Raw genomic sequence first — 61,892 nt, 5'->3', positions numbered from 1 at the left:
TGTTGACTTTAAATGTGCCCCCTCCCAACATGGCATGGTTTTGTTTTTGTAAGACGAAGGCGATAGGGCTTTGCTGCAATTTATACATAACAAGCTGCCAGAACAGCCAGGATATGACCAGTATTATAAACAGCTTTAGAGTGTTCTTTTATCTTTCAGTTAAAATGTTTGGAACCTGAAACTCTGCATAGTTGGAGACTATGTGAAACACTGAATAGTCATGAATATTGCATGTTTGATCCAATGCTGTGACACCATAATCTCAGATTTTACACTGCTTTACATCATTGTACCCCTAATCTGCTCTTATCTGGATTGACCTGTTAAGTTAACACATAACATGTTAATGTCACTTTCAGTAGCTCACAGGTGTTCCCACAATAAAAGGATGCTGGAACAGAAAGTATACAGGCTACCAGCATCATGTAGCCTAAGTGATTCACATCCACTCACATGTGGGCTCAGGTCCATTAGCCTTTGTCACATTTCATTTAGTGAGTCATAAGGACCTCTAATAGCTTGTGACAAATAAAAGGTCAAACCTATTTGGAACAGGTTGCAAAAGAAGAGTAGAAGACTATACAATCAGTACCATACTTTCAAACATATAACTGATGTAAGAAATGTAGCTGAAAACAGGAAAATCAGCATCTTTACCACTGAACAGACGTGAATGTGAACTGTGTATCAGCTTTTTTGGTAACTTTCAAACCATATAGCCCAACAAATATATAGAAACTAGTTCAAATGAGGCACTTTTCTGATTTTTGACAGCCCACCTCACAGAAGATGGATGGAGTATTCCCAGTCAGCGATTCCTATGTGGGAGATGAGAGGACAAAGACATAAAAGAGGGCCATTCTTTAGCCAGTTACTGATTATAGCCAAAATCTGCCTTAACTTGAAACAGCAGTGGGAGTTAGTACGTGATGGAGTTTGTGAAAATATCCAGAATCACATAAAATGATACTGGCAGGAGATGCTAAGTTGGCAGCACCACTAAAAGCTGGTATTACAGCTAATGTGCCTGAAATATTGTAAATAAAGAACAATCAATTATTTCAACTTGGTGGAACCGTTTTTGTTCGTTTCCCCCCTGAGATTTCCCTCTTTACTTCAAAGTATAATAACTGCATTAGTGTTGTATTAACCCATGTCACTGTGCTTGTTATCTCTCAAACAAAGCCCTGCTGCTTCCACTCAGGTAGTATCACACATAATGAAGTTGTGTTCATTCCAATGGAATTGTAGTAATCAGAGGATTCGGTAAAGTAGGTAAAATTAGTCCATGTGAAAGTTTCATGTATTTCAACACTGAGTTTTTATATGCAATTTTGCACTGTTGATGAGCAGCAACGCATCTGGACAATACTGTCCTCTGCAGGGACAGAGAATCAGGGAGTCCAAAGTTTTCATAGATTATTAGCTGCATCTTTTAATTAATCTCCTCTGTCAGAATAGAAACTATTTCACAAAAGAGACATGGTTCACAGAAAGTTATGTATATACTTATTGTTAATAATGTATAATGTAATAATGTATAATTATTATTGTTGTTATTATTACTATTAGTTGTAGTAGTATTCAGTTAAATTGGAACTGACCTAACTAATCTTTGGCAAGCTTGTTTGCTCGAAGACCTTTATTTTATAATGAAACATGTGTTCTGGTGAACAAAATCCCCAGGGTCAGTAAACAAAGCAGTAAGAGAGAGAGAAAACTGAGAGAGACTCCGGAGGCTATTGTGACTGACTCATGCTAGGCTGCCAGACCACCTAGAAAGTTAACATTTGGTTCGACAGCTACATCAGTTCACCAACTAGCCCAATGAGGACTAGTCACTATGTCACCAAGATTCTGGCTTGAGATTAGCTGAATATAGCTGTATCCTGAACCAGACTGCCACACAAAACATGCTGTAAGTCACAATCAAAGCCTGCAGGGCTAAAACCAAACATAGCTTATGGAAATTAATGAGGAGAGCTGGGAGGAAAGACTTCCTTATCTACATGCCTCTGCCACCTGCATACCTCCCACCTCGTTTTCTGCCTGTCTGGTGCCAGATTGGTACAGACAGAGCAAGAAGTGCAAGGATGACCCTGAGCTGTCATTGTTTTCCTACTAACGCTCTTCTTCCTCACTCCCTCCTTCTCTCCTTCCTTCTCACTCTGTTCCTTTTTAGGGATGGCAGGCCGCACAAAGACAGGTGATTTTTGCTATAGGGTAAAAAAATGTGTGAGTGTGTGTATTTTATCTTCCATTTAGAGATGTCCTGTCAAAGCCAGCAGAAAGTGTTTGGAATCACTCACCTGAAATGTCAGTGACTTCCTAACAGGGTGTCCATCAGGGCTTTTTTAAACTGACAAGGGAGCCATTAGCCGGTAGCTCTGTGTGTCCTGTGGTGGGAAGTGGTGGGAAGGGGTGGGTGAGATTTTTTTTTTTTCTTTACAGTGTCCATCTCAAGAAAACTGTATGACATCCATGTATTATGGAGGAAAAGGAAAAGAGAGCATATGGAATGTATCTGTGCATGAAAGCTGTACCTATTGATAGTTACCAGGAGATTAGGGTACATAAAATGTGATGTGATGATAATACGTTCTTGATTATAGCTGTTATGTATGATCTTCTCATATGCAGACACACACACACACACATACACACACACAGGTGCAGCGACCATGACGACATGGCACTGTATGCAGCACGGACACAATCTTTAATCATCCTGTGGCCGGCTGCAGAGGGAGAATATACAATGATGGTGATGCAAACACAAACACAAACACAAGGACACACACACACACACCTTCCCCCACCCGTAACCCACCCCCTGCAAACCCACCATTCCCTAGTCCATGATGTAATGCTATCAGACCCCTCCTCTGCTGTCTCTCCCTCCCTCCGTCTCTCACACACTCCTCCCGCTCTCCTTCTCCTCATTCTATTGGTGGCTCCCGCCTGCATATGCTGGATCAGCTCTGACTCCTCACACACACACGCTCACACACTTGCATGCACACACTCACACACGCACTCACACTCACGCGCTCCCTCTCACACACTCTTACACATACACTACCAGGGGGATTCCTCCGCCACTGCAGCCTCTGCTTGCTCCACCTGGCTCCTATCTTCCGGAGTGGGGGGAAAGCACGGTGAGTCGCTCCTTTCTCGTATGACAGCAGGCGATTGTGGTTCGCTATAAAACAAAAGGATGAAAGGATGCTGGGGGGTTTTCTGTAGAGAGTGACAGACGAACACCGGAGGCATTGCTGCCACCGCAACCTGGGAGGAGAGGCTGGCAGCTGAGTTTGTGCTTTGGAGTAATGAGGTGGTGTGAGGTTGCTCAGTTACTACAGATACCGGTCATCTAGGCGCTGGGTGCCATGGCAATAGATTGCATTCAGTCAGGGTCTTGGCTCATTGTGTGTCTGCGTCCTAGTAAGGTGCTGGAAGCAGTGGTGAGGTGCACGTGTGTGCTTTCAGTGAGATGAGAAATCTGTTTGTATGCATATGTGTGCCGATGGAATTTTGAAGCTTAAATATGCTTCAGGCTGGTGTGTGTTATCTGGTTTCCCCTTTGAAAAATGTCAGTCACTTTGCTTTGAGATAACACACAGGGAAGGAAAAATGATTAGAGGCTGAATCGCATGAATGTAAAGCAACACAGCTACAGCTTTCAGTTCCTGTGACGGTTTCATTTGTTCTGACTCCTTCCCACTGGACAGCGAGAATATACTGGCTACAATAAAGCCCTGACAGTCTCATTATGTACGTATAGATTGTGCCTGTTGTGTCACTGAAAGAAAACAGGGTGTGTGCATATGGTGTGAACTTGTGTGCCTGTGACATTTGGACACTTGCAATGTTCTCTCTGTCTTCTCCTTCCCCATTATGTGCGCTGGGCTCTTTCACTGTAAGGCTGAATGACATTGAGTCTAATAGGAAAAGTAATTCTATTATTGCCTCGGCTTCTGACTGCTAAATGACACATTAATGATAATGGAACTGAGGAATGGAGTCACTGGTGCATTTTTCTTTCTGGGCTGAGGTTGACCAAATGGTATTTTCTGGAGCAATTCACTGCAACCTAACCTTTTACATCCAGTGTGTTGAAATGTTAATATTTTATAATGGTTGGTCTACTTCACATGTGGATACTCTCATAACTAATTCATCTAGCTGTTTTTACCATTTCTGTATCACATGGAGTCATACAGATTTTCCGTTTCAACATAAATGACTAAAATTGGCTCATTTTGAAGTATCTCCATCATCTTTAGTTGATCAGTGCATTGGTGCAATCCACAATTCAAACAAATATCTAGTAAATCTTGAAATAAATGTAATCCATCACCAGCTCTCTGACAGCACACCAAACAATATATTTCATGTGCTAGATAATCTGCATGCCATTTCTCAGTTAAGCAACAAACAATTTGGTTTTGTTATGCTCTTCAGCTTGCTCATTATTATCAATGATTGCAGCCATAACCACATAGAAAAGAAGAAATTCACAAAGATATTTTGAAAGTCAACTGGCCTTGCTCAAATTCTCTGCAGTCCCTAATGGAAGAGCATGTGCAAATATGTTGGTAGATTTTTTTTAAATCGATGATTAGCACATTACACAACTCTTTCTCGAGGCTGTTTAACTCTGACATTCACTCTCTTGGCATTAACGTAAAGTAATTAGTATTGGGGTCCAACAACAAACTACTAAACCAACAGGCCAAGAGAAAGTGCAGCGCATGGGCAGTTCCCATTGGCTGTTCAGGCATTACTTGGGGGTCCTTTAAAGGTTGGTGTGTGGACATGCTGAGATCATTTATTGATTTCTCACTGTTTTAAATCCAATGACAGCCCACTGACCCAAAGACCTTTAAAAGTAAGACTAGGAGTTAATATTGCAGTTAGATGCTGCATTTTGTGAAGCTGGCAGAAAATCGGAATGTTAATTCTCTCCCTGAAGAGGCTTACCTGTCATTCAATCATTCTCTAATTGTAAAGATTCTCTTCGCCCATCTCTTTTGTCACTGTTTCTGACTTTGGAGCTTCCTGTGAACTGAAGTTGAGGATGCCGAGCTTGTGCTGTTGGTACATTAGATCTGCTACAATTTCATGCTGACTGAGCCTGTTAATTCAGTATCCTCCCCTCACTGGTTCTACTGACATCAAACCAATCACCTGAAGGGAATATGAATGTATGTTCTCAAGGTATGAATAGTAAGTAAATTGGGAAAATGAAAAGGTCAATTCAATCAATATTTCATTGACTCTGTCAACTGCGAACCCAATTTGGATCTTCAATACAGACCAGAAAAGGATTCACACAAATCTCTTCTCGGACTTCAGCTGTTTTACTGCACTGACTGCATGTGTGTGCACTGTTCTACATACAGGCCTCTGTGAGCATTGAGCTGTTATTTTCTTTAATCAAAGACTGTAAGAGTTTGATTTTTTTTTTTCCACTGACTCTAAGCAGAGACACCACATGTATTTCTAAGAAAAAAAATGAGACTGTGTGGGGCTTACTTATGGAAAAACCAGATCCATGAACCCAGGACAGTTGCTCTGCTTCTTCCATCCTGAAAACACTGAAGTACTCTTTTTCCGAAGCTGTCAGCACAAAGGCATGCATACTACTTTATCGGGAAAAGATTTTTAATTAAAAATCTTCCTTCATCTAAAATTATTTCGCCTTAATTTGTAGCTACATTTAAAAAAAAAACAATGAATACTTTCAAAGTAAAGAGCCGTGTGTGAAAAAGTATACCTGGTAGTGCAGTTCTTTAACACAGATCATAGGGTTGAGAGAAAGGAAAAATATAAATGATCCTGCAGGATAGCCCGCACTATTATCACAACTAAATACTTGCTTGCTAAATACTCACTAAATACTCACTAATAACGGTTGTTGCATCGCTTTCCACATAGCTGATGGAAGTTTTTGGGGTCTTTTTTACATTCCATAAACCTCTACAGAGCTATGCTGAAAGTGGAGCAGCACCATGTTTTGATTTAATTTCGGGAAAGGATAATAAAAAACCTAATAGATTAACCTGCCATTAGACCTAAGAAACACAGAGGCAGTTTCTTACATTTAATGATATTCCCCTTTAACGCTGTAGCATATCTTTTGTCAAGATTAATAAAATTATTTGTGCTGAAAATTTCACAAAAAAAAAAAAAAAAAAAATTCAAAAACTCATTAATTCATTCCCATTGCCTGGAGGCTCTCCTCCACAGCCCTCCCCCCTCTCGCTGTGCAGCTGTGCAGGACCTTCACCTATGCCCTCCTACTGCGGCAGCCACTGCCTACCAGCTTCAAAAACATGAAGAACAAGCCAGACAAAGGAAATCTATGTGTTGAGCAAACACACACACACACACACCAACGTCTTCATTTAAACTGAACTGGCCGTCACTCAAGCTCTCAGGGGAAAGCCAGACCACATTAATGTGCATTAATCTCATAACATCTCAAAGAATTCGTAATGTTGCATGTCAGCCCTTCCTCTGAGAAGCTGTCAGGCAGCAGATATTGGTTCTTACATGGAAAATAAAGAGGCAACTAAACAGTCCAGCTAGCTAACGCTGTGTGTGCTCATGACATCCAGGCTTCAAGTCCATTTTATAATCTTTGCCACTTCTCAGACATTTTTTCCTTGATGCGTTTTTTTCTGTAACTTAATTGCATGCAGGTGCCGTGAGCAGAAATGCTATTCCCGCCATATCTTCAGATTAATTTTCTTTTGTTAAGTTTGACTAAACTGACCAGACTATTCTCATTATTATTAGTATTTGTCTAACATCAATGTTTGGTCATGCCCATCAGTATCTCATAAATCTGATGTCAGACGCCCAGAATAAGTCAGGAGACATATTGTAAAGATACAGCATAAAAAGAAATTTAAATTACAGACAGTAGGTCGGGGTAGATGGATGGGTCAAGCAAACACTTTCACACAAGAGGACGAGTAAAATTACATAACATGCTGATTTGTATTGGCCCAACTTCTCTCCTTGACCATTCTCACTGCTTACTAAAGTCAGTGTGCTCAGCCTCTCTGTCTCACAACAACCATTTCTCCCATCCATAATGTTAGTGAAGTGATTGTTTTTACTCACAGACTAAACTTGAACTGTAGCAAAGTACAATACATGTTATGAATAGCAGTTGTAAAATTACTGATTTTGAAAAAACACTCAAAAAGTACACAAAAAAGACTTAATTAGAAACATGGGTAGATGTTATCTGTTTCTTCCACCCCTGATCGTAATGTAAATGCTGCTGGTTTTGGACACAGCCTGGGAATCAGAATAGGTTGACCAGACAACTATAAAGAAATGTCATAGAAATTTAATATTGATCACAACATCAAATATAACACACCCCAGAACCTTGCAGGTACAACCAGGGCCTTTTCTTTAGTAGTTTCAGCCACTGGGTCTTCCACCAGTATTTTCTATGATGAGCTGCACTGGCAGGTTAGCGAGGAAACCTCTAAGCTTCAAATTATGTGGGGCAACCACAAAACCTAAAAAACTCACTCTGGGATGATTGAACATGTCAGGAATGAAAAAGCCAATTAAAGTTGATGACATGATTTGCAACTCGTGTTCAATTATTTTTGCTGTCACGATAAACACAGGCCTACTTCTGACGTGTGTGCCTCAGAGAGTGACAGGGAGAGAGCTGCAGGGAAGCATGGAAGACGAAAGAACAGGTCTTGTCTTGTCTTCAATATGGACAGGAGGTGCCATCTGGAGTAGAGTGATTTAGAAGAATCAGTTCCCCTAAATTACAAGAAATAAAACATATTCTCTCACTTACCTCTAGTGGTAGCCATGCAGATAGTTTTGGTTTTATGTGCTCAGTTTTTTGGGTATTTGGCCCTAAGATCTCCGTTTTGATCCCAGTATGGAAGTGAATGGAATTTGTTTGTAGTACTCACAGTGCTGAAAAATTATTTTTAAAAAAAACTCATACGCAATATGCCATTCCATAAAATGGACCGATCACAGCATTTGTGTTGACTATTGGGCAGGCCTGTGGACTGTCCAGAGCAGCAGGGTCAGTGTTTCTGTTGTGGCTTTTTAACTGCGCTTGAGGCTGTATAGGAATGGCTCTGTTGCTCAGCCAGACCAACTGAAAAATCTCAGAAACTATTGGATGGATTGCCATGAAATGTGGCAGACACATTAATGTCCCCCTCAGGATAAATTCTAATAATGTCAATCCTCTGAGTTTTCATCCAGAACCACACTGAGTCCAAATTTCACTTTGTCCAACACTTTGGTTCATAACCAAACACATGTTAAACTAATAACATTCCCATCAGCCTCAGCTGTGATGTAACTATCCCCCAAATCCATACAACATGCTAATTTTATAGTATGTACTTAAACTAATCATTTTAGTGTTCTGTTTTACTATACCACTACTATAACAAAATGCATTCGCATGCATGTGATGTTGCATTTCAATTTAATTGCAAATTCATTGCAAATAAAACTTCACAGTCAAGGAGTAATCTGTAAGGTATGGACAGAATCAACTGGGAGGTGTATACAAGCAGCAAGTTTGCTAGGTTTCACAACCTTTCTTAGCATTTAGTCTAATAAATAAACCAAACAAACTCACACAATGTCAATAAAGTAAATATTCCTGACCTTACTAAACAGAAAAATACACTCATACACCTTCTGAATTCAAGTTCCTCTTGTACCAAACCAAAACGAGCTTAACTGCCTGAATTTTAAAGCACATTTCATTCAAATGAGACATTAATTAAATAAAACTCATCAAAATCGTCTTGGTTTGTCCCTCCACAATTACCTCTGATCTGGTTGAAATAAATCCTCAGCTCAAGATGTGAAAATTTTCTCCCTCTACACACTGTTTTCAGTCGGTCCTGATGCCCAACTCTATCTCACTTCTCTGAAACTTTACTTCACTCTCCTCTACCGGCCTGTGGACTGCATTGAGGGAGAACAGTGATCATCGACATCCATCCATCCATTTTCTATACCGCTTATCGGTCAGGGTCGCGGAGAAACTGGAGCCTATCTCAGCTGACTACAGGCGAGAGGCGGGGTTCACCCTGGACTGGTCGCTAGGTCAATCGCAGGGCCAGTGAGCATCAACTGCATATTCCTTGCTTGAGTGTACATGGTCTGTATGGGTACTTTTCTAGTGTCAGTATGTGAGCTAGTATGGATTTGGAATAGTTTTTGTTTTGTGCCTGTCAAGTGTTAGATTGCAAACATGCTAAACTAAGTTAACGAACATGATAAACATTACACTTAACATTAAGACGATAATATTGTCACTGTGCCGGATTACCATCTTTAGCATTTAGCTCTAAACACAGCCTTTTCCACATGTCATTATGTTTTTTCATAACTTGGCTAAGCTGACTCTCTGAACTGTGTCAGGGTCCAAACTAGTTCATTGACTGACTATAATATAACAAATAAAAGCAAATCTATTACATTTCATTATCTTACATTGTGCGATGGTGGATTCACATTCTTCTCCTCTACTGGGTCAAGAAACACTTGTTTAGGTCGGTTACCCAATTGTGAGGAAAACATATGGTCAAAGTCACAGCACTTGCAGTTTGAGAAGGTATCAAAACGGCAAGTCATGCCTATCTATGATGTACAACCAACTTGTCAAAACAACTCAACTCAGAATCATTTATGGAGGAAGCAAATGGGACATTCTCAGACTGGAGTGCTGCAGCAGTTGAATAGTCATGAATCATCAATGCGGGGAGAGAAGGTCTCCTGTGCAGAGAGAGAGGGTGAGTGAGATGTGAGGACATTTTGGGAACTGTCGGAGCGGGACAAGGTGGGGACACAGGGATGAGTCATAGCGTTTTTAGCTCTGTGGGAGGCACCTGCACCGGGCAGCTCTGACTTCATCACAGATTGCAGGGATGGAGCTTACTGGTCAGGGTGTGCACACCTTGTGCTCAGGGAGTCATGAGTTGACCTTGTTGCATGTCAGCAATCTTTGTCTTCACCCCTCAAACAGATAGCCTATCATGTACATTATGAAACAGATTTGTAACAACAACTGCTTTTCATATAAGTGTAAAGATATTAAAATATGTCTGTCATTATTCACTTTATCACTAACAAGGTTGTGGCCAATCATGGGGGCCTGTTGTATTTTGGGGGTATTTTGAGCACATTTGAATGATGTTTAATGATATTGTTTATAATCACAACAATATGTATTATAATTGCTGCCTTGATCACTAAGTCAGTGATCCATGAACAAGACCCAGCCTCTACAGCCATGCAAGCAGCTCTGAGAGGCTGGACTAATGCACAGCTGTTCTTTGTACTAAATACTAGCATCAGCATGCTAACATGTTGATATTGGATGTTTACCATCTCCACCATCTTAGTTTTACATGCTAACTTTAGCTAATTATCACTGAACACAAAGTACAGCTTCCGCTACTTTTGCAGGCATTTGGTCAGAAACCAAATTGAAAGTTTGACCGGAAGCTGACACTTGATGAAAAGTCAATCTTGTGGCAGGTCCCATTTTTGTTGCCTATGTAGGTTCCTCTAATGAATGATGAATGATGATTAGGTGACATCTCTACAATTGTATTTGGGCCTTTTTTTTTTATCTCAGTGGCATAAGCTTGGCTCTCCTTTGTGGCTACTTAGAGCTTGCTGAGTGGGTAAACTGACAAAATGTTTAGGTGAGTGTCCAAATCTGGTGTTGTGTATTACTGAAAGAGCCTGTCATATACTTAACCCCAATAAAAGCTCTAGGGGTGGTCATGACCTTAATATGAATGGCTTCTGTATGCTCCCCGGTGCGTTCGCGTGCCACAACAAAGGGATGTTATTTGAGTGCAGCGGCAGATTAAGAGTGATGTGGTCAACAATTGAGCTTTTGTGAAATGCAACCTTCAAGACTTGAAAACTGCACTGATTGATGATTTTTCCTCTAAGTCAGAAACAATTTCTTCAAAGTGTAAATAGCTCCAAATAAACCCTGGTGTGCTCATTAACAGGAGGCCACTTAATTCTTATCAAAATACTTCACTTACAGCTGCAGAATTACGGCATCTTGTTACTGCATCTTCACTTTCCGAGTGCCAGTGTGTGAGGGATTCTTGGCACATGTAGTTTTTCTCTTTTCTTCAGTGAGTGCTAATTTGTACTCATAATTATTTTAATCCATTTGTTTTTGGAGCATTCAGTCTCGTTTTCTGTAACTCATAACTTGACGTAGCTTAATGCATTCATACATTATTGTACCATCTATCACATGCAGAACAAACAGAAAAGTAATAGAGAAAATTCTGCCCATTTTTAAATGGAATCCATACTGCTGAGTGGTCCACCCACCCCCTGTTGTTGCAAGCCCGACTTTTGCATAAGGTGGATGATTTTAATCATCTCAGAAGTAATCCTTGATTGAATTTGGGGGGATTACTGAGGACATGGCAGATAAAGGAGAGCAACTTTGATTTGGTGCCTGTCTATCAGAAAACACACAATAGAGAGAGATTGTTGATAATAAGAAGAAGAAAAATAAGACAAGAATAACAGGCGGAGGAAGCAAGAGGAAAGCACAGACTTTGACCTAAGTTTAACCCCCACCTGCCACATTTTCTTTCGGTGCAGGGACACTGGTCTTTGTCTATGGCACAGTCACGCAAAACCAGAGAATGTCAGCAGACTGGGCTCTTTGCTGCTGGCTCTTTGGTTGGTTACCGTCATCACATTTCTTGGTGTTAACAGTCTAATTATCAATTTTCTCCCTTGCCAGTGTGAAAAGTGGCTTTGTGTTGTGCACGAGGTAAAGATAAATTTGAATGGATGTCCAGAGCAGAGCAGAAGCAGCAGCCATACTGTTGTTTTGAGGTTTTCGACAAAAACTACTGTCCACAGTTCTTTTTATTCTTTTCCAGGGGCAAAAAGAAGATTACATGAATGGCTGAGTCTGGTTGTGTTCAGGTCTTTGCCTTTGTACATAATCCCCTGTAATTCTCTTTGTGGTAGACGCTCTCAGTTGTCATTCATTGTTTGACGGCTGCAGGGTAGCCCTGAAAAGAGAGAGAAAGAGGAACTCTGATACCCAAGACAACAGAGCAGAAAAACTTTCTCTCAGCAAAGAAATCACTGTCAGAATCTGAGAAAAGATGCTATAAGATTTGAGTCTCTTCTCTTACTGCAAAACATATTTTATATATACTTCAGGATATGTTTCAGATAGATGAGTTTTGAATCAGTCCACTATATATTGCCGATAACTCACTCTATATTTGCACAGATTACATGCATTACTTTCGAAATGTCTCTATTTTTGGCAACACTTTGCATAATTTGTCTGAACACTTGTTGGCAGGGCCATGCAGAGGAAGTTAGAGGGGCCCAAATTCATAAAATGGTTCACACACTGCTGCCTGACACTTAATTAATGACACGTGCAAAGAGATGAAGTGTATTTCAGTAAACTGTCCTCATTTTAACCAGCCCAACTCTTACCAAGCCCTCTGTTTTCTGTGCTGCAGCATCTTGCTTGGGCTTATATAGCCTACTTCTTGCTCCCTGAACTAGCAAGACAAAAACAAACATCCTCCCTTACCCTCTCTGTGCCAATCACAGACATACTATCTCACAAATCACTGTCACAGGTAGCTGAAAGGACTGACTTCACAGCTTCTAAGAATATAACATGTTCACTGACATCCAGGAAATCTCAGCAACTGCAATAAATATTGATTTTTATCTGAGCTGAATTCTTAAACACTAACATATCACACAGTCCATTAAAATATCAGTCTAAAATGAAAATGCTTGGATGTTCATGTGGTACATGTTGTTTGACCACATACCTAATGTCTTCCTCAAAGTAGGCTAACTCGTCACACTGACTGACTCACACTGACTGCTGAGTGCTTGTGTTCACATGAGTGCCTTCTTTCACCATAGAAAGTCTAGATGCCCCACTGTGCCGGTGTGGCATCACCCATTAGCACCCTGATATTTTTATCCAATCAATACATCTGTTCAGTAAGACAGGCTGCGTACAAAAGGGAATTTATCGATTTATTTAAAAATAAATGTCCTAGAAAAAGGGCACTTTCTCTATCGCTCCACATGTGTGGATAGAGGCCTTTTGGACAACCAGAGAGAACGTGGATAGAGGCCTTTTGGACAACCAGAGAGAACGTGGATAGAGGCCTTTTGGACAACCAGAGAGAACGTGGATAGAGGCCTTTTGGACAACTATCCACATGTGCCTTGTGGTGGAACATACAGTATAACCCTATGCACCCCACAGCAGTCAGGGGACACTCTTTCATTTAGTGTAAAACAGCTATGTTGCTGTATACAAAAACAAATCAGAATCTGAACGTTTACATCTGAGCTACTATTTTTCCAAGATTACAATCTTTTCATGATTTCCTGCAGCCCTCTAAAACCAATAACTTGATAAAATAAATGTCTGCATTTTGACTTGTAGGCATCTTTTAGATTTTTAGCGAGGAAAACTATTTAATATGAAAGTTGGATGATAATCTCTTGCTCTAGTTAGTCAGTAGTGCTGTCTGCAGGACATGACTGATGACTGTGCTGCAGGCAGCCAGCGTGTGCTGTGGGAGGAGCTAAAGTTTACAAGCCTGAAAGCGACCAGCCCTCAGTTTGTACGGAGGATGGACCTCGCGGACACGCTAACGAACGGACCTTTAAACGCACTCGAGCTCCAGCGCACTTTACGGATCTGGTATTTCCTTCAGTTTTTCGACTGTTTTTTTTTCCAGCGACTGTGAAGCCCTGAGCTGGGACTGAGTGTGGGGTTTTTTTCCTGCGTTGCAGCTCGTGAATGGTAAGGTCTTTTTGTGCCCGCTCGATGCTCGTTTGTTTTCAGGTTAAACACCTTCTCACGTTTAGACGGAGAGAAGCGCTGTGGAACCTCATCTAAACCTACGACGTGTGTGTGTTTGAAGGAGAAAACACACTCTGTGGACCTCTTTAGCCCGGCATGAATGTACATTTTAAGTATTAAAGTTAAACACTTTGTGCCAAGACGGGATATGAAAAGCTTACATGAAAGTGTTGGTGCTTTGCCTGGTGATGATCAATATTTTTTCTTTTTTTTTTGCGGTCTTGCTCACCTCCGAATTGCTTTCATGTAATTTCAGTCAGGGATGTGGTGGTGAGGTTCTCGTGCACATTTTGCGTGCCTCTTTAAAATCCCCAAAGTATCATTTATAAATCTGAATTAACACTAATTAAATAGCAGTATTGCTGTAAAGCAGAGGAAGTCTGATGGACCGGCTCCTCTGTTTTCTATCTATACATGTGGGTAAGCAGCTGCTACACGCACCCACCCCACACCCACACCCCCCTGCTAAAAAAAAAAACAAAAAGGTGTTGCATTGGCTCTGCTCTGTTTCACCAGACACATTGGCAGAAATGGTGCTGCTGGGCTCTGATTGATCATCCAGGTCTGTTAACACCACGTGGAGCGTTTTGGAATTGATTCTGTCCAGCTTCATACCTGCTCACTGCCACCTCGCTTGTTTCCTGTTATTCTCTTCCAAACAGCTGTCTCTTCTTGTCTTTTCTGGCACTTTGTAGTGTGTTGACTTACTTCCCATGCCAGTGAGAGCCAAAGCTTAGTTCAGTGTTTAGATGGTGCTAATGTGCTTTGTTGGAATCTGACTGTAAATGACTGGTGAAGAAGTCTCTCCCCTTTGGGCCTCTGCTGCTGCTCTGACTTTATCAGTAGCACTTATAACACTGACAGCCTCTCTGCCCTCTTACTGTCAACAAAGCTGCAGAAACCTGTGTCTTGTGTGCTCCCCCCATCATCCCTCTTTGAAAAACACACAGGCATACACAGACCCCCACCCACCCAATCATGCACACATTCACACACTCAAAACAAACATGCAGACTCCACCCACCGTAGCAGCTTCAGAGGAATGGTCAGCATGTGGAGAGGTTGTGGTAAAAGAGTTGGAAGGGAAGTGGAAACTGGGGAGGGGAGTCGCTGCTGCTTTTAACGCCCAAAAAGTTAGTGATATACAGTGTCCAGAGGGACTGGAAGTGCTCAGTACAAGCTGATGGGAACTTGTGTGTTCATGGGTCCCCGTGCAGCCTTTCATACAGTGCTGAGACGTGGGAAAACAGTCATTTCACTGAGCCGAAGCCAGACTGCACCCAGGATGAGGTAGGCATGAAGCCGTGAAGTGGTGCCCGTTCATCAGCTGAGTTGAGTTAGTGCAGATGAGTTCAAAACGAATTTGTTTTCCATCGCAGTAAAAAGAGCAGGGCGTTTAAATCCCATGCAGGTTTTGTTTTCTGTGAGGCCAGAACATTTGGCTGGGGAGGGGCATCGGTTTGAGGAATTTGAAAGAATTCTCGTAGCATTAGTGCAACCTAAACTGTGAAAAGTCACACTTTTCCTTTACACATGGACGTTGAGGCTTAATGGTTCACATTTGCATTCACCAAAACCTGGCAGAAGCTCTCCCTACTGACTGTCTCTGCTGTGTCTACGCATAGCTTTGTCTTCCATTTGCAAGGCCATTCATATTCAGTATGACTTGTGGGTCCTGTAGAAACGCTGGCCAGGCCCTGCAGGGGTGTTGGGCCAAAGGAGTATTCTGAATGCAGGTGATGTCCCACTGGAGACTATGCAGATGAACCAGATATTCATTTCCCTGTTATTTGACTTTTCCACCATCTCCTGTTGCTTGCTTTTTTGCACAGTCTGGCATCATTTTTACAAATAAATGTGTTTGTGTCTGGGCAGTAAAATGTGTTCCAGTGTGACCCATTCACATCAGACTGCTGTCATGTGTGGTCATCCCTGTATACACAGGACCTGAGTCTGTACCTGCAAGTCCATGCGTATCATTGCTTAACCACAGAATTACTGTTTGTGAAAGGCTGTTTCATTTGTCAAATGCGGTTTCTGCTGTGTTTATAGTGAGATTTAACATGTCTGTGTAGCATTTCTGTTCAATATTTGTTCATCTCTTAGAAACATCAGTTGTAAGTAATGGACAGGACCAGAATATCAACTATAAACTTAATCTTTTAATTGTTGTTGAACTAGGTTTTCAGTCCCGTAATAAAGTTGAGCAGTGACAGACCCATATTTAACTGAGAACAACCTGCAAAACCAGGTCATTTGTCACATGTTGACCCATTCAGGTTTATTTCAGTTATTGCAGTTAATTATTACTCACCTCACTGTGTCCTTCTGACAAGTGTGTAAGTTTGGATAAGGCCTTAACTTAGGTGGCTGTCTTTGGATGGAAATATATTATGTAACACGTTCCTCTCCAGAGAGAAGTTAATGTCTTCTCCATTTTCCTTCTCTTGTTTTGACAGAAATGTAGAGAAAAAGATAAATTCTGACTTTGTAATGGAAAACAGACTTTCTGTGCGCTTGGAATGTTTTTTTCTTGGGATAACCATATCTTATATTCAGTTTTTATTTTGCCCCAAGATGGTCTCTAGTTATTCAGTATTTACATGGGAAATTATTAAATAGGACAAGTTTATTTTGCTATAAAAACAAAGAATTTGTATTTTTATATGTGACAGGAAGGAGATGTTATCAGGCACCTGCAGTTAACAGAGAAAGTGTTGTTCAGCAGAGATAAGCAAATCATTTAGTGAAGGCGATACTGCTGTTTTATTATTTTTTAAACATCCTCCTTAAAGCTTCCATTCTAACACTTTGGTAAACGGTATCGTTACATAATGTGGTGCTTCCATCAAGTTTCCACTTTTGTTGAGGTTGAAGTCATTTTATGTGATGTGACATTTTAACATTTTAATATCATTTAATATCATGACGAATGTTTGCAGTTTTCTTCTAATTTCAAAGAAGGATCTAACAAAAATATTAATAATGCATAGTATTATATTTTTAGTACAGCATAAGATTCAGACTCCTTCTCCCTTCCCAAATAATTTTCCCACAGTCCCCTTTAAAATATAGGCTGATATTTTTTTTTTCTTTCATTGGAAATCACTTAATGATAACATCAGCAGTTTTTCCAACCATTTCTAATTATTGCCCAACTTTCATTACACGATTAACTGTCATTAACTTCTTGTAACACCATTCCTTATCTGTCCCATGTATAAGTTATTATCAGTGGGATTGTTGCCAGGAGGGACCACACTGTTGACTTATTACTTCCTTTATTGGCGGTGACTACTTGCAAAGACAAAGACAAAGACAGAGCCCCTGACAGTAAACAAAGGAGAAGTGCTTCAGCTGTTCCTTTTTGAAGTCGACATGTTTGCTGAGAGTAAACAGCCAATAGCCTTGAGGCGGTGAGCCAGATAAACGATTCAAACTGTGTCATGTTTCCACTTGGGATGAGTAACGTGAGCAGTTTTGTGGTCTAGGCCTGGCATTGCCATCATTGACATTCGTACCTGAACATGCTGAAGTGTTTGTAGTCTCAGGACTGATGGGATGAAGCAGGGGCCTGAAACAGAGTAGTGTCATCTGATACACTTTTAAATCCTATTGCCCTGCCTGTCAAGCCGAGTAAAGAAATGAGTCCTCACATCGGTTTAACTTCAGGAATTAATCACAACCCCCTAGCTCGATATTTAAGTCATGTGATGAATATCCTGCGATGGATAGCCAAGTCTTTGGATTTGAAGTAATTAGCAGATGAACGGTGATGCTAACACAGCTTGGTACAGACCTCACAAAGCTTCCTCTGTGTGATTTCATGACTGTAAAACTTCCATTTTTGTCACGCCACAGAGTTTGTTTACACACTTGAGCGAGATCATCATCAACCCAGCAAATGAATGGGATGCTGTCCTGTTTTGTGGGTATCTGGGACCAGCTTTGATAGCAACAAGTGTTTCCTATGCATCTTAGCTCGCAATTCACAAAGAGATCAGAGTAGCAAGGAAATAAATGAAATCCTTTTTTTTTCTCTCTAACTGCTGACGCCGTTGGACAGTCATTAAATTGAGGCATTATGTTTGTTTGTTCCCATCGGAAGCAAAAGGCTGGGTTCTAATGAGGAGGATTTCCTGACTGGTCACTGCACTTCATAAGTCTAAATGGGTCATCAAGTAAAAAGTGTGGGGAACTTTCTAACCCAGAAGCACATAATAAACAAGGGAGATTAGTGTAATCTGTTTTCCAGTGAGTTTGGCAATCATTTTAAAAATGTAGCCAAGTGATTTCCCACGTAAGTGGCTTGTGCAAAGGTTCCCATAATTTCTGTAACAGAGCTGTGATCAAGTGGAAATGATTCCTCCTATCACACCACAGTCTGACTGACACACACCGCTCATTATTGATGCTTTGCAAGTTATTCAAGAACCGATCTCCCACTGTTCCCCCGTCAGGCTTGAATAATATGAGGCAAGGGCAACACTGTATCAGAGGGAATAAGGTGACCCCAACTCTCCTTTAAGCACTTATCTCCTCTGCCAGTTCTGCTTCACTCACTCGTTTGAAATGATAATTGCTCTTTCCTGCGTGGCAAAGCTGAGCAGTCTGTGCACAAATGTAAAAGGGAGTCTGAATATTCCCCAGGGCCTATTCAAGCTTAGGATCACACTTAAAGTGGTGCCACACCACGCTCTTCATTTCAGTGCTGTGTGTGTACATAGCATGTTGGGACAGATGTCACCAAAAGACCTGTTGCTAACCCAAAGGGATAACAGAGAGGGAGTTCATTGCAGCATTCTAATGAATACCACTGACCCGGAGACACAGGCCTGGTGGGATCATGGAAACGTACTATAGCTTAAGGTCATGTGAAACCAATTAGGGCATATTCATTGCTTAGCCTAGGACCTGATTGGAACTCGATTAGAAGCAGAAAGAAATACTTTGATTATTGTCACACCCAATCCAGGTGATCTTACTTGCATTGAAATCTCTGCTAGAAGACACTAAATAATAACCTAAATATTAATATTTGTTTGCCTGCAAATGTACTGAGTGATAAGGATAGCACTTACATCTATCTTGCTTTTGAGTAAAGGTTTGCTGTGTTTTCTCATGCAGATTTGAATCCAGATTAACAAATCCTAAACAGTGTGTCACTGAAATAGCACATTTGTCATATTGTGCAGCATAACATGCCATCTGTGCGCTTTCCAGTTTAGTTTGTGTCTAAAAGGAGACTTGACTCATATTTATTGTTACCAGCCAGAGCCATCAGTCAGCGAGTCATAGGAATTGGCTGGTTTAAGGCTGATGCCCCTTGAGTAAACTCTTAACTTGTAATATTGCATTTTTCTGTTATTTTGTTGTTTGAAAGTCACCATCATTGTGTATTTGAATGCATCAGGGACAGACCGCAGCAGGATGCATTACAGCCAGCCGTCAATAGAAAGATGATTCCATGAATAATTAATAATACATGCAGGAATAGTCAGCATCCTCATATTATCACTCTGCGATCACATATCTGAATCAATAATTCAGTAAATGCTGTTGGTTTCAATTCTTGCACTTTCATATTATTGACAAATAAACTCTGGATGGCAGATGATGTTGTGTCCAGGCCACAGTGCCCACTGCAATATAAAATGTTTTTTCTTTCTTAAGATTTCAACTTTTTTGGGCACTAACCTTCATCCAAAAATATTCAGAATTGCTTTCAGGAGTTGGACATTTTAACAAAATTCAAGGTTTATTTGCATCAAAATCCACAGTCTGAAATCTGTGTAGCTCCTGCATGGAAAACGGCTAACAAAAGATAAAGAGGATTGTAATTATTATGTTTACTTACATATTTAGACTTCTTAGCCATCTTTATCTTTTTACTTACTATAAAAGATTGGAAAAGTGCTAGATTGTTTTACCATGTTGCAAATTATATATTATCACCTGCTTGCTGTCATTAAGAGAAAGACATTTGTGTTACAGAAATGGAGAGGGATAAGTTAAATCAGTTGCTCCTGATTAGCAGTCAATTCTGTTTTTTATGGCATTTGTACAAACTTGTCTCTTTCAGAAGAAGGTTGCCTTCAGTTATCTCAGTCCGGAATCTGTAGTGTGCAGCTGTCCCGTATTACAGACCTGAAAGTTGGAGCGTGCATAAAGGTTTTTATTTTATCCTGGGTTAAGTCTCTTCTGTTGTGTACTGACACAGAGGCTGTGGTTGGTTTCACAGTCAACAGAAAATCGTGTTACCTGCAGGGCAGAAGTGTTATTTTTCTCTTTGCGACTGTGTGTGTGTGTTTTCTTTCAAACTGAGAAGAAGTGAAAGCAGGTCCTAATTTCTTCTGCTGACATATTTTTTCGTTGTTGTTTTACGTGTACACAAGTGTATGCACCTGAACAATGTAACCATGGGGTACATCTGCATTTAGAAGTCTGTTGCATGCCACTGCACTGTAAATTGGTTTTGGTTTTGTAAATTCTGTTCTGTTTTGTTTTGTTTTTGCATTTTGAGCAAACGCCAAAGCCTATTTTCTGTTTTATCTGGACATGTAGAATCATTTTCAAAGTTATTTGCATCCGTCTACTGCATAGAAGCCCAGTTTTAGAAGACCTGCATTGCGTTCAGCATGGTATGAGTCCATATTAAAAACTACTCAAAGTTCTCAATGAGAGGATATCCTATAGATTTGTCCCTGACAGACATATTACCCTGAAGCTGCAGTGAGGAAGAAATTAGCAACTTTAGTGCCAGTGTAGACATATCTAGGATTTTACAGGTACAATTTATTTTTAACCCAGTTGTGATTTATTGAGGGGTTTGCATTCTTGGTGCTTGGAGTGAACTGATGAGCTGAAGCCCTCCGCTTCACTTCCCTCTGCCCTATCCCCAGGAGAGCTAGATGAGAGTACATGGTACCCCATGTTGACACAAGGCATCATACTTAGTGTTGTACTTCCATAGACAGTATGAAAATAACAGCACTTTACCTTCCACCCCTGACTGAGGAATTCACATAAAAGATTTAGGATTCAAAGCCTTTAAAGTCAGTTTACAAAGTAAGAGTACCCGTTTTTGCTCTGATCATCCATTCATGAGTAATTTATCAGCTGGACTAAATTGTGGTAAACTTTGGCAGTACATCAAGCAAGAAAATGCAGTAATACGTGTTTTGTAGCAGGCCTACCTTCCTTATTACATTGTATGCTTTCAGTTTAATTATTGCATGTACATATGATAAAGAGGCTGAAACTGCTAAATATCAATAAATCCAGCAGCTCAAAAATGTGTTCTTATGTGCAACAGGAAATACTGCACTGAATGTAAATGAACACGTTCACACGGTACATTACAGCATTGCACGAGGGTTTACAAGTGCCACTGATTGATGTCAGTTCTCTGTGCATTCTGTCAAGAGAATTTTCCTTGACCTGCTAGCTGGCCTAGGCCACGGATTGAATGTTAAGGGAGGTGTTTATCATCTGTCCTACCAGAAGAGGAGTAATGCCACTTCTTGTAACTCCTCATTTGGTTTATGTACATGTTAACTTAGCTGGCTTACTAAGACTATCCACTGGTAAACCTACATTTAGCACCTGGTTTTAATCATAATCAGAGGATATGAACCATGTGAGAACAGGACTTCTGAAGTGCTTCTGTGTTTTGTTAGAACTTGCTAGCTGTTGACAATTACTATGGAAATCATCTGCAGGTCCTACAGTGTTTGGTTTGATGAGTACATTTCAGTGACCAATTTTCAGTCACTAATTAGTAATTGATTACTTTTTTTTTTTCACTAATATGACAGCACTGTGTTTAAGATATTATATTTTAGTAAATAGCCTACACAATACAAGCTGAGAGGAGCAAATTAAAGTAAGTGGAATTATATTTTTGATAGAAGATATGACTTTATATGACTTTCTCTTAGCAATAAATTGAACACCTCTCAGTCATTGAATAGCCAGCCATTGATTTTTGGGGGAAATGGTTTACCTCCACCCTACATCCGCATGGTTGAATTTAAACCCATCATGCACTGCCCACTCAGCTAAGCAGACTGCTATAAGTGAGAGCTCTAATGGCAGACCCAGCAAGGAGTCTCTGCTTTGTCAGTCACCTACTGAGGTCTTTTCTGTCCAACATAATGGCTCCATAAATCTTCCTGCATAGTAATCTGCACCCAGGAGCCATGTTGTTTAAAGATCAGACATGAAAAAAAAAATCAACTCTCATATTATTGCAAGACGAGAAAAAATATCTGATCCTACAAAAACATTTAAATGTGTTGTTTTTTGTTTTTTCAATATATATATTTCCTGGGAACAGTTACTAATATGTTCTCATTTGCTGTCTTATAAAGTCATCCTTAAACCTATCAGAACCTGAGGCACTAAATTTTCAAACTTGATTGCAGCTGGTCCACAAAATGCAAATGTTTTTTTTATAGTTTTCATTTGCTTTGAACTGGATGTACTCATGATGCTGTTAATGGATTGGATGGCAGCTTAATCTAACCTCATGTCGAGCTCTCTGATAACCGCTCTCATCACAGGGTCCTGCCCAGGCGCTGATTATCTCCATAAGTGCCTCAGTCCGTGCCAAAGTCTAAATGAGAGACAAGTCACTTTGCAGGGATGACTTATTGGGAGCTGGTTGTCGAGCACAAAGCCCAGCCGTTTATACAAAGCCAGCCAAATGGTGAGCATTCATGCTGTTCCCTATCCAGTGAACTTGCCATGACCTGGTCGAGTGTATCGTCCAATGTGTCTGTCACATCCGTTCTCTCTCTCAACAGATGCAGGTATTAATAGGGAGCCTCAAGGGAGGATCAAAAGGTTAATGAATCTGTTGCCTTAAGCAATATGGCACCAGATTCACCCTTCACAGATACAAGGAGCAGCAGACCTTCTCCTAGATGAGCAGATGGGTCCTGTGGCACTGAGCATAGCGGGTCGTCTTTACTGTAACAGTTCCAGTTGAATAGAGCTCTAATCCTATAAGTCCTATAATAGTTGTTCCTAATAAGATAACTTTCTTTGGTTGAGTACTTTCTGTCAAGTGTGATTTAATGCTTATTAATACATGATATATTTTCTTCAGATCCATGCTTCGCTGTTTTTCAGAATGGATTAGGACACTACATGATTTATTTGACTAAAATACATGTACTGGTGACATGGTGTTCAAGCAACAAAAATATGTGAGAGACTAAACTCATTAGATGAGTTTACTTGTCATTCATGCACTTGCTAAGCCTCAGCAGATCTGCCTCTGGGATGTGTAATGAGCATCCATCTAATCTTCCTCAGGTGCTAGACTCAGATATATGTTAACATTTTAAGCATCACACCCATGAGTCATCTTGTATGTTGCATTCTACAGATTAATAGTAGTGATTTCACACAAGTCTCTTCTCATGTAAATCGTATTAAGAATCAGCTTTATTGACAGTACATACACACACTGAATTCGGCTTCTGCATTTGACCCATCCTTAGTTGAACACACACATGCAACACCCGACAAATTACATGCAGTAATTACACACACAGGAGCAGTGGGCAGCATCAGCATTGGGGGGCGGTGCCGGCCGATGTGCCTTTGAGCCTTGCTCAAAAGGCACATCAGGGGTGGAGCATTTTTCACATTAATCACTCCACCACACCCAAATTTTTCCTGCCCGTCCCGGTGGGGGAATCGAACCGGTGACCCTCCGATCACAAGCCGCTTCTCCAACCTCTAGGCCACGGCTGCCCCCTATATCTGAAATATGTTAATATAGTAAATATTAAATCAATAACAATTGATGTGAACTAATTTTGACTAGACATTAATAATTATTTGCCCTTAAACTGAGGTGTTTATTTATGCATTATTTCTTATTTCTTAATTATCCAAAAAGGTTACTAATTATTAAGAGTTCCAGAAAACCCTGCTAACAGCATCAGTCTCTTTTCATTAAAAATTAAAGACCACTGGAGTTACATAAGGATATGCCCTGGGACCATGGAGACCCGGGGCATGCAACACACGCAGGGCTGCCATGCTTGTTATTGCAGTCTCAGCAGGCATGAAAAGGACCCGCAGACGAGTTGGGGGATGTTACAGGATCATGAACGGATGTTTCAGCCTCCAGTGACTCAGCTAGCTTCAGTAGAGCAGCAGGAGCCAAAGCAGGCTGGTAGTGAAGTGACACAGATGTACTGTTTCACTGGTCGAGACCCAGTGGACAGACAGAGACGTGTCTGACAGCGAGGCACAGATGCAACAGATTAAAGGGTTTTATTCAGTAAAACTAGTGTAATCTGACCGTCCACCTCCCTACAAAAAGTCAGCCAGTCATGCAAGATGAACAGCTTGCCAGTCATCAACTCAACAAGCCATTCGGTCAGCATGCCGCATTTTTCCTGGTTCCAGTCTGTAGGTCTGTAAGCCAACTGGTCTGTGTTCAACCTTTGCACTGGCAGGTAGCTGGGAGATGGGGTTGTAAATCTCTGTTCATCCTGCATTCTCTTGTAGTATGTCCAGGTTGATCAGAAGTTTTGAAATGGTGTTCCCCAGCAGGACATTGTCTCAGCAGACAACCAGGGGCCACTAACTTACCCCCAGTTGTCTTGCACTGTTGTTGCATTTAATAGCTCCCGTAAATATTTGAACAAGGTCTTCTGGGGGTTGTTGCAGTGACACAGGCTCTCAACCAGAGACGCCACGGGCTCCCTAGTGTTTACTTCGTAAACGTCACCACCTAAGTGGAAACTCTGGTGGGAAATGTCCAGCTCCGTCAGGCAATAAGTTGTGTTCTATCACAGGAGCAGACTGTGCTGTGTTCACTGACTTGGATGTCTCCACTCTTCCCAGGATATTGGTAAAGGTCAAGTACTAGTCTAAATGCCTGGTTTAACATTCTTGTCCCCCTCAGTATGAATTTTGATGATCTGTTCATGTTCATGTAGCATCAACATCAGGTCAAAATTTTACTTTGTCAAATTCTTTGGATTCTGATCAAATACCTACCAAACCTATAACATTCCCATTAGCTGCAGCTGTACTTGGTCTTAATATTAATTAGCAAGTATTAGCATGATAACATGTTAAACAAAGATGGTAAGTGTGGCAAAGAATACTCACTCTTGTTAGACATCAGCGTTTCAGAATTGTTGCATACACGGTATCATGCTAAAGTTAGTGTTTAGTGCTCATAGAGCTGCTAGCATGGTTGTTTTGAAGCGCTTATAATTACTTTTTTTTATACTAAAACTGGAACAAATAAGTATGTGTGATGTGTAACGGTCGGTCAAACCCAAAGATAATTTAGACCCAGTTCCTCAGATCTTTCAGTTTCATTGTAACTATGCGTTCGTTTTTGTTTTGCAGTCCAACTTGTGCTGGACTCATCACTCTCATAGCATCATTCATGGTCACACTAAGCATGTATTTTCTTAGAAAAGCTCAGAATTAAACAGCAGAGAGACAAAGGTAGGGATTAGCTTATTTCCCTCAGGTGTTGGAAAGGACTAAAGCAGAACTAAATGGAGAGTGAATACTGGACTTACATTTGCCATAAATGTGATTCTAAATGTGTTGGTAGTTTGTGTAACTCATCACTTACAAGTTCACCTTACCAAATTAAATTGTCAGTGTCTGTTTACAGCTTTTTCCATCTGAATCTCACTGTTATTGCTGGTTTAAGAACTAGAGAAGCAGTTTCCTGGTGGATTTATATTATAGAACTATAGGACTTACATGTTGTGTTTGTAAACACAGAGCTATGAAACAGACAGGAGAAGTAATTGTTTCAAGTGTTTTCCAAAAAAGCGGAAAACTACCAAATAACTTATAACCTTACTGAATTAAAAAAAAAAACGAAGCCATAATAACTCAACTTGTCTGCACACACTCACTGTAGTCAGTAAAAGTCAAAGACCAGATGTGTTCATTGCGCCTCTTTGAGAGAAATTACAGAGTTGTCTTGGGAGTCCCTGTTCTTTCATTTATTTCTCCACATAGCCACAAATTAGAGCCAAGCTGCCATATTATCTTCATGGGGATCTCTCACAGATTCTTGATGACAGCATAATTAAATAGAGGGATTTTTTTTTCCAACATGCATTTTATCTCACAAAGAGACTTGTGGGCTGCTGTGCAAATTGGACATTCACTTCAATGTAAAAGTTAGTAAAAACCCTTTAAGGTAACACATGGTGTGTGTGTGTGTGCGTGTGTGTGTGTTCATGATAGCTGGCTGGTGGTCTGAAAACTCTGTGCAGCTGAGTTTTTCTTTGGCAGTGTGGTGGTACATATTGGTTTTTGTCATCAAGGCTTAAGCTGAAACCATCAGTACTGCTGCTGAATATTAAAAGTCTCAGGACAAAGAGAGTGAGTGGGTGAGTTGAGTTTAGATGATGCCATTGTTTGCTGTCAAAGCTGATTAACACATTAAGTCTTTATTCTTAATTTGTTGTTTTGAATAAAATCTACACCACCACCACCCCCCAGCATGAACTGTGTCCAATTTTGTGGCCATTAGTTCTTTTGCTTTTGTAGCTGTTGGTTATGGCGTCAGAAGTTGGATATGGATCTGTTATTTTTAGCTTGTGTTTAATCTTTTTTTTTTAACATGTTCTTGGATCAAACATAAAGAAGCAACTTTTCTCTCTTCTCTCCACAGATCCAAAATGACTTCTACTAAATGGCCACTGGTCAGAGCTCAGTGATGATCCATTGAAAAGCAGTTTGAGTAGATGATAACAAACAACCTTTATTAAAGAAAGGATTCCTCTTCTCTGTACTAAGAGTCTGTTAACTGTGTGTAAGGACCACTGGGAGTACAAGAATCAAGCCAAGGGCACATTCACTTCCCGCTGGCCTGCAGGAAGATGGGAGTGAGAAAATAAAGCTCTTTGGAGTCCAGAGAAGCTTAATGAATTCCAAGGAATCTTAAAACAAACTGCATTTTTGTATGTCCCTGTGAGAGGATCAGGCAACTATGTGGACATCGGCTGCAACTGCCCACAGTCTTCTGGCTGCTGCACTGCTAATGGCTAGCTGCTTCCAATCACTGATGGTCACTGAGGATGATGTCACACCACGCATCAGTTTCCCTTACAGTAAGTCAAAATAATTACACACACACCTTACACACTTTTGGTTCAGTCATGATTGCTGTAAGCATTGCTTGATACATTGAATTCACACATTAAGTTAATAACTTAACCCAACATTAGTTCCAAAGAAAGTCATCTTACATAGTCAGGCAGCACTGTGGAGGCTGGTCTGTCTGCACCCATTATCATGCTGCTGTAGGGGGAAAAAAAAACAAAGACTCTGGCTTGTTTGGATTTCTTCAAACCGCTCATAGCTGTTGTGGACAGTGCAGAAGGCAGCAATTCAGCTTGTAAGTTGCTTGCTCAGAGGTTGTCATTGAATATTCTTGTAGTGATGGGGCCAATGACAGAGTCTACATTGGTAGTATAGTAACATGCAGTATTTGCCCATTGTGCAAGAGAGCTGGCCCTGGATGCAGCTTTATCCTGCTCTAATGAATTTGGGAGCGTTAACACCCCAGCAACCCCAGCCAAACTCATTTGCCAAAATAGAATTACATTCACCCACCTACTCATCCAAAGAACCTTTTCTCTTTGTATTTCTGAACAATACACCAAATTTGTCTTGCTTGTTTAAGCGTGTAAGCTAAGCAGCTAGAAAGAAATCTTGTCAGAGTTCTTGTTTTAAATTGAGTCACTTTGAAAAATGAATGCCAGCTCATGAAGCTAACATGGGCTTAATTGGCATGCTAGCTACAGCTGAGAATTCTGCTACAGCAGCTGTATTTTCAGCCAGCATAATTGACTGTTACTACCTAGAAATTAATAGCCTGCATTTGTCTACCTCTGTCAAAAATCAATTAATCATTTCTTAGAATTTCAAGAGATAAATCGTTCGTTTTTACCATCCCAGTAGCTGTAGAAACAGTAACTGAGGAGGGCAGAGCCAAGGAAACCAACCATTTTACCAAAACTAGTCAACTAGTTAAAATTTCCTTGGTCAGAGCATTGCTATCTGACAGTTCCACGCAAATGGACACAAACAAAACACTCAGTCAATGTAATGAAGTTGCCTTTGCAACAGTATATTGACACAGATATAACAGAGAGCCCAAGTGCCTGCAGGCCCAGATGCACATGTCCTAACACGAAGAAGGCTGCACTACAGCATCGCTTCTTACAAACACGTGAGATTTTACGTCTGTTTGTGGAACGTGTTTTCTAAGATGTCACTTTGCACAAAATTCAATGAGTGCACTGTTTTTCACCCTTAGCCTTGACAGAACATCGGGGTGAAATATGCATGGCATAACATGTCACTCCTCAGAGTGTTGCACAAGGGCTACAATTTGGGGCCTAGTAAGTAGGCCTATTGTGCAGTCCACATAGTCTGGCTTCGCACCTTCAAAATATCTTGGATCTTTTCCCCCCTTTTTGGCTACTAATTGACCTTTTGGTATTGTTGAGCTGCGTCAATTTATCTTATCAGATATAAAGTTAATGTCCCTCCTGCAAAATCCACTGATTGAATGGGGGACCTTTTTGCACCTGACTTCATCATCATATAACTCCTTTTATAATGTAAAAACATGGGGCTGTTATTCACTATTTGTTCAGCTAACAGCTTTTTGGCAGTTGAATTGATGCTTTATGGGAGTTTATGACAAATGAAGGAGAGGGAGGAAAAGGGTTGCTGTTTAGAAGCAGCACACTGGGGAAATTGACTGCTCCTCAGAAGTGTTGCGAAACATTTATTTTTAAACATCCTGTTTGAAGCCTTCGGAAAAGTACAGTTCTACACAGCTAGAAAGTTGGTTATTAAAATTATTTCCGTCTTGTACTTTTTCTGTACTTGCTTCTGTTTCGGAACACTGCTCATATAGGCAAATATGTCAATCCAGCAGCAACCAAAGCACAGACTGATGTGGATGCAGGGCTGCGTTGGCTCATGTAAACACTACCTATCTGAATCTGTAGTTCCTCTCTCTGAAAACAACAATCTGATGCTTGTTTTCTTCACTCCCCAGCCAACTCAATGAGGCGTAATGCTGTAATTCACATTCACCACCTCCAACTAGCATCACTTATACCAAAGAACAACCTTTCACGTACTTGAGCCAATTTAATCCATTTAGTTTTTTGACAAACAAGTTAAATGGCTCAAGGTCGGTTCCCAGCAAATGAATGTCTTGCAAACCAGTGATCTCTCTGTGGTTTACCCCACTCACAATTTATCATCTAAATTTTATGTCTTTTCACGCCAGTAGTTCATGATTCAGATCCTTTCAACTGGAGAGCATAAGTACTGGTGTTAGACAACATGCTTTTCAGCTGATAACACAATGTGGAAACTCTTATTTAAATGTCAGTGACACTGATTGTAACCTGTTCATTAAGAGTAAAGCTTTGCATGGGCCTGCAGCATCACTGACATTCTTAACGTTTTGTGTATAAACTAGCCTCATTTCAACCTGCGCCACTGATGTAGAACGTGTAAAGCAGGTAACCTCTGTAATCCTCCATTCTGGTTTGTATAGTCTGCAAGAAAAGGGTGACCCAGGCTGTTTTCTCGAGAGAGGACCCTAGCCTCAACGTGGCTCTTTTCTTTTAGGAAAGGCGTCCCTTTTCTTTTTGTCCTCCTTCTCTCTCCTCCTGCTCCCTCCTTCTCTCCTAATGAGCAGACTAATCTCTCATGTGTAGTGAGCGGAGGTTTTTGTGGTCGCTGCAGTGGGAGAGCTCGTCTGTTTTTCATTATGTCTCTTGTGCAGAGAAACGGCACAAAGGATCATGGGACTTGAAGCAGTAAGCATCAGTTAAGCATGCTGCATGTATCTCTGTTAGTTACTTCTCAGACAGGATGTTAGTGTCTATCTCCAGAGATGCACTGAAGACATGATTTTTTTCGCCTTTTATTTTCTTTCACTTGGAACAAGAAGAAGAAATTCAAGTTCTGCACATAATAAGAACAGTTTACATTAATGAGCTGGTTAGGGGTCTTGGCAACAACTTCTTCTACTTTTTTTTTTTTTCTTTTTCAAAGTCTGGCTCAAGTACATGAACTGTACTGTACATCACACTGTTTATGCTGTGATTCTGGTTCCCCTTAAAGCAACAGTCCAACAGTCTAAATATGACTGTTTGCTGTCTTTAGAGAGTTAGGTGATATGATTGATATCAGTCTCAGGTCAGTCTGTTAAATATGATACTACAGCCAGCAGGTGGTTAGCATAGCTTAGCATAAACACTGGGAAAAAAGGGGGGGAACAGATATTCTGGCTCTTTCCAAAGGTAACAGAGTCTGTGTGCCAGCATCTACTAAGTTGATAAGTTTTTCTCACCCCTGAAAGGTAAATTTAGAGCAATTTGTGTTTAATATTCATAAAGACTCACAGTCAGGGCTGTGTCTTTCTGCAGATAACTGCATATTTAATTAATATGTGCCCTTTCTCCTCAAATGGAAATATGGCCATCCAGTAAGGTTCTGTTTTAAAATTCAAGGGTTATAATTAATGTGCTGGATATATAGCAACATTTTCAGTCTTCATGCAAATGAAGATGAACATGCTGTGTGTGCTCAGTGTACACAGTGTCCTTCCCCATTTACGTTTGGTTTATGTTCAGCGAATATTGTGTGCTTTCTCTCATGCATGCTAATCCAGCGACCTTGGCAGTGTGCAGATCACAGTGCAGAAACAGAGGAGGGGCAACAAGAGGGGGGTCAGGCCAAATAATCCTGACATGCTTCGATGCCCACCTAAAACCCAGCAAGGACACGCCCACTGATCCTGAAAGAAAAGCAGTGTGTGGCTTCCAGCGGAGGTGGCACCCACAAGTGCCTGCACATAACACCATAACAGCCGCAACAATGGAGCATAATTACAGCACATCAGCTCCGTCTGTTTCAGACGTTTTAATGGCTTCATCACTTGCACGCTCCAGGGAATGTACAGAAAAGTTCAGTCTTTGCAGATTTCGATCAGGAACATTTGATTTGAAGAAAATGGCAAGCAGCGAGAAATAATGGTGTAGCTGTTAATTAAGATGGACAGCAAGGAATGTGAGGTTAAAGGCAGTCTTTAGTGTTTTGGACCACTGGTGATGCAGTGCAGGTTTGTCCAGAAGTAAAATCAGAACTAAGTGAGCCTTGTTGCCATTAACAGGAGATTTTACAGTAACACACATACAAAAATCACGATAGACTCTGTGCGTACAGCTGTATAACTGAAGATAGCAACATAAGTTTTCAGTTTTTATGGATTCTGCTGATGTTGAATATAACATGGTACATGGCAACACTTTTGACTCTTTCCATTACGATAGACTGTATTCATATCAGGCTTCAAAAAGGTTAGTTTCCTTTTCAGAAGTAATACTGGATTACGAGCTGTCTAATTTCATATTTGATAAGCCTATCAAATTTATGTACTCATTAACAGTAGTGACTGAAATGAATTGTTGATTTGTAAGGCTGAACTACATTTAAACATGTGGAACAAGAAAAGATGAAGAATGAAATGAAATCTTTTATGAAAAGATATATCATTACTACACATTGTTATTATCTAAAAACAACAACTCGTTAGCTAATGTAGCACGTGCTCCGGAAACACTTCAGGTTTTTCATTTGAGTTGAGGCAGAAGTCAAATAGTTAAAAGCCATTGCCTTGTGTATCTTTCATTAAAAGTCAGAACTTTCCAGATTCAGTTCCAGTATGTTAATATCCTCCACATGCCTTTTATTCCTACTTGTGCGTGTATGTAAAAAAGAGAGGGTGAGGTGTGTGTCCCTGTGAGGCCTCACTGACTATATGTTATGTAGACAGGACAGAATTCTGGTGAAGTCTCTCTCTTCTGTTCTTAAAAACTTCATGGCGTCATGTTTTTATTTGACTTGATCAGTAACAATAGCTGACACTCTGCTGTGTGTGCAGGTGTAGCAGACTCGAAAGAAAGAAGCCCGATGAAAGGAAATACACATGACGCTCTAGCAGTGTTTGTGTCTTGTGTGTGCAAGAAAAAAACATCAGGACAGAACGTGACGCCAATGTGCCCGACTACTTCACATCCTCACTTTGTGGTGGATGAGTAGAGAACAGGAGACTCAGTTTCAACTCTGGCCTGCTGCTATCACTAAAGGCCTCTTCAGACATACACACACACACACACACACACACACACACACACACACACAAGGTAGGGTGAGGGTTATGTCTGCGTGCTCTAGCACTTTACGGCCTTCAACACATGTAAGTCCAAAATGAATGTGCTTTGTAAGCCGCACACAGCTGCCCTAAAAATTGACAAGTGTGCGAGCTTAGAAGAAGGCAGAAGTGATGTATCGAAGTGTACTTTCATGGGATTCGAGCTGCAGTAGAAATGATCTGCAAGTATGTGCAAGCCAGCTGGATTTGGTTTGCAGTGCCAACACAAATGACTTTTTTTTTTTCTTCAAGTCCACCAGGCTATGGATAGCGTGTCGTTCATCAAGCCAGTCTTTCTTGGATGTGTTTTTGTGTGTGTGTGTATAAGGATATTAGAATCTATTAAAAACAAAGAAAGGAACTGAAGGAGTAGAAGGTGGATCAGGATATGGGACGTCAGAAGCTGCCCGACACTTAGTTAAAGTTACAATTCTTAATATTTCAGAATGCCCGAGGTCACCAATTGTAACAGCAGCTGCATTTTAATGCTACAGCAAACCCTTCTCAAGAAGCTACTCTGTTAGGAATACACCAGAAGGGCCGCTGGTCGGAGTCAGCCTCAATGACAAACAACTTGCATTTGCTGTGACTGCTTCTGAATAAAAGCCACTTCGAGAAGGGGATGTTGATTTTGAATTAGCAGTAACAATACAGCTTTGATACGAACATGAATACTGGATTACTTGCATTCGTCATTTTCCTGTGACTTCATTGTGCATTTGAATGAAATTTGAATCCCACATGGAAATGGTGGACCCTGCCGTTAAAAAGGTGCAGAGGTAAATGCAGAATAATGAAAATTCTGACTGTAAATTAAAATGAAATTTAAATAGTCTTTGGATTTGGAAGGCTGAACAAAAGTTAGCATTTTTTTTCCCATTTTAGAGTTCAAAAATGTCATATTTATTTCATATTTAAAGTGTATTTACAAAATCACAGCGAGGATAATTAAACTTACCATCTGTATAAGCAGATGGTCAAAAAAAAAAAAAACACGCTGCTCTTAGCATAAAACGACCAGCGAGATGGCTGAATCTGTGTGATGTCTGTCCTGTGACATCTATAGTTTTAGTGCTGAGAGACAGAGAGGTTCAAGAGCCATGCCACACATGACAAGCACAGGCACGTCTGTTTTGAATTACGTGAGTGAGGAAGTTATACCAACTATCTGTCTTACTCAGTGTTTCAGTCTGTCCCACTTGAATACCACAGTGCCTCTCGCTCTCTGTGTCTCACTGAGCTAATATTCAGGATTTTCTAAGCTGTGATAGACGACTGTGTTCCTTCGCTCTGCAGCTTTCAGTGTTGGTTGGTTGCGTGCCAATCCAGAGTGCATCAGGATGACACCTAAGAGCCAATAATTGCAGAGCAGGTCATCATGTCTGTGTCAGCCCCTTGTTCTCTGCTTTTCAAGGTATTCACACTTTTTATGTACTGACCTCATGTTTTTCCTTCGTAGGATGAAGGGAGCATTTTTCAGTATTCCAGGGCTTGTGTAGTGCCCACAGCTGTGCTACATTTCCAACAAATATTCACTCATTTCATGGTTCTCTGTTGTTGCCCTGATTCTCAGCCTGCACATGCAACCATGTGGCACCATTAACACCTCTTTGCTGCATAATCATCACACACAGCAAATGCTGGACTTACACACTGTCAGGCTCTGGTTATTATCTGCAAGGTACAGCCGTCTCTCAGCACGAGGTGTGCATACACACACTCAAACACATATCCAAATACAAACACACTGTGCACCATATATGCACAATATTGCAGCACACATCATTGCCAGTGATTACAAATGGCCCATCTGAAGCCTTACTACCTGGCCCTAGAGGTGTTGTAGGTGTTATACTCATTCTGATGCTGATTCTGACTCTTTCTGAGTGCTGTCAGCTTTTATTTACAGCCAGGAAAGTGTGATTTTTCTCTGCCCCAATTTGTCTCTGTCCACAGCACTTAGAGGTTTTACTCACTGTGCATTCATTTGCAAATCTATCCTTTTAAAAAGGAATCCACTCCACATGTAACCCAAAACTGAGTAAATCATTTATGTTGAAATGGAAAGAAAATATGAGAAATCTGTTTAAAGTTTGCACCCAGTTCCTCCAACTCATTCTGCCTCCCGATCTTGATCCATGTCATCCAACTGTGCCAACAAGCAGTGCTTCTTTGCAGCCTTGGCTGACACATCAGGGCAGCTCTTGGTTGCCCACAGTCTCCAACCAGTGAATAACCATCACTTTGCCCAAATATAAGGAGGAGCAGTGCTGCAATGACCTTGAAATGACTTCTGTCAGCTTCTGTTAGGCAGCTCCACTGCAGCTATCAAGTCCATTGTCAAATCATGTCAAACAGAGAGCCTTGAAGCTGTGAGAGGGCACAGAGGGCAGAGATTATACATACATATATATATATATATATACTTTTTATTTTGTGTCTTGCATGCAAGATAAGCAGTGCTCGTGTGTGAGATTAATATTGGCTGTGTTGCACTCTCCTCTCCTGTGGGCTCACTCTGTTACAAGTGAACCCCTTTGTCCCCGCTGCCCCCTCGCCTTGTGATTTGGCTCATGCTGCTTTAGTAAATCTGGGCCATGTTTACAGTTGGTGCTTTTAAGAGTGTCTTGGCAGGCGAATGCCTACCAAGCAGCCAATCAATTGCCCCACCCTTGGAGTGCTATTAAACTTGAGAAAAATAGGTTGATCCTGCTGCATTTTCTCTAAAATATGAAGCCTGCCACGTAGCTGGCATGTATTTTATTACTCAGCGACGCAGTGTCTGCAAGCTGGCACCCTCTGATGATATCTTAGTTACCTCAATGGTGAGTAAGCACACACTGCACACATTCAGCTGTGATGTGAATGAAAGGATTTAGAGACTTGCAAATCTTGTGGATGTCACTGTGTTATGTTGGAGGCCTGATGTCTCAATACTAGTAGAGTTAGAGTAATGTGTATTTTGATAATAAAGACAGAAAAAATATCATTTAATATTATAATAATGTTTCCTCTTATAAACCACTTTTGTATGTTTTGGGGGTTTTGTATAGTACAGCATTTTGGGGTTTGCACTTATTTACTTTCTGCCAAAAGTTTGATTAGGACATCAGTACCACTCTTGTGTAGATTAAATAGGAAGCTATATAACAATTTGTGTTTAATGGGGGTATTGTGTTTATCTGTTTCTCTTTATTTGGCATTTTATGCAAAAGCATTGTCTCTCAGGAGACAAGCGCCTGAGGCAGTGTATTTTGTCCATGTTGCAGTGTTCATGGTGAAACATTTATACTATTAACAAAATAGCTTTTGTTGAGAAGCACATCTATGGGCAGGAAATATAATGTCTATAAAGAAGGCGATACCAACAATCAATAGATCTAATACACAGAGAATCTGAGATTTTAGGCCATTTTAAGGCACTGATGCAGGACTCTCTCCGCCTCTATTTCCATTTTAATTCAAGAAGTTTGTAGCTGTTCATGGTGTACACACAGATTTCCACTGATTCTCCCACTATAAAGTAAACACTACTGTGATCATAGAGCAGCTGCTCTCTGAAATCCTCTGATATGATTTGTTCGTGTTATCTTTTAGACGTACAATTCCTGAATCAGTTGTGTGATTCACTCAACTCCTAAAAATAATCGAGAAAAATAAAAAAAAATAATCACCTCTCTTTATTTACCCATCTGTTGAGTCCTTGGCTACACTTTCTGCTACCCATATGAATACAAAATTAGAAATTGTGCCGTTCATAATCTCTTTATAATCTACGGCATTCGTTCTAAGTAGTTGTTAGTAAGAAACTGTTGCAATAAATAGCGTGAGTCCAACTGAACCGGATCAGCTATGCTTCCAGCCATGCAGGAAGTTTTTCTAACCGCACTCCGTTTGCTCCCTGAGTCCCCTGACGATGAATCAGGTAGTAACCACTGCTAGTCCATGTAATTTATGCTATTTATTGCAACATTTTCTTGCTAACAACTACTTAGAATGAATGGAGAAGGTTTTAAGGACAAAGAACGGCACAATTTAAGGTTTGAATTTACATGAGTTGTCAGCAGTAATGTTATATTACAATATTTAATACCCTGTTAACTTTATTTATCCCAAAGACATGACGCCAGATAGCAATCTAACGTGTAGCTAACATGTTTTGCTGTTACGTTGGAAGCAAATATTCTATATTAGACTCTGTACTAGGCCTGCTCCAATCTTTAGTCAGAAGTGAAATATAGTTTGCTATGCGTTTTATAGTGATGAGGATATTGCCTGCGCCCTTAATTTTGTGGTCACAGACTTGCATGACCCAAGGACTCAGATTTGCCATGACTGCTATCTTTACCTCCACTGATTTAAAAACAGAACATCATGATAAATGAATACGCTGCCAAAATTAAAATTCACCCAATTGCTGAGAGGTCATTACGTGCCAGGGAGAATTTCACTGCTGAATGTTGTTAGTGTTGCGTGAGTGTGGCTAAGATTTATTTTGCAGCCTCTTTACAGGTTGGAGGCCGTCACCACCGTGTAGAATTGAGTCAAATATAAACAATTTGCCTTCCAGGCTGAACTAGTGGTACTAACTAATTCACCAGTGGCAATAAAGTAGCCATATTGATGGTAGGTGTGATGTGGTGAACATAAGCAGAGGTTGAGGGCCTGACTTGGTGACAGCCAGCTGATTAAACAGACCCGTGATAAATGGACCTGGAGTCTGGCTGGGAAATGGCCTGCAGATGCCCGACATTCTGCAGCGAGCATGTCAAAACACACAGCTGATCCATTGCAAGCACAAAAAACAACCAACTCCTGTAGATGGGGAAAAAGAAAGCGAAAGGCTTGAGTTTTGGTTTGAAATCGCCACATCTTGACACAGCACGGATGTTTATGACTGCTTGACCTTCTGCTCTCATCAAAAATCCATCTCAGAGTGCTTTGAAAGTAACATTTTCCTCCCCCTGTCTGCATGTTTCTTCATAGGTCAGCATCTCAATCCAATCATCCTGGTTACCACAACTCCCACTCAGTGCCCTGACCTCAACCCCCACTCCCACCCGACACACATCCCTCTCTCCCATTAAGGAGCTCCAGTCTGCTCGCTGAGTAAAAGTTTCATGAGTGTGCTCTCCTCTGCTCGTTATTCCATTGTCTGTCTAAGAGGATGTCACTGTGATTTATGTCAGAGAGTTTTAATATGCTGAGGGACGGCTGTTTTTGGTTCCGGTGAATGGCCAAAACTCAGGGGAGCCTTGACAGTCGAGCTATGATATGTCCCCCTGTTGAGAGGAGAGACGGCACTCCATTGTCTGCCAACGGTGGGGCCCCCTGGGACTGAGCGTAACTCACTTTATGAGCATTTAGAACATTTTTAACAGACTTAATTCACCTTGAAATAAATCCAGTTTTTCCTTCCCCACTTGGGTCATTCAAAAAAAGATACAAATTTTCCTAAACATGACTATAGGAAATGTTTTGTTTTTTCAATTTTGTATCCCATCCCTGGACTTTGACAAGCCCATCTTTTCATTGACTCCAGATGTCACAGTGTTTTAAAGAGAATGAGGGCTGTTGATCTGAAAAGAGCCTCAGATTTGATTTTGGAGAAGATGTGGCTTGTGCAGCTGGCTTTCACTCCCATAAGGGGAAGACGATCATCTGCCAAACTGCCTCAAGTGTTAGATGAACCATTTGTTTGCAAGCATATTGAAAAGTTTAAGTTGTGGGTTGTAAATGTTTATTGCTGTTAACTGGCTGCATTTGCATTATGGTCCAATGCACCACCTGGAGTGTTGAGGATAAATGTACTGCTGGTATCTTTTTCTCACTGTCTGAAGTGTCTAAATTTGAATTTGAGTTTGCTGGTCATACACGAGGAGAGCGGCTGCAAACGGTTTAACTGCAGCAAATATTAGCAACTCCAGATACGAGCCAGTAATCTTATTTGGATAAGCAAATGGAGTCCGTGACCCCCAGCGCTTTGGCTTGGGGAGCACATTGAGCGTGTTTTAATATGTTTGGAATGGGAGGCAATAGATAAACATTTACAAAGATGGTCAAAAAGAAGAAGTATGTAAGCAACGGATGCACAAATAGTTGATTGCACATATTTCGTGTCTTTATTGGCCTCTAGAAGATTGTTAGTTTGGTTGATAGATATCAAGTGATAACATCCACCCATCCAGATTCACATGGAGTCCAACTCATTTCTCTAGGGATCACAAAGCTTCAAGGTCTTGAATTTACCACTTTTGATGACTTCCTGGACAATTTGTTGCCGTTTCTATTGCATGGTTTGAGCAGTTTACCACATCGCGAGTCAAACTGAAGTGACCAGTTGTCAGACTGATTACAAAAACCAGCCACAAAAATCAATCCAAACCTCTTGAAACTCTGCTGTCACAGTGCAAAGCAGCAAGAAGCTGCTGCCGATGCCATTGTAGAGGATCCTGAGAAGAGACGCCAAAAGAAATGCTATAAAGGGAGCAGTGTGTACGTTGAATCTGTGTCTCATCACACGAACTGTTCGAGGCTGCAGGGAAGGGAATGATGTGGGGCTGGGAGTAACTCATTTGACTTATGGCCCACTGCTAAAGAGATCCATTTGAAGAGGGTTGGCGAGCGGCAGAATGAAGGAGATTTAGATTGGTGTTGAGCAGAAGAGGCTTTTACTCTGCTGGCAGTACCGAGCAGAGCAAAGAGAGAGCTGGCCAGCACAAGAGAGTGTGTATGTGGCTCGTACATGCGACATGTTCTGATGGCGCTGCAGTAGCTGCTGGCCGCCACCATCAGAAAGGCGGGATAAACAGTGAGGATGGTTGTCTCAAGGAGCACAGAAATGGTGCTCAATGAGAGTTTACCCTCTTTTGGTCATAAATTTTTTTGAGTGAAGCTCACCACTGTATGTTGTGCTGTAATTGGATGAAATGTGATGTCTGTCCACTTGTTCTTGTCTCCTGTCATATTTGTAGCTCTCTGTTAAGCCTCAACGGAGCTTCCCAGATTTCCTTGGAGTGCTCTCTGATCGTAGATTTGTGTTTGGCCAACACTGTAGGACTGGGAGTTATTTTGTATTGACATGTGGTACTCAGCTGGTTTTACCCTCTGAATTCTCCATCTCCACCAGACTAATTTTAATAGTTGATTGACTAATTAGCCCAACAAATCAGGCCTTAAGACTTCCATAAACTACACTTAGTTGCTATTGGTTCTCATATCTCAGAAGTGTCTTGGCAATAACAGAGATACACGGAGGCATTGTGGATTGTCTTTAATCTGACAAACTAATCTTCTTGTACTTCTAGTATCACGATTATGTCCTGTACCGGTGTGTTCCTCGTTTTCTCTGTCCTGCTATGTGATGATAATCTCCAGTGTGTGTGTGTGTGTGTTTTCCTGCTGTTTTCCAGATGCAAAGGAGAGGTCAGCCAAGAGATTCTCTGTGGACGGCATCTTTAATTACACCTCTATGCTGCTCAGCCAGGAGGACGACATGCTGTACGTCGGAGCCAGGGAGGCGCTGTTCGCCCTCAGCCTCTCAGACATCAGCAAGACCAAGCTGCAGAAGAATGTGAGTATGTCCAATGCCAAGTGGACTGTCAGGGGCAAGATGGCAATTAAAGTGGGCAGGCAGATAATTTGCTTTTACTATGGCTTATTAATGGCAGTTAAAGACTAATATTGGGTAATAGTTTTGTCTGAGTTACTAATTTGGTTTGTAAATGCGAATAATCAGAGTTAAATAATTGTGACATGCAAAATCTAGCAGCTTACTTGACCTCATAAGAGGTCATTTTCATCTTTTTCTATAACACACACCAGTTCTAATGTACAGGAAGAAACTCCTCAGTAGAATCTGTGTACTTAACCGAATTTCACATGACTTATTCAGGGCTTCTTTTTCATCTTCAGCTGACGTGGGGCACTCCTGCTGGTAAAAGAGAGGAATGCAGCTTCAAAGGGAAGAACCTTGAGGTGAGAGGCACCTTCTACCACTCCAAAAGAATATACTTCAGTGTGATGGTTCTGTGGATGGTTGTGCGGAGGGTGTGCTTGCTGTTTTCTTGCAGTCCTTTCTGAGTCTTTTCACTGCTGCTGCGAGCAGATAAAATGAGCATTGCATTCTGTGTTGACAAACCTTTCCACCAGTTACAAACAGATTCATCAAGTGTTCGGGCTTGACAGGGAATTGCTCTTTTTTTGAGCACTGCTTTTCCCTCTCCCTCTCGCTGTCTGTCTGCTACCTTGTTGTCTTGCCAGCTGTTGTATCCCCAGGCGACAAACCTTGCTAATCTTTGTACAGCAGTGTACAACTCTGGTATTACAGAGAGCCCACAAGGCAACTGCTGTGTGATGCTGGGAGGTTTTTCCAACAGTTTTTCTTCTTTTTTTTGTCCTACAGTTTCTGAAGTATTTGTGTGTTGTGATTAAGAGCTCCAGTATTTCAGGTCCAGACTTAAAGGATCTCTCTGGAAAAAGCACATTCAGTTGTAAGGATTTCTGTTGAACCCATAGATCTCATATTTGCTTCTGTTTGTTCCAGACTGATTGCTTCAATTACATCAAAATTCTCCTGCGGCTGAACAGCACTCATCTCTATGTGTGTGGCACTTATGCCTTCAGTCCCATTTGTGCCTACATAGTAAGTAATGTCCTCTCACTTTAGCCAGATCTTTATTTTTATTTCTCTCCACTTCTCTCTCTAGCACAGTGTTGGAATTTTTGTATGCTTCTTTAGTGCTCTTGAGGAACCGAGCTCTTTTATCCAGCACGTCAGTATTGGATCTGTTGCTATCCATCCGTAACCAAATGCTACTGAGGCACTTTAGCCAGACAAGTCAACAGGGGGTACACGAGCTGTGTGTGGTTTCCAGTGAGAGGGAAGTGGTAGATCTGCTTATCGAGCGGAGGAGTAAATATGGAGTGATGGTTACAGGCAGCAGGATGACATTGATTTCAGTGATGCCTTCCTCCATACACACACACACACACACACACGCACACACACACGCACGCACACACACATATCCCTTTTGGACTTCTGGGGACATTATATAGGCTTGCATTCATTTCCTGTAGGCTTAACCACCACCTTCCTATAACAATAAACATCACTTATCTTACCTTAACCAAACTAACCTCAACCTAACCTTAAAGCAACTCTTCACCCTAATATTTAATGACTTACATTGTACTTGCATTTCGTCCCCATAAGTAAGGCGGGTCCTCACAATGTGACTGTTTAAACAAATTTTTGTCCCCACAACTACAGGAATATGCATACACACACTCTCACACACACACACACACTTTGACGTCAGAGTGAAAGATAAACACGGGACATCTCAGACTGAAGATGACTTGGCAGGACTTTAGGCCCTGAACTGGGATTCCAACTCTGAGCCTCTTTGGTCTGGGTGAACACTCACCCTGCTGACAGAGTCCAGAACTGTGTCTGTGTGTGTGTGTGTGTGTGTGCGTCAGTGTCACCCAGAGCCTTCCTCTGAGACGATGAGTTAACATTAATAAAAGCTTTATTTTTATAGCTGTTCCCAAAACAGTTGCTGAGGGTTTTATGGACAGTGTAACAAAATGCTGAAGCCAAGAAGATACACTAAACAATCAAGTAATGGACATGAATTCAAACAAGCCCCCAACATAATAGCGTCTTGTAATGATGAAGAATGGGAACATTTTCCAGGAGATGAAAGCACTCTATACTTTCCTTTTTAAATAGAACAAGTTATTACTGCAATACATTTTTCACACATATGTTCACTCTGGCAGCAAGAGACCTTCTCTTAAAGCAACATCATTTTAAGCAGTGGTCGAATACACACACACACACACACATATATGTGTGTGTGTGTGTGTGTGTGTGTGTGTGTATATATATATATACATACATATATACATACATATCTATATATATATCTATATATCTATATATATAGATAGATATATATAGATAGATATGTATGTATGTATAGATATGTATATGTACATACATACATACATACACCAGCCACAGGCACCTACAGTAGAAGAGCTTAAGTTGGGGAAAATGGACTTTGGTTTAAAAGTGTTACCTACAGTATGTTTTATGGCTTTTTAGTACACAATGTCTGAAACCAAATCTCAGCTGAAAAGTCCCTATTATGCAACTTCTTGTGTAAACCTTACAAACTGTCTGAAGACAGACCTTCTGGAAAAACCTCTAAAAAAAAAAAAACCAGGCAAATTTAAAGGATAAAGTTGTTGTTAGTCTATACTTTCTTATTGTCAACAATAAGGACAAAACTCAACATTATTTATGTTTTTACTTATTATTTATGTTTATGTTTAATGTTATCTCTGTCTCACTCATTCACAAGTCTGTTTGTCCCCATCTATGACATGTCTGTAAAAGTCTGTAAAAACGGGTCAAATATATATAATTTCATGTTTTTAGTCGGTAATTTTCTGTAACGATTCATCACTTTTCACAAACGATGCTTAAACAGGAGTAAAGTACTATTTAAAGCAAGGGATTAATACACATTGGTGAACATTTATTGCAGCTGGATGGCATATGTGGGGCTGATTAATAATAAACTACAGAAGCTCTGTTCATAGCCTTTGACATACAGTGTCCCAAAGCCTCGGCTTACCCAGCAGAAACAACTACTGTATATTCCAAGTGATTCCAACACTCCTTAAAAGTCAGTATCAGTGTGTATTGTAGTGGAGAAGTGGAGAGAATAAGCTTGAAGTCTCGGAGCTCACTTTAGCTCACTCTTTACTGTAAGTAGAATTTAATTGGACTGTGCCTGAGGGATTTGCTGTTTGTGTCTCGTCTCCAGAACACGTCAACATTTACACTGGAGAGAGATGAAGTGGGCGAGGTCGTGATGGAAGATGGGCGCAGTCGCTGCCCCTTTAATCCAGAGTACAAATCCACTGCCATCATTGTTGGTATGTAGAACTAAACAGGTTTTTTTTTTTCTCTCTTGTCGTGTCACTTTAAACATTTGGCTTTCAAAGAACAAGGTATTATTATGAGAGGCTTCTTTCTGGGAAGAGACTCTGAAAACAGGCTCAGCTGTTTCCCGAAGCTGCTTTGATGTTAACTACCACTTTGATTCGGTAATGAGTCATGATGTGCCTGCTGATGTTGTTTGTCTGCATCAGTCTCTCTGATAAATGGCCGGACACCAACAGACACTGTTTGTGTTCAGCTTCTTTAACAAGCAATTAGTGAATAATTGAGCTGGATATGAGTGGAAGACACAATTGTCAAATCCCTCACTCATAATATTCATTCTGAACTGCTACTCACTTCATCTGTTGCAGTAAAGAAAGCCCCCAGCGCACAATCTTTTTGTAGTTCATAATGTTTAATTAATGGCAAATTAAGTTCTTAATTTAAAATCTCACATTCTATGGCTTATCCTTTGTTGTCCTGCAGATGGAGAATTGTACACTGGTACTGTCAGCAACTTCCAAGGGAATGAACCAGTCATTTACAAGAGTCTGGGTCAGGGAACTGCTCTGAAGACAGAAAACTCTTTGAAATGGTTGCAAGGTAAACTCCATTTACCCCATCAGATTGGCAGACTGGGTTTTTAGCCAACTACACATCTCCCATTATGTACCCAACAGAGCAGATAAGCTCCCAAAAGTAGCAATCATTAGCGAGGCACAGCCGCTAATGCGTGCAGACTGAGAGCAAAGAAAGCTCGCTCGCTTCGATTGCAGAAGCTCGCTTGCACATGCACTTCAAAATACATCTATCCTCTGTGATCGCTGGCTTTTTTCCAAATTTATGTTGGGACAAAAGTGATGAAAAGTCAGAAAAAAAACTGCGTTGGTGATAAAGGTGCAGCGTGTCTCTCTAGCCACCTGTCTCCTTTTGTGTTTCTCTATTTTTAACAGATCCTGTCTTTGTCGGATCTGCTTACATCGAGGAGAGTCAGCCAATAGGAAACCCTGTGGGAGACGACGACAAGATTTACTTCTTCTTCAGTGAGGCGGGAAAAGAATTCGACTTCTTTGACAACACCATTGTGTCGAGGATTGCTCGCGTGTGCAAGGTAAGACACCTGGGGCTGGGGGTGAGGCCATTACACAGCATGGCCGTGCAACAATAAGAGGGACTGCAGGGCTCAAGCTTCCTCCTGATAATCCTTAGTAATCACAGCACAATTGCCTCAAAACAAGGCGGGACACTCCTGTGTCATAGCGTGTTTGATAACGTTTAACTGTGTGTCATTCCAGTGCAGATACAATGGAAATCTGTCACTGTGCTTTCTTCTCCTGTTGGACTGTGCAAACATGTTTTCAACAGATTTGGTATCCCCTTGCCTGACTCGTCCTCTCCTCCTCACCGCGCCGCCCTCCCTCCCTTTTCTCTGCAATGTCATCTCCCCCTCTCCTTCCATCTCCCTCACAATGTCAGCTGCACTCGTCCATCCCGCCAGCTCTTTGCCTTTCTCTGCCAGCGCTTTGAGCTTTGCAGGCATTATTAGTATTCAAGGGTGCTTCTCAGCAATATGAAATGCTTTTTCCACTCTGCTATATGGCCTGTTTTAGTTGCAAGTAGAAGCATGCAAACTCTGGCAACTGCAGAGTTCACTCGCATCATTCAAACCGTTGACGTCATTCCCCTCCTCCCTCCACGAGAGTTTAAGCGGATCAATACCTGACTTTACCCCTTTTCACCTGTCATCAGATCAATTAAACGGCAATGAAGCCGCCTGATATACATGTACTCGGCATCACTCCCTGACTGATGCCTCTTGTTCATGGAGGCAGTAATGTGAGTAATCGTGGGGACAGCATGTAATCTTAAGTGACAGCTTAATGACTTAGTCCTGCTAGGCTCTGGCACTCGGTGCTGCGACACCTCTCCAAGCCAGCGGAGCACCTCCTGGGTTCTATATATGGAAATCATTGACAGGAAGGCCCCCAGACTGTGGGCAACTTGCTGCAGATGAACTGTGCAGTAGAGACAGGAGAATGGCTTTCTCTGCTCTATAAAGCGCCTTTATTTCACTGGAATGCAGCAGCCCTCTTTTTCCTCACTGGCATCTTTTCAGATGCTGCTCTGTAGCAGTGATGCAGGTAAGTTCGTTCTCCAATGCGTTGGGTAAATGCTTAAGAACATCAGCAAATCAATGTATTGAGATGATGCATAGGAATTTCACCTACGGTCCATTTTATTCTAAAAGAAATGCTTTTGCTCTGACTTGATTGTCTGACAGAAGAATATACTTCTTGGACAACATATCTAAAAGATGTTTGGTGCTTGACTGTCTTAAGCAGGACTACTTTTCCTTGAATTCTTTCCATGAAGGCTTTTCTTCTCAAATTTAAAAATCATGGCTGATCAGCAGCCATGTCAAACCACTCAGTTGTCTTCTCTCCACTAGAAAACATCTGCCCTTTGAAAAAAATTCAATATGCACAGGGAAATTTCACTGTGAAAATACAGTATGAAAAGCAGGGGTCACAGATTATTGCAATGGAACCTGGCTCTTTGTTCAGTTAGCCTGAGTGACCAACTTTTACAGTAAGTCAGGTTTTTTTTCTAATTCACATTAGAAGGAATACTTGAAAAAAAGTTCTGGAGTTATATCGAGCATCTTTTTATGTTAATGATTTCTTCCGTGCCCTGAATCCAAAGACTTATTTATCTTGTCTGTGTGTTTAGATTGGACTGAGTTATGACTCAGAGAAGGAGGATGGATTTGACTCAAATTGCGATAATGGGACCTTAAGGATTTTAAAGTGCCTTAATTGCCTCCATGAGGTTGTAGTGTTGAGTTGAGGTTGAGTGTTGTAGTGAGTGGACCAAATCAGCAAGCCAAACCACAATAACTAACTTCCCGATGTTTCCAGAACACCCACGGCCACCTGTCCACCTCTCACAGTGTCTCTGCCTGTCGTCCCTCCCTCCTCACCCCCCGCAGCAACTCTCCCACAGCCCCGTCACAGTTTGAAAAATTCTGTGTTTTAGTTTTAAGACCAAAAATAAGATCAGCCTCGCACTACAGACCAGTCTAACATGTCTTCAAAAACCCAGCCGCTGAATTGCTGCAGGCTAACACCCTAAACTATTTTCATATTCAATTTTTATTTCTCAGAATAGTGTCTCACATCTGAACACACGCCCTGTATATTCCTTCAGTGAGCAGAAAGTGCTGAACTCAGATCAGAGTTAGGTAAGGTATGAACGTCCCTCCCTGTCAGCAGGCTCAGTATCTGTAACACACTTTTTAACACACAGAAAGCTTGCACTCCATTTTCTGTCAGAGTACCAAGGCCATATATGTTTAAATGTGGTTTTAGTGTTGCTGCCTTATAAAGAGGACGAGTCTCTCGTAAGTTAAGATAAATCAAAGGCTCTTCAGCTTTCTGAGTGTTCCTAACTACTGTTTTACGTTAGGTTGCCAAGTCATTCTGCTTCCGAGTTGTTTTTCTTCCCTCCTCTTTCCTATCTGTCCCCCAGCCTTCTTCCACTCCTTCTTTGAGTTGTTTATTCAGGTGTGCACACTGAAGGACTGTCAAAGTCAGCAGATTATGAGCACTGTGTGGCACCATTTTCTTCACTTGTTCAATCACCTCTCAGGTTGACAAAGGAGAAGAATTTGAAATGTTCCAGTAAAATCTTAGAGGAGTATGTAATACAGCACATGTGAGAGAGAATATAATTTTGAAGGGCGGGTCAGTGCGTTTGAAAGCTGTGCAGCAGAGCACAGCAACAATGGCGGGCGGTGAACAGCTGAGAGAGCAGGAATGTGGTCTCCTCATTATGTGGACAGGCTACTTCCACAGCTTAGTAATTGGCTCCCAGGGCCTGCATCATTCCCACGAGGTTCCACCTCACCACAAGCAACATGATTGTTTGTGTGTAACAGCAGCAGAGAGGAGGAAACAGAGGTAGTTATAGTTTTGCATTTTATTATCTCCTCAAGGGTGATTCACTGCTTATGCTGTTATGTAGGAGTTGCTCAGGGTTTGGGAGGCCCTGCTGACGGGATAGTTTGGATCTGAGGCAGGAAGGCTGTCTTGAGATTGGGCGAGACCTCTTGTTTTGGTTGTGTTCTTCCTCCTCCTCCTCGTGCTCCTGCTCCTCCTGTGTTTTTCAGCTTGCTAACAGTGTTTGGAAGGAGTTTCTTTAAGTGCATGTTTACAAGCTCTTTGATAATTTGCTAGTCCCAACAAAGTCCTCTGATAACTGTTTGCGTGAATATTTCTTGACAGCTTAAAAGGAGAGTGAGTGTCTCCTCTCTATCTAGCAGAGGAAGTGAGGCGTGAACCACTGACGTTGATTTGAAAGAAGTAACTAATAACTAGCCATTGTTTGTTTTCCATCTGCTGTCCTTTAAAGAGCAACTGATTTTAGGTGCGCAGGCAACTTTTTTGTCAAAATATCCTTTGCTTTTCAGAGTGAATCCACCACACATGTCCTGTACCACAGGAATGGATTTTTAGATTTTAGTGGTTTGAGTTCCATCAAAATCAAAACCATTAATATCTGTGTTGTTTGGGTTTATTTATCCAGTTTATTTTCCCAAAATGGATCATAACTGTCTCGCATTCTCTCTTTTGAACTCAATAGCACCCTCTAGAGTAAAGGCAGGGGACTGCAGTTTTAGTACAGCATAAGGACTCAGCCTCACAGCTCTGATTAAAATGCTTGTTGGTCTTCACAGTGCAAAGTGTTGTATGTCCTGAGTTTGACACTAGAAGACGTGTACATACCTGACACTCCGTTTTTGTTTTTTCTTTCTTTTTGTGACATGACAACTAGTTTGGAATCCAATCATGATTCATTATGTGACTTACACAACGTGGTGTAGAAACATACACTGAGGATGCAGAGAAACAGGAGACATCTTGAGTTCATCAGTTTAACCTCTGAAATGAAAAATATTTGCGTATTGATTGATTCTAATGTATTTAAATGTCAGACTCAAAGATTGACTCCAGGCATGTTTAAGTCATTTAGTAATGCTCTCTAATTCTAGTCATTTTAGCCATATTTTTTGACATTGTGCTGCTCCTTGATGATCCCTTGTGTCAGCCATGTCCATAGCTCACTCTACTGTTACCATTACTACCGAATCATCAGCAGTCACATACCTGAACAAGCAGAGATGTTCCTGCTTCAATAAGAGAAACTGGGATCCCTTTTCCCTCTGGCTAACTCTAAACGTGAAGTGAAATGAGACATAAAGTCCTCTGTAACACAATATAATGTACCTGAACTGTTTGCAGGGTGACAAAGGCGGTGAACGCGTTCTGCAGAAGAAGTGGACCACCTTCCTGAAAGCCCAGCTTCTGTGTTCCCTCCCTGATGATGGCTTCCCCTTTAACATCATCCAGGACATGTTTGTCCTGAAGCCCATAGGAGACAGCTGGGAGAGCACCGTCTTCTACGGTGTCTTCACCTCCCAGTGGTAAGAGATGGATGGAGGAGTTTGTTCCTATCACATATCTGTGACACACTTTAATGAATATAATGCTTACAGTTTATGTTTTTTGCACAAACACACACACATGCTTGAATATACACAGCTCACACACACACACACACACACCATCTTCAGCCAGTTTTTATTTAATATCTCCACTCAATCTTGGCAAGTTGCCTTTTCTTCCTTGGCTCCTCTGAATTTAGAGCAGCTGTAATGAGCTTAAACACTAACACAAACTCATGCAACCCTGATGTCTAATTAATGTATCAAAGAAATCAAGGTTTTAATGTTGAATTCATTCAATCGCCCACTCTGCAACTGTTCTCCAGTGAGAAGTTGCCGGATAAAATGATGGCAACTGCAGAGAGGATGGATCGGGTAAATTTGTGAACATGCTACATGAAAATGGGTGCGAGTGTGAGTGTGTGAGACTACATCTTTAAATGGCTCCATATACACCTAGCAAAAGAAATGTGGAGTCTTTGAACAGAAAGTGATCAACTTTTTGTGTTTGCAGGTATAAAGGAGCATCTGGTAGCTCAGCAGTGTGCGCTTTCACCATGGCACAAGTGGAAAGAGCCTTCAGCGGCCGCTACCGGGAGGTCAACAGGGAGACACAGCAGTGGTACACCTACAACCACCCAGTGCCTGAGCCACGGCCCGGGGCGGTGAGTGGTCCATGCAATATCCTGTGACAAACAGAACAGTCCAACTTCTTCTACTCCATTTTCAGCATCTGTTCATTCAAGCAGCATCTGTCTCTGTTTAGTCAGAAGAATGCAAGTTTAGATAAAAAGACAAAGATAACTACATTTGTTTTGTTTTTTGTTTTTGTAACAGCCCATATATCTGTTGTTATTTTTACATTTAGAGACAGTGTATATGAGAGCCCATCAGCAACCATTTCCAGCTGTACCTGTACCTGATTTCTGGGCTGTTCATTAAATGCACTTGATATAAAGCAGATGTTCACTGTTTCTTTTCTGAATGACATAACCCAAAAGTACTATCTTGCTGATTTTCTGCATAATTCTTCATAAGTCAGTTGAGCATTACAAATGCTTAAAAATTGGTTGATATTATCTTTTATACGAAATTTTATATATCAGCCAATCCAGCAGTTTCAAGGTCTGTTAGTGTATGCAGTCACTGCATTTGGTCTTTGCTTTACTCCAAACATTATGCTGTAAGTCAGGGTCATAATCCTGCATACATTCTCATTGTGTGTTTGCTATTCTAATAAACAGAGATTCATTTTTCATTTTTAATTTACTCCCCCACAGTGCGTGACCAACCACGCCAGGCAAATGGGTATCCGGTCGTCCTTACACATGCCCGACAAAGTGCTCAACTTCGTCAAGGACCATTTCCTGATGGATAGCGTGATCCGCAGTGCTCCTCTGCTGCTGAAACGCAGTGTGCGCTACACACAGATCGCCGTGCATAAGATCCAAGGCATGGAGAGAGCCTACGACGTGCTCTTCATTGGAACAGGTAGAGCTCATTACACAACAGTGGACTTTATGTTGTGGCTATTTTCATAATTTATATGGAAAACTCTTTAAAATATACTCTTGTGTGTTTTACTTTGTTGCTTCTATTCCCTCACAAACTGTCCCCTGTCTTCAGAATAAGTCACTTCCACTTGCCTTCTGTGTCTTCCAGATGATGGAAAGCTCCATAAGGCCATCAATGCCAACGATAAGATGCACATCATAGAGGAGATGATTCTGTTTCCTGAGCCTCAGCCCGTGCAACACATTGAACTGGATCCTCAGAGGGTAAATCAGAACTCCGTCATCTTAACACGCATCTATAATGATTATTGTCATACAGGTTTGTGTCAGTTTTTAGAGGAATAAAAATGTGTAAGAGCTAGATTTACGAAAGCACCAATGGTTTACAGACATTTTCTTTCCACAGTGGCCATTCCATTGAGTTTTCGACTAAGTTATAGCACCGTCTGGAGCAGAGTTTATGATCCTCTCTGGCTTTTTACCCGGAGCTAAATTTCATTACCTTTCTCTCTTTATTACATAATGGCCTCTCTCCGGGCCAAAGCAGCCAAACAGAAATCTTATCTAGGATTATGTAATTCTAAGTTGAAGATATGTTTTATGAGTATATTCTTAGCCCCAAATAGGGATGTGAAAGACAGACAGAATCCACATGATCTCTATCTAATATACTGGATGATGGAATAGACTAAATATAGACTGCTTTTGGGAACATGGGGATGTGCTGTACATCAGAATCAATGTCACAGTCATGGTGAAAATGCATTTCTGGACACAAATTTTGAAAAAGGAGCCATGTGTTTTTGGGCATAGTCCAATGACTTCACTGCCATCAAATCAGAGAACAGCCTGTTAGCCAGAGTTAGCCCTTTCCATCCATCCATCCATTTTCTATACCGCTTATCCGTCAGGGTTGTGGGGGGGCAGGAGCCTATCCCAGCTGACTATGGGTGAGAGGCGGGGTTCACCCTGGACTGGTTGCCAGTCAACTTCAGGGCCAACACACACAGATAGACAAGCAGACATGCTCACACCTAGGAGCAATATAGAGTGGCCAATTAACCTAATGTTGTTTTTGGGACTGTGGGAAAAAGCTGGAGTACCTGGAAAAAACCCACGCAGGCACAGGGAGAACATGCAAACCCTGCACAGAAGGGCCCAGACTGGCATTTGAACCCTTAACCCTCTTGCTGTGAGACAACAGTGCTAACCACTGCACCACCATGTTAACCATTTGTTTAGGTTATATTCTTCTGTTGATCATAAGTAATTCTTTTAACATGTTGTCCCTTTCTGAAGTCAGAACTCTGCAACCCAAAGCAGAAGTACTGCCCTACTCTGTATTCATCCTTTAATGACTTTAATGTGTGATTTGTATCGCACACGATCACACATGGTTTTTCTGCTCTGCAGGGTCTGTTGTTTGTGTCATCCAACTCCGGCCTGGTGGAGGTTCCTGTGGCCAACTGCTCCAACTACCTGAGCTGTGGAGAGTGTGTGTTGTCCAGAGACCCCTACTGTGCCTGGACCGGGCGGCTGTGCAGGGATGTCAGGATGGCTCCACCTGACAGGTGAGAGAACACATACACAGACCACAAATTCCTCAACTGTTCCTGAACATTCACTTTGTTCATTTACTTGAACTCACAGTCAGTACAGTAATATTTGTTCATTAAGCTACCTTAATAGATTTGATTTGTTTGATAAATTATTTTTTAACAAATGAGTAAATAAATAAAACTCCAGTTTACTTCACCACTCAAAACTAAACTCCAAAACTGGAACAACCAGAAATTATTCTGACAAAAAAAATTGAAAAAATAATTTAAGGCATGGAGAAAGCCTTTGGTTGGGAAATTACATTATGTCACCTTATTCCACCTGGATAGACTTCAGACAAATGTGTTTTTGATGTTAACAAACAGCCAAACAAACACTAAATAATTATGCAAACACTCATAGTCATGTGTCAGGTAGCCTCTGAAAGAGCATTATTCTCTGCATGTGTTATACTGTTGAAGCTATACTCATAGGTTTTAAATGACAGGCTTGGAGAGAGAAATGGCTGTGTCCAGACAAGGTGCCTCGCCTCTCATTACAGCTGACCCTCACACTGTTGCTTTGTTTTGTTTCAGTCACTGGCAGCAGGATGTGGAGGAGGCTGATACATCAGCGATTTGTAACAGGACTTTTCCCAGTGCCAGATCTGCCAGACCAGCAGCTTCTCGTGAGTGTGCCCTCTGTGTATAGTGCTTTTTTATTAAAGTGGTGTCAGACATCAGCTCATGCACTCATAGAGGTGTCAGAGAAGAACTGATTGTTATGAAGGCACAAAACGCTAAGCAGTTTCATGTACAATATTTTGGAGCTGCTCATTTACTCATTCATGTAAACTATAGTTTGAATTAGATATTGTACAATATGCGATCATTTTAGACATTTATTTTTTTGTATATGTTGAAAAGATATACATATATGAATATATTAATTTGTGAGCTTTACAGGTGCTGTTACACAGGTTTTATTACCTCTGGACAGAACAAGACTAGCTGTTTCCCCTCTCATCCAGCCTTTATGCTAAGCTAAGCTAACCATTAATGGATGGTAGCTCTGTATTTAAAAAAAATAGATGTGAGGGTGGTATCAGTCTTCGGAAATTGTTGAACTAGTCTTTTATATTAAGCATATTCCTTATTAATTGGTAAATTATTACTTGAATGAAATCTTGAAAATGTTTTGAAGTAATATTGTTCTTGTTTTTTAAATAGGTGGCACTCATTGCAAGCTCATTACTATCCCAGCCAACACATTCAGGGTCCTGCCCTGTAAGCTGCGCTCTAACCTGGCACAGAGGAGGTGGCGTTACAGTGACAGCGCCAGCCAGTTCCTCTACGCTACTCCTGAGGGGAACCTGGTAGTTGTGGCTCAAGCCGACAGGATCGAGACCTACGAGTGCTGGTCAGAAGAGGAAGGTTTCCGCCAGCTGTTGGCCAATTACTGTGTGCGGGCAGAGCCCCGCCAGGAAAGCACCACTCTGATCGGTCACTCACGTACACCGTACATTGAGCGAGAGGAGACCATCATACTGCCCGGCGAGTCCCGTTCTGAGCAGGTCCACACGAAAACTTACTGGAACGAACTGATCGTCGTGTGTGCCCTGCTAGCATTCTCCCTTGTGGTCTTCTCCTTGTTCGTCATCTACAGGAACCGAGATCACATGAAGTCCATGCTGAAGCAGGGTGAGTGCCCTAACATGCAGCAGAAGAAGCCAAGGATAGTGGGAAAGCCTGCAGAGAGCTTACCCCTAAACGGTAACACGATCCCTGTTTCCACTTCTGATCACAAGGGCTACCAGACGTTAAATGACAACTACATCTGCAGCACGCCCACCCACGAGTCCTCGCCAGACAACAGCAAGAGCTTTTCTGAGGCTTCCGACAGGCGACCTCTTAACCTGAAGGAGAGCCACGTGGAATACTCCCCAACCTGTCCTCGGCCCAGAGTCAGGCTCGGCTCAGAGATCAAAGACTCTATCGTATGAGAGCACAGTGTTCACTAAAAAGATGCCGCACTGTATCTCCATGAAGGATACAGGCTACCGAGCAAAGGAGAGGAGACCCCGACATCCTTCTACATCACAGCACATATTTTATTTTAGTCATCTTTCTTCTGTGATCAGTGCGGAGGTCATTTCATTTAACTATTTCCACTCCGAAGCCAGAGGTCGGCCCAGTTTGCTGCTGAAAGGCAGGAAGACGACGCAGCACAACACCTCGGTTTTAACCAGGATCACGAGCCGTGGCAGCTGCTAAGAATAGTTATGAGACAGTCTTTGTTTGAGTCATTCTCGTGGCTGCTAATGGCCACTAATGTGTGAGAGTATAGGGCTGGGCAATTTGAAGAGGAAAATAACAAAATCAACAGAAGAGCTTCTTCTGGTATCAGTATTTATTACAGTATCTGTTTAGGTATGATCCATCATTAAATTGTCTTTTTGATCTCCATCACATGATGTGATTAAAACAACAAATCATGAATAATAAATATTGATATGTTGCCCAGCTCTATTTGAGTATGTGTAGACTTGCACATGCTCTGCAGAAGATAGACGCTACAGAATCTAGATTTCTGTCATTATGCAGATTAAAACCAAGCTGCAGCTACACGGTGACCAAGACTTCATGTTTGGGAGAATATAATACATGTATTGCCTTTTCATTATGATCCACACATTCGGGAGGTCAGAAGTCAGAAGCACAGTCATTCCCTTTTGCTGAATAAGTGTCATGACTGTATGAGGATAAAGATGATGGAACATTAAGGCACACCAGGAGAACAAAATCGAGCCCTCTTAACAAACAACAATTAAAAGGACTGCAACTTCTACCACAGATGATCAAAGAAATGTGTTCATAAATTGTGCTCCAGGGTCTAAATACTGACCTTTACTCCTGAATGTACGCTGTAGTTCAAAGAACGTCTGTTTTATTCACACATCACTGCACCGTGGACAATATGGTGAACCCATTGCTCTGCTTATCTGAGACAGTCCTGCTCTTCAGCATTGACCTGCAGTTACCCTAATGTTCTCATAAATTGATACAGACACCTTTTTGAGGTGAATATGGAAAGAGACAGTCAAAGCGGACAGTAAAAAAAAAGAGAGCCAAGACAAAAGGGCCTCGTCCACACCTCTACCATGTTCAGGGCGGCACTGAAGTCATCATGTGCACTGTGCCAAAAAGCAGAAATAACTTGATTGTCTTCTCTAAATGCAATAGTGCCATTCTGTCATGACCACTGCCATGCTTTGTGTTAACATTGATCACTGTCGAAGAGCACATGGTGATGGAACCAGAGTTGGCTTTCACAGAACGTAAAGTGGCACTAACAATAAACAAATGTGAAGTGCAAGGTTGGAAATTTCTTTAAGACTGTTAGCTCATAATGAACCTATGAGACTGTGCTGGGGCCAAAGGATATGGCATGGAGATTTCTTCATGTGAAAACTTGTCTTGCGGGTTGTGAGAAAATATTCCACTTTTCTTTCAACTGCCCTTAAAGGAGTTATATGCCTTCTTAATATACACTGAAACATGCATACACAACCAATTTGAGACTATTGGGCTTGATGAACAACACAAACTTTTTTTAAGTGCTAAAAAGCCCATTGTGAAAATGAAAAAAGTCACATAACAGCTAGTAACAGCCATCACTATTGTGGAGAAAAAAAATACTCTGTGGTCTCTTGTCCAGACTGCAGCTGCACTATGTAGTGATGTAGTTGCACTGAGTGTGGCATTGGCTCAGTAGAACCTCCCCCATCAGGTTGCATTTCTTACATACATGGCATTCACCACACTCAGTCAGATGTCAAGTTGAAGTTAATGTGAAAGCACAAGTAATCAGGGTCTTGAATACTTAACAGATTTGCACATGTCTGTAAAATTGGAGCAAATTCACAGAAAGGCAACTACTGAAAGATGTAAAGTGTGGCTGCTAAGGAACATGATTTTTAGAAATCAGTTATTACAGGGACCAGTGCAGCCATCACAAACACTCTTGCACCCACATATTGCTTAGACGTTTAAGACTAAACAAGCAGAGTTTTCCAAAGATGTAGGAATTTGGTTGTTGTGTAAATCTGAATGAAAAACACTTACACGGCCGTAGGGACAATATGGCACCACGTGTCTTAGAATACATCACCAGTTCACTGTAATGATCAAGTAAGCTTACAGCTATATATTCCAGTATCATACAGAATAAACATTTTGTCATTTTAAACACTGAGCAGACAACAAAATGCTATGTAACTGCTACAAGTTAACAAAGTAATTGCACAGCAAGCACTGCACAGCAGTGGTCAGTGTTTCCTTTTTTCAGTTTTTGTTGTGTATATACAGTATCTGTGCTTAATATTGTGTGTTTCTAAGGGACCTTGTGCAAGATGTGTTGTAGAGATAGTCTTGAAAATAGAGAGTGAACACTGCTGATATTTTGTTTTCATAGAGCTTTGCTGCCTACTTCAGCATATACTTCAACCCTTGCACAGATTGCTGCACATTTTTCACCGTGCTGTTAGTTCAGCACCTGACCTGGTTTTAACAAGCATGTCAAAGCAGGAGGACATATTTGTTTTTATTTTCATGCTATACTGAATTAAAGGGGTAGTTTGATATTGGAGAAAATAGGCTTATTCACTTTCTTGCTGTGAGTTAGACAAGAAGATAGAGACCTCTCTTGTCTGCACACTAAATATGAAGCTACACCAGCAGCCTGTTAGCTTAGCTTAGCTTAGCATAAAGGCTGGAAACGGGGAGATTGCTAACCTGAGGTAACAAAACCTGTCCAATAACACCCTGAGGTTTAGTAATATAGTTTTCATTCATGATTGTGACTGATTTGTTACCTTTGTACAGAAGCAGACTGGACTAGTTTTCGCCAGTTACTAGTCTTTATACTAATATAAGCTAACTGGATGTTGACTGCAGCTTCCTATTTACCACTGTGAAACTTCCAAGTTAAGTAAACACAACAACTGTATAATACGAATGAATCGGATGCTAAAAGCTTTGGTGCCGGGCATTGCTTGTCACAGCTAAGGCAGATATTCTAAAATCTAACATGGTGGCTGAATACCCTGCTTTGAGATGCTTGGTGGATAACCTCACAACAGACTTTCAAAATGCCTTTCAGATATCAAGTTGTTCTGCCTTTAACCATTGTTCACCACCCAGCTGTGACCTCACCAACAGAAATGTGGTGAATGGTGTGATTGTAGCCCTCCATGGGTACACTCAGCTCCACAACACGGGTCAACAGAAGATTTACAGATTCAGCCAAGCCACCATAGACTTTACCTGCAAACAATAAGACTGGGAGCTGCTCAAAATCTTGTACCTTTCTGCAGTCTTTGCTTGTGTCAAAAGTGATGCTGTGCACATAGAAAACATTTTTCTGAACAGGTCAGTGTTTATTAATAATAATAATAATATTTCCTAATCTCATCTAGAACAGCTGAATTTACAATATCATTTGAATTTAAAAGTTAACAGTGTCAAAAAAGGTCAATACTGTGTCATAAATGCATATTTATTAATGACGTGCTTTTCATTAAAAAGCAAATACTACCATGGTGATTGATGCTTCATTTTGAGTGGCTCCTCAGAAATGCAACATGCTGTACTGGACATGAATGTAGCCAACTATATTGCATTTTGTAGAACAACTACAGCAGTATATTTTCCTAAAACAGCTTAAGTAGGAAATCCATTGCATCATCTTTTCAGGAGTTTGTTTAAACAGTCATACTACAAAGAAACAAAATCAGAGAAGTAATTAATCTTTTGTGCTGCACGATGTAGTCCTGCAGTAACATGCAAGCACAGCTTCAAATCCACCATATTGGCTCAGCAATGAGACACAGCAACAGCTCTGCCTCAGCATACTGAATGCCATAAGCTTAGTTGACTGAGTAACTATTAGACAAATGTGGTCTTGCCTGCATGATTTCTTTTTTTATTTGTTGTGTACAAATAACATTGTGAACTGTATTTTTTGTATTATTGAGATTGTGATTGTTGTTTTTATTATATTGTACATAAAAAGCACTTTATTTTAATTTTTTAAGATAAATGAATAAAATACATGTTTTGACACATGCATGTGTGAGTCCAGTTTATGCTATTCAGTCCTGTCCTTTTATGCAGAAGGCAAGAAGAGGAAAGTGGCTCCACTTAATTTTAACGCAATTGGATTAAATTTTAGAAGTCCAATTGCAAACAGTCACATATGGACCAAATCTAACAGAACATGCTTTAAAAAACATTTTTAGATATATGAATATCAGATTATTTATAGGTGTGAATGCCACAGAGACCTTTAAGACAACCTCTGTCTGTTTTTTTTTTTTTGAGTATTGTCATCAAACTGAATAATGCACAGTAATTACTGGTTAATTCAATTGCTGCTCTTAAAATCCAATTCATTAAGTGATTAAGTAAACACTTAAATATTCAAAAAGTTTTGAAAAAAAATAAAATTATTTAATTTACCAATTATATTTTGTCATGTATTTTTTGCAATGTGGTCGCTTGTTGCTGCTCTTGTACTGCTGTACTACTGTACTGCTGACAGGCTTGTGCCGACACTGTGTGCTGCCACAGCCCCTTCAACCACCTCAAACTCCTCCTTGTGTGTTCAGATTAATCATATTGTTAATGTGAGGAATTTGTGTGAGGAACATTAATGTTTCGAGTGAAATGATGGCATGGATATACACACAGGGCAGCCCTGTCATTAATGTCAGCTTTGTGAATCAGTGCATACAGCTGATTTTTGATACTGTGTGTATGAGCCACCCAGTACTGACTGATGTTTACTCAGTAGGGACAAACAGATGATGATGATGATAATAATAGCAATAACAATAATGAGAAGAATAAGAGTAAGAATAACTTTATTCATATAGCATTTTAAAAACCAGGTTTCCAAGGTGCTTAATAACCAGCTAAAAACAAAACTTTCAATCAGGCACAACAGACAAGCAAGTAAAGAAATACAGAAAATTAAAATACAATGAGAAAGAAATTAAAACAGTGCAATAAAAGGGTGGTTAAAAGACAGTAAAAAGACGATTTCACATAAAGCCTGCTTATAAGTGTGGGTTTTAAGAAGTAATTTAAAAGAGCTCACTGATCTTGAGAGCCTTATCTCCTCAGGCAGGTCGTTCCAAAGTCGAGGAGCTGTGACATCAAAAGCCTGGTCACCTTTAGGTTTTAAACTCGACTTAGGAACAACCAAAAGGGACCCACTTGAGGATCTCAGGCTGCGAGCTGGCTTATAGGGGATGATGATGACACATGTTTGATTATAGTACAGTACAGGCCCCAGCTGGGTTTGGTTTTCTTTAAAGTTTGTGCCTCTGTTGTGGACTGTGAGTGCCAGAAAGCACATCGTCACGTGCAAACTGATGAAAAAATCCTCTAGAATCACTTGGAACTCTTCAGCAGTACCATCTTCCTATCAAACCTATCAAAACCATCTCATTTCTGGCTTAAGTCAACATCATAGTTACTTGAATGTTGGGACCACAAAAGACTACACTCAGTAAGATCTGTACACGACCCTTCTTACAACCTCGGAGCATGAGACGTTCATGTGCACATTCAGCTCCGACGAACATCTCTACACATCCTCATTTTCACATCTGCAGACATGCAGCCTGTTTGGATGACTCATAGTTTTACTGTATTGTATTAAGACATTACAGATGGTCTCTTATGAGAGAGGGAGAAATCTGTCTTTGTTGTATAATTACAGATGTTGAATCTGATCATTCAGCCAATGATAGAGCGCTTAAAAGAGACCAGAGTGGGTGCCCTCTTCAAAGTTTGACCATCTGGCATGATAAACAAACACCAGACTCTCAGTGAAACATATTTTATTCTCACTTCCTGACAATATCAAAAGCAGCTTTGTTACACGCCATTCTCAGATGCTGACACAACTCTTGTGTTGTTTCCCAAGGCAGCTTATAGTGTCATTTTGGATGTGTTGACATACATGGAATAGTCAGATGTGGCACTTACACGCACGCAGGTAAGCAAACAGGTATGGATCTATACACAACTGCTTCATGATTGGGCCATTGATCAAAACCAAGTTGCAATGATCACGTCAAATACAAACATGCGCTAACATAAAAGTGAAACCCAGTAAGTCCATAAAACATTACTAGGGTGTAATTATGTCTTATAAAGATCAGTTCTGCTGTACAAAGAAATGACAGCTGGCATCCAGACTTCAGCTAACAATCTGTCAAATTTTAAATTTTAATCTCTGTGGTAGAAACTGTTTTTCCCATCCAACCTGAAGTCCTTAAGCACATCTAATGATCCTGTGAAACTGCAAGTCAAGATCTTGTTTTTGACGATTAATTGGCAAGTGATCTGCAAAGACGGCTGTAAGTTGTGAATCCAGTCCGAGAAGTTATGTTCATGGATGTGCCACACCTTACCCCTGAGTCAGTATTCAGTTGAGACATCATACCCAAAACCAGCCTTAACTTGACCAAAATATTCTGCAGGAAACTCTCCTCAGACAGGATGGTGCACTGTGAATAAATCTCATCCAAGTGATGTCCTAACACCCCTGCTGAGACAGAGACCAGCTGCTGGCAGGCATAATAGGCCTCTTCCCTCACAGACTGCCCATGTGTGCGAAAGCTCTGATGGCCACATGCATAGAGCTGACTGTGACTGTGCAGACGACTCTCATCCAGCATCTTACCTTGAATGACTCAGGGTTAATAAAAACAAAAAGGTGCCCTCCTTGTTTCCTTCACTTTCAGCCCGTGTCTGTCTGTCTTTCTGTTTCTCTGAATTCCACTAAATTTCAAAGTCTTGTCTCTCTTTTGATGTTCATGTTGCGACAGATCTCATTTATTCTCCACACGAGCCGCTCATCTGCTGTCACCGTCCATTTGATGAAGAGCAAAGACAGTAATTTGCTATTCATTATTAACAAATCACTGTGCTGTGAAAAGTGCCTTTTGTTTGCCGCAGCCTTGAAAACAATTACAGTCAGCTTGCATTTCAGCTGTGATTGCATTGCATATTTCATGGCAACGCTTCATTGATTGTAAAATTGAAAAGCAGATTTACTTTTCACAGTCAATAAAAGGAAGTGGAAGATCTTTTGCATCAGCCCGGACCCAGCTTAACAGGTCACACACCACATCATCTGTCTTAAAACTCCAAGTGTTGAAAAGGTAATCATAAATGGAGCTGAAACTGACAGAGCAGCTCAAAATATGTCACATAATCCATACCCCTGAAATACCAACCTCTATGTCAGTTTAAATTCAGCAGCTTTAGTTTTTTGTTTTAGAACATTGTTACCAAATATAAAATGTAAAATGTGTGTAAAATGTGTTTTGGGATGTGTTTATGTTCATTGCTAATTAAGGTCCCATCATCATTTAGCACCAAAGATTGATGATCAGTGACACTTTTCATGTGGACAAATACACATGCATACATATTTACCACATGCGCATACACTTTTGTGTGTGTGTATATATGTAGAGGTTTTTGCATTTGCTTTCCAGGAGCTCAGCTGACTCTAGTTCAGTACAGCAGTGAAAACGAGCTTCAGTTTCTGGACAGCCATCATAAGAATCAGTGGTGTGTGTAAGGGTTAAGAGATGAGAGATCATTAAGAGAGCGTGAAGCAGGGTACGGAAAGTACTTTTCTGCATTTTTTCAAATATACACATCACTGATGGAGGCATGTGCTGCAAGTGTTTTTCCTGCTGTTTTATTAAACGTTTGTTGTCAATATATGATTATAAAGACATGTGATATTAAAATTACCCTGTCAAATATTTACAGACATATCAGCATTCATTAGTGTTAAGTGAAGCTCATTGTAATGTAAAAGCATGAGACCTACCTTAGCAGAACTGCAGCAACTTAATAGTTTATAGCTGATGTATGTACCTCCTGCCCCATCATTACTTATAGTATCATAACCATGAAGACACAACTTCAGTGAAAAGGCTTTGTGTACACAATGTGGTTATCCACCAGTTCCATGATTTCTAACATCCATCATTCATTGTGTAGTCATTATCTAAGTGGCTGCAGCAGTGTCATCGTTTAAAAGATGTTTTCTTTCAGAAAACAAGCATGAAACAGTGTGCTGCCTTCAACCCC

General features: G+C 40.9%; 1 protein-coding gene across 3 annotated transcripts; it reads left to right on the top strand.

The window, feature by feature from the left end:
• The first annotated feature begins 3,016 nt into the window (after positions 1-3,016).
• sema4bb (sema domain, immunoglobulin domain (Ig), transmembrane domain (TM) and short cytoplasmic domain, (semaphorin) 4Bb) lies at positions 3,017-57,312 on the top strand. 3 transcript variants are annotated; one of them, XM_046380219.1, is made up of 15 exons: positions 3,017-3,158; positions 26,616-27,054; positions 39,605-39,765; positions 40,107-40,169; positions 40,738-40,836; positions 43,037-43,148; positions 43,642-43,758; positions 44,109-44,266; positions 48,456-48,637; positions 49,173-49,323; positions 49,939-50,149; positions 50,321-50,436; positions 51,586-51,743; positions 52,308-52,399; positions 52,941-57,312. In XM_046380219.1, exons 2-15 carry the CDS (start codon positions 26,934-26,936, stop codon positions 53,711-53,713), a joined length of 2,514 nt encoding a protein of 837 aa, XP_046236175.1. In that variant the 5' UTR covers positions 3,017-3,158; positions 26,616-26,933; the 3' UTR covers positions 53,714-57,312. The 3 variants fall into 3 exon arrangements, with proteins under 3 accessions (XP_046236175.1, XP_046235999.1, XP_046236093.1); XM_046380043.1 differs by lacking the exon at positions 3,017-3,158 and adding an exon at positions 13,680-13,876; XM_046380137.1 differs by lacking the exon at positions 3,017-3,158 and adding an exon at positions 13,891-15,226.
• The last annotated feature ends 4,580 nt before the right edge of the window (positions 57,313-61,892 follow it).

The sequence above is a fragment of the Scatophagus argus genome, chromosome 1, assembly GCF_020382885.2.
Source record: "Scatophagus argus isolate fScaArg1 chromosome 1, fScaArg1.pri, whole genome shotgun sequence".
NCBI classification, from domain to species: Eukaryota; Metazoa; Chordata; class Actinopteri; family Scatophagidae; genus Scatophagus; species Scatophagus argus.
This window is presented reverse-complemented; position numbering and strand designations above follow the sequence as displayed.

Bases quoted from the DNA above. Each gene is read 5' to 3' on its own strand.
- sema4bb (XM_046380219.1), top strand. From the start codon at position 26,934: ATGTGGACATCGGCTGCAACTGCCCACAGTCTTCTGGCTGCTGCACTG. The intron at 40,170-40,737 runs GTGAGAGGCACC...TGTTTGTTCCAG, and splicing joins TCAAAGGGAAGAACCTTGAG to ACTGATTGCTTCAATTACAT. The intron at 51,744-52,307 runs GTGAGAGAACAC...GTTTTGTTTCAG, and splicing joins AGGATGGCTCCACCTGACAG to TCACTGGCAGCAGGATGTGG.